This window comes from Phaethon aethereus (genome assembly GCF_964289735.1).
Source record: "Phaethon aethereus genome assembly, chromosome: 1".
NCBI lineage: Eukaryota > Metazoa > Chordata > Aves > Phaethontiformes > Phaethontidae > Phaethon > Phaethon aethereus.
Window position 1 is genome coordinate 223,665,472 of NC_138575.1, and position 50,791 is coordinate 223,716,262.

The following is a 50,791-nucleotide window of genomic DNA, read 5'->3' on the forward strand; positions in this document are numbered from 1 at the left end:
AGGCACCGTGTCCTCCACGAGGCATCGGCACTCGTGCCCGACCCCTTCCCCTGGGCAGCCTGGACTGTCTCCTGGGGACCCGCAGCGCCCAGGCGCTGAGCGGGTGGGCGGTTTTCTCTCGGTGGTAGGATGCCTTTCTAGGCTAGCAGCAAACGCTGCCCAGGTGTTGCCGTTAGTCTTTAAATTGATATCCCCCACTAACTGGAGGTTTGTTTCCTTGTCAGGGCTTGGCTTCAATGTGAAAGGTGTAATTGTTGTCCTACGATAGGTAACTGGGAGGTGTAACACATGTATGTGTGCTATATGTTGTATAGTCACATATAAATGTACATAAATGTAAATAAGCATATAAATACTTGTTTACCTATTTTATATATTTTATGTATTTTATATATTTATTTATATTATTTATAGACACATATATATACACACACCCCCACATAAAACATGGAGGGGAAAAAAACGGCTTGGAATGGGATCTGCATTTGTAACGTGTAGGAGCACATAGCAAACCAGAATAGCTCAGACAGGAGCAGAGCTAGTGAAGCCCATTTCTAAATAATTTCATATAGCAGGGTAGGAGCTGCCAGTGTCTAACAAAATCAGGTTTGCATGAAGGTTTTCTTGAGGAGGAGCATCCCCTACAGACCCCAGTGAGTTCTCACCAGTCCCTTCTTTCCCACTGTGCTCTAACATTCTCTCCTCCTTATCCACCTCCATATTCCTGGAAACCTCTTGAATCTTAATACCTTTGAAAGTTCTGAATATCTGCCAGATGCTGCTGTAAGGGAGACAGACAGACAAACAGGCATGCATGCGCTCAGTTTTTTTAGGTTTTTTAACCCAGCCTCCAGATGAGAGTGAATTGCAGGAGTCCGCAGATAATTCTTGCTGCTCACATGCTTTTGGACTGGCAGAAAGGGGCAGCTCTTACCTCTGGGGAGCATCGAGCCGCCACTTGGGACCAGAGGTACCTATGGACAGTGTCCTTTTGCCAACGTCGGCCACTGTCGATGCGTTGGGGAAAGCACTTGGCTCTCCATCCACGTCCGTGTCACCTCATGCGCTGACAAGGGTCTCCTGAAGAAGGGCTGTGACTTGTCCCGTCCGCAACTGACAGCGCAGGGCTACGTGCCGGCCGAGGCCATTCCTGATACTAACGTGTAGCTTTGCAATGGAGATAAATTGACCCTGCCTGGAGGAAATGAAATGACTTTGGGTCTTCCTTAGTTCCCATCAATTACATGTTGCTTTTGCCCTGGAGCAGGAAGATGTTTATCCTTGCTAAGCTTTGGGATTTATTGCCACATTAGACTCTCAAGCAGGCTGAGAGTCTAATGGATCAAAATCATATTAGGAACTTAATAAATACGTCATGGAAGGTATGTGTGTTTATTCAAAAACGAACTGTTATAGTAAACCCTCTTGCTCATAATTCAGGCACTCTTTGACCTGCTTGTTTTGTATCCTACAGAAGGTGCATTAAGACTGAAGCCACAAATATTTCTTTTTCTTTGATTAGCTCGTCTTGTACACTCACTGCTTTCCCCTGCCCATCCAGCCAGTCATTCTGTCACAGAAGGCACAGAGAGGGCTCAGGGGCCCTGTCAGCCTCTCCAGCATCTCTGCTAGGGTGCATTGTCACGAACCTAGATTGTGCTGAGATGGTTGAATCCTCCAAGAGGACTGAAACCTATGGTAAGATCACAGGCTCATAAGTTCATTGGATAATTTAGTTTGGAGAGACTTCAGAAGACCTCTTGTCCACCGTCCTGCTCAAAGAAGGGCCAGTTATGAGGTCAGACAAGGCTGCTCAGGGCTTTATCCAGTTGGGTCTTGGAAACTTCTAAGGATGGAGATGCACGGCCTCTCTGGGCAACCTGCTCCAATGCTTGACCGTCCTCATGGGGAAAGATTTCTCATTATATGCAGTTTAAACCTCCCTTGTTTTAACTTAGACCTGTTGTCTCTCATCCATGCACTGCTGTGAAGAGCCTGGCTTGGCCTGCTTGATAGCCTCCCTGTGGGTAGGGGAAGGCTGCTGTTGGGTCCCTGCAAAGCCTTCTCTTCTCCAGGCTGAACAAGCCTCTTTCCTTGGTCTCTTATCCTAGGGCATTGCTCCAACCCCCACCCATCTCAGTGGCCTTCTGCTGAACTCACTAGAGCAGACATCTGCTAGATTTCTGTAAAGGTCTCACGCACCTCATACTCTTGATCCCTGTGTAAAAACCTCACCATACCAGCTGTGCCCCTCCCCTCTGATTCGGACCCAGAGACTTTCTGTGGATGCCTTCCCAGTGCTTCTGGACGTGCAACTTCTTGTGCTTTGGCTTGTGTTTGCCTGTTATTAACAACAGTCAGGGTCACCACAAAAGTGGGGTTTTGCTCATTTATTTCCCTTCACCTGATGGTAAGGTAGATTATGAAATGAGCAACAACTTGGATGTGAAAGCTGCTGAAAATCCATCTTATTCTGGTGGCCGTCTTCTGAGCTGAGAGCAGTAACATCTAAGTGCCTGATTCTCTGTTATATTTTGCATTTATTTCCAATGTTGGTTTCTTGAATAAGAAATCAGACTTAAACTTTCACCATTTTCATGACCTTTGAACTCCAGTTAGCATCAAAAAGAAGTCAGCTGCTTAGCAGCTTAGTCTTGGTTGGGATGACTGTAGAAAAAGCATTTACTCACTCAATAGAGCATCTCAACCTGTGGAATTTGGGGACGACTGTAAAACAGTAGCACTCACCAGCAATGTTTTCACTTTCATTTTAAGAAAAAATGTTTTTCTTTTTTAAGAAAAATTGTCCATCCTTTTCCTTAATTTTATATTTTATTGGATAAACATGAGTGTAGTCAAAAGTGATACCATGGTAATTATAACAGTGTCCTAAACAGCATGGGGCATCTGCATAGGTTGGTGGGGAGGTGGAGGGATGCGGCACTTGTCATTACCCACTTTATATTCAGTGGAGAGTCCAACTATGTGGAGTTTCTGTTGTTGATTCGTTTTAGGTATAGGTCATGTGAGAGCTGAGCTGGGATGGAGCATGACTCACATACCACGTGGGAATTCAATGGCTCCTTCTATCAGCCTTCAGCTTTCATCATGATGGGCATCCCAGGCCTGGAAGCCCTTCACCACTGGATCTCCATCCCTTTCTGTGCACTGTACCTTGTTGCTCTCTTGGGGAACTGCATGATCCTATTCATCATAAAGAAGACCCAAAGTCTTCACGAACCTATGTACTACTTCCTCTCCATGCTGGCAGTCACTGACCTGGGCTTGGTTCTATGTACACTGCCTACTACTCTGGGCGTTTTTTGGTTTAATATGCGAAGGATTGGGTTTGATGCTTGCCTCACTCAGATGTACTTCATCCACATACTGTCCTTCATTGAATCCTCTGTGCTCCTGGCAATGGCATTTGACCGCTTCATTGCCATCTCCTATCCACTGAGACACCCATCCATACTGACCAAGACGACTGTCATAAAAATAGGTCTGGCAATTGTACTGAGAGGTATGGTCTCCCTCCTTCCCATACCCTTCTTGCTCAAGAGACTAACCTATTGCCGCAAGACTGAGCTTTCTCATTCTTTTTGCTTCCATTCTGATATCATGAACCTCGCATGTGCAGATATAAAAGTCAATGTCTTCTATGGTATGATTGTTCTTTTATCAACGGTGGGGATGGACTTCATCTTCATTGTGCTGTCCTACATCCTGATCATTAAAACTGTTATCGGCCTTGCAACCAAGGAGGAGTGTCTCAAGGCTTTGAATACCTGTGTCTCCCATATTTGTGCTGTTCTGGTGTTCTTCATCCCAATGATAGGACTGTCCATGATCCATCGCTTTGGAAAGAATATTCCTCCTCTGGTTAACACTTTGGTGGCCTACACCTACCTTATAATTCCCCCTGCTCTCAACCCCATTATCTACAGCATAAAATCCAGCCACATCCGTGAGGCTTTGCTCAGGGCACTGTGGAGGAAGAGTGAATCTGACTGGTAGTTTCCTCCACCCGTTCTGCCAGAAAGTGCTAGTGGACTGGTTTCTCGGTCAGAGCTAGTGGACTGGTTTCTCAGTCAGAGCTAGCGGACTGGTTTCTCGGTGCTCCATCCGCAGGGGTCACTGCCAGATGAAAGACCTGCAAATCCGCTCAGATGCTGTTCCTCAACCCAGAGCTGTGATCTTCCATGTCTTGTCCTAGCATGATGCTTTCATCCCTTCCAGCAGCCTGGAAACACCCCAGGCATTAATGCCAGTGATATATACAGATGGAAGCCCTGATTAGAGGGAGACAATTACAGAAAAACGGGCTGCATTACTTTCTCTTTTCAGGTCACACGATGGGGTGGATCAAGGAACCTCTGCAATGCACGTTACGCAAACTCTAACAGCCAGATAATAGTGTGTAAGCTTCACTCAGATTCCCTTGCATGGGGTCATCGTTCCCTCACTGCACATTACAGCATAGCTAACCCAGGCAGCAAGCCCAACAGGACAGGGCTTGTGCCAAGAGTTTGGAGCCGCTCTGAATACCCCAGTCATTAGTTGTTCAACTGCAAACATCCCACAAGATGGAGCTCAGCTCCAGAGGCTGAGCACACAGCATTTTCTGAAGATTAGGTCCTGTTAAGAGGGCCTGCGGCACTTTCAGTCCTCCTAAAAAAATGTCACAGCCTTCTTCTTCATCCGTGTTTCTAAAGTGCCATACGCATCTATAGTGATGGAAACAGTGCTGCTTTTGCATCTCTTTTTGGTGTCATTGAGCCTTATCATCTTGGCAAGTCTAATGTTCCAGCCACTGTTTTGCATTGAATGTAATGTATATGTGCAGTATCTTCAATAAAAGACAACTATTTGTTGTAAAAGGTCAAAAGACTTGATGAAGCTTTTTTTTTTCTCTTTATATGATGCAGAGATATTAGGTTGGAGTTGCTTAAAATCTTCAGGATTTGCTGTAGATGAGCATAGGATTGTATGAATTAGGTATGCACCAGGATGGTGCTTAGGGGTCTGGTGTGGCTAGCTCCCTTGCTGAAAAAAAGGTGTTTCAAAAATGTAATAGGAATGGCTAAACTTCCTGACACTATGGACCACGTACTACAGTCTTCTAGCTGAGACCTGCCAGGTACTGACTGTCTCCCTCAGAGGGATGGGAGGAGATCTCCAGGGCAGCCCACAGACAGGAGGTGACAGTGTCTCCCGGCACCTTATTGCTCTGCAGTAGGATGGGTCTCAGCCAGGCATGCAGAAAGCTTTCATGATCCTCCTGGCTTGCATCCTCAGAATAAAACAGACCCAAGATAGACAGAATAAAAAGACCCAATATCTTTCATGCCTCCAACTTGTGGAGCTGTGTTTTTGTTGGTCTTACAGCACATTTTGGCCAGTTTGGACCATGGTGGAGAATAGGAAGAAATGGCCAGTGTTCACCTCGGAAGGGTGAGGCAGCAGAAGGTATTGGGGCAGGATTACACACCAGAACTGGACTGTTTCTGCCCGCTGTTGAACACTGCAGTCTTCAGACTAACCCGGTACTAGTGCCTTTTCCTATTCTGTTCTACATATAACTGTACCTGGAATAGAGAGAAAAGAATAATGAGGGAACATCTCCATAAAAAAAGGGAAAAGGAGAAAGGGGAGTATTCCCAGGCCACTCTTTGTTTTGTCATGCTACTGATTTTGCTGAGGATCCCAGTGGGGCCTTGCACAGGATGAAATACTGTTCAGCAGACCACCCCCAGAACCTCTGCCTGAGCAGGGGCACAGCGGGTCTTGGGGTGGAGGTCCCATCTGCATCGAGATAGCACCTAATGAGAGCACCCTAATGAGAGCACTCTTTGCTCAAAATATCTAAGGTCCCGCCTGGTCCTTGTAGCCAGTTATTATCAGAGGGAAGATTAACATAAGGGAACAAACACAACTTTCAGCAGAAAAGCCTAGAAAGGAGCTTTGCTGGAGAGATGCTTTCCTTGCAGGATCCTTGCACAGCACTGCTCCCATTCTGAAAACTTCCAGAGTTTCTCTCTGAAACTCTGTTCTTCCTGGCTATAGCCATTCTCCAGAACAGCAAAAGCCCAAGGAGCCTGTGCCACAGCAAGAAAATGTTTGAGGGGGACAGCCAGGGAGGAAATGTGTGGGAGATTTATTAGCACGTTGGTTAGCACAGCTGGAGACCGTGGCACCAGTGCATTTGGTGCATCTCCATCACCCAGCTCAGCAGAGCTTCATTGGCCTCCCCGTTTGCTTCCCCCTGTGTAGCTGGAGGGTACCAAGCAGACGCTCAAGGTTTGGAACCTCTATATAACGTACCGTCTTTTAGGAACATATGTTCAAAAACCTTTGTGGCTGCCTCTGGGAATGGGAAATTTAATTGTGGTTTAACACCTGTGTGAGAGAAAAAAAAGAGATAGATGAACCACTTAAAGCTGCTAATTCCTATTCTGTGATGCCCTGAGCTCCCCACTTTGGGATCCCACTCCATGGGATCACTTACAGTACTTGCCAATGGATTTATTTCCTATAAGGCACAGGAAGAGCGGTGTGAGACATATCAGAGGCACTCTTGAGGACAGGAGAGGAAGAGGAGGGGAGAAGGATGGGAAGAGGAGAAGGGTGGAATGGGAGATGGAGGGAGGGAGAGACAAAAAGAGAGAGGGAACATTGGGAAGAGGAAGGGGAAGGGAAAGAAGGAGAAGGAGAAGAAGGAGAAGGAGAAGGAGAAGGAGAAGGAGAAGGAGAAGGAGAAGGAGAAGGAGAAGGAGAAGGAGAAGGAGAAGGAGAAGGAGAAGGAGAAGGAGAAGGAGAAGGAGAAGGAGAAGGAGAAGGAGAAGGAGAAGGAAGGACATTCCTGCCACCTCCATTTGGCTCTCACTGCCAGCTCCTCCCATCCCAAACCCTCTGAGCCCTGTGCCGTGCATCTCCTCTGCCCTAGGAAACTCTCCTGTTGCCCTCATTCACGCAGAGCCAGGTTGCAGTCCCTGCTGTCCTCTGTGGCTTTGTCCACACATAATTAAAAGAGGGATAAGGGCAGTTGTCTGTCCTGGAGACACCTAGTGCTTCTTGGCCATATCCATGTCTATCCTTTCTTCCTTCCCTAACTGGGTTGACTTTACTCCACAGCCCAGTGGACATTATCCCCCGGCTGGTGCTACCCCCTCATCCATGCCTGGGCACTGCCTGGGTCAGGGTTAGCTGGCAGCAGCCAGGGATGTCCCTGGAGGCAAGGAACAGGTTAACTGTGTGTGTGATGGTGGGATCAGGCTCCAGCCATGTCCTGCTCACTTTAGTGCAGGCGTAGCTTGTATGACTCAAGCGCCTGCCCAGAGGACCTGGGCATATTTATAAAACAGCAGCAGAGCTACAAGCAGATACAGCTTTTCTGCTTACAAAAGTGATGACAAACAGCTAGGAAAATAAAAAAAAAATGAACCACATTTGATCAAACCATCAATTAAGATGAAATTTTAATTTTGGTTCAAAAATGCTTTGAATTTTAGTGATGCCTTGTGTTTTTTTAATTATTCTTTTCGCTTTTCCCTCTGAAGTTATTTTGGCTTGATACATGCTTTTTTTTTCCAGTGTCATGACATGGAAAAATGACTACATACTCAAAATGGCTCAGAGGGCTTTTGAGGGGGTATATACATTCCCCTCTCACTGCCACATCGCAGGAGGGAGCAGTGGAGAGATGGATTCAGATGGTGAAGACTGTCCCATTGCCTTCTCTCTCCTGGGAAGTTGGTCTTAGGCCAATTTTGGCTCCACGGGACAAGTCTGGTCAATGTTTATGAGCGTTTACTGAGATCAGCTGTTGTGGCTGCTGCTAGTGGTCCTCTGGCTTGGATGGTTTAACTGTCTGGATGTGCTTCCCTCTTGTCAAATGCACTTACTGGGGCTTGCTGGTGGGAGGATCACCCCAGGAAAATAAATCTGTGTTTACTGGTGTTTTTAAAGACATGGATCCAGCTTTCACCTCTACAGAAAGCAAGGTCCTTACAGTACCTGGTCTTCATTCCACTAGAAATCCAAAATCATTAGTCGCTTCCAAAAGCATCGGTGCATTTATCGATGCCAAAAAACTAAAGATGAACTGAAACACATGGGGATTATTTACTTTGTGTGTCTGTCTCTCACGGTCACATTCTCTCAAAAGAAATGAATAGGGTGGCAGATATTTTACAATGATACTCATACTGTAATTACACTTCAGTGGCTGGCAGGTAAGTTGGCTCAGATGCTTGTTGGCAATTACTGAAGCACTTTCCTCACTCAGCTTGCATTTTAATGTCAGTAAGTGGTTTGCTGAAAATTTCATCACTAGAATAGCTTTCAGGCAACTTGACAGTAACAGTCCACCTACGCTGTTTGTAAATTGTGTATAAAAAGCTAAAGTATGAGTCTTATTTGTTATAGATTCAAGATGGAGAAACCCCACATCAGGGAAATAAATCGTGATTGCTATTTCAGGATAAAGGCTTCACCACAGATGTGCAGTAAAAAAACCCCCACGTTTCCATAACCAAATGTTATTTTTAAAAAAGCTGTACTATAGCCTGCAGAGCTTGCCACAAAAACATTTTACATCCTTGTTCTACATGGATAGGGCATGAAAGAAATGATCAGACAGCTGAGGGATGTTGCAGACAGCAGTTATGTGCTTGACCTCCTGCCGTCCATACCGGGCAGGGGGACGGGGGGTTTATTCCCACGCAGCTACAGGCAGCTGCGGACTCGCTGCCTGCTCCACCGGGCAGGACAGGAGAAGTCCCACGCCGCGCGAGCCGAGCCCCCTCTTCTCTTCAGCCTAGAGAAGACAGACACCTAAAGCAAAGGCTTTTCACGTATCTTCCTGGCCATTCTCCTTGGATCACAGCACTCCTGGAAAGTTTACAGATACAGAATAAGGAGAATAACCAGAATTTTTATCTCTACAGATATTCTGATATTTCCATATGTGTTTTCAGGCAGAAGGGATGAAAATCCAATTTATGTGTGCAAACAAATAAATATGCGTGTCTCACTCCGTGTGTCTGCAGCACTTGGGAGTGGCGGACCATGGGAGGCACGCAGCCAGTTTCGCAGAGTGCATTTTTGACAGGACAGCACAGCACATATGGAAAAACTCGAGCAGAGCTGAAGTTTAACAGGAAGCACTAAAAATATTTTCTTTTTTTTAAATTTTGCTCTTTAAAAATAAAAGAAAACAAGTTGAGCTGTTGGAGTTATAATTTAAAATATTGATTTTACAGTGTTCTGCATTTAAGAGAATTCAGGCAATTCCTGTTCAAATTCAAATGCCACCATTTTGTGGCTGCGTATGTTGTTGTATATAGCCATAATGGGCTAAAGAAATAAGAGAGGCGGTCTCTGTATCGGTGTGGCAGCTATAAGATTCCCTTGCATTTCACAGGCACAGCCCCATGGGGTTCATAGTCTTGGGAAAGGGTTTATAAAGCTGCTGTTTTTCCCTTGCAGCACGGGATGTGCCATGGCATAGCATCACTGCTCTTCACCCCGCGTGCCATGCCCTCCCCCAACAGCTCTGACCTCAGCCCATCCTCCTTCATCTTGGCCAGCATCCCGGGGCTGGAGACGGCCCACTTCTGGATGGCGATCCTTCTGTGCTCCATGTACATCTTGGCGGTCACAGGCAACTGCGCGGTGCTGTTCATCGTGAAGACGGAGCCCAGCCTGCACGCTCCCATGTACTTCTTTCTCTGCATGCTGGCTGCCATCGACCTGGCCTTGTCCACGTCCACGGTGCCACGCATCCTCTCCTTCTACTGGTTCAACACCAGGGAGATCAGCTTTGGTGCTTGCCTTGTCCAGATGTTCCTCATCCACACCCTCTCGGCCATCGAGTCCACTGTCCTTCTGGCCATGGCCGTGGACAGGTATGTGGCCATCTGCCACCCACTGAGACACGCTGCCATCCTCACCAATGCTGCAACAGCAAAAATAGGGCTGGTAGCCATGGCCAGGGGAGTTCTCTTCTTCCTGCCTTTGCCTTTGCTCCTCCTGCCCCTTCCATTCTGCAGCTCCCGGGTGCTGTCACACTCCTTCTGCCTGCACCAGGATGTGATGAACCTGGCCTGCGCCAACACCACCCCCAGTGTGGTGTACGGCCTCACCGCCATCCTGCTGGTCATGGGGCTGGACGCCATCCTCATCTGCCTCTCCTACATCCTGATCCTCAAGGCTGTGTTGCGGCTGGCATCATGGAAGGAGAGGCTCAAAGTGTTCAGCACCTGCGTTGCCCATATCTGCGTGGTCCTGGCCTTCTACGTGCCCCTGATTGGGCTGTCCGTGGTGCACAGGTTTGGGAAGGACCTGGCTCCACTGGTCCATATCACCATGGGGAACATCTACATCTTGGTGCCCGCTGTGCTCAACCCCATCATCTATGGGGTGAGGACCAAACAGATACAGAGGAGGATCCTGAATTTAATACATATATACAATGACAGAACTGCCCAGTGACCCGTGCTCGGCCGCTGCCTCCTGTATCCTCACACCAGCTCATCTTGTTTTACACTTAGAGTCTTCAGTGTAAAGAAGTGTCCTCCGTATGGCACCTAGCACATGGTAGGAGACTCTGAGGTGCTACCACAAGGCAAAAAGTAAATAGCAATTGTAAACTCCTTCCAAGAGTGTTTACCCTCGCCAAACTTGGAGAGAATCTACTACAATGATCTAAATCCAACCCTGATCCAGCAGGTAGCGCAACGGGAAGAAAAAGTGGCTCAGCAAACTAATAAAGATGTCTTGACATTGCACTTCTTTGTTCCCATCTCACCTGTAACAATGGCAGAGCTGAGTGAATGCTACACTGGTTTTTGAATGATTTAGTTAATTCATGGTTTCTGCTTGTGGCACACTCACTTTCAAAAAAAAAATTTAGCAAAATTTTTGCCAGAAACTTTGGCTGTAGCAGCAATCTCGAAGTAAGATAATTACAGCAAGTGATATTATGGGTGCAGAGACGCACTTCAGAAGAAGTCCTCCACCTCTGTGGTCTTGTTCTGACCTATTGGGTGTTCAGTCAAGATAGCTCAGCGTCCTTGTAGCAGCTGCTCTGGAAAAATTTCAGACCTAGAGTTAGTGGTAGCAATTGTAAAAATAATTTCAGTTAATAATTACATTCAATAATATGACAACCTCTTAAGAGAAAAAATAAGCAAGTTATAAATGCAAATGATACTTCACCGAATCGTTGGAAAAGACCTTTAAGATCATCAAGTCCAACCACCAACCCAACACCACCATACCTGCTAAACCATGACCTGAAGTGCCACGTCTACACGTTTTCTGAACACTTCCAGTGATGGAGACGCCACCACCTCCCTGGGCAGCCTGTGACAATACTTGACCACTCTCTCTGTAAAGAAATCTTTCCTAATATCCAGTCTGAACCTCCCCTGGCACAACTTGAGGCCATTTCCTCTCATCCTATCACGAGTTATTTGGGAGAAGAGACCAACCCCCACCTCACCACAACCCCCTTTCAGGCAGTTGTAGAGAGCGATAAGGTCTCCCCTCAGCCTCCTCTTCTCCAGACTGAACATCCCCAGTTCCCTCAGCTGCTCCTCATCAGACTTTTCTTCAGACCACTCACCAGCTCCGTTGCCCTTCTCTGGACACGCTCCAGCACCTCAACGTCCTTCTTGTAGGGAGGGGCCCAACACTGAACACTGGATTCGAGGTGCGGCCTCACCAGTGCTGAGCACAGGGGCACGATCCCTTCCCAGCTCCTGCTGGCCACACTAGTGCTGATACAGGAAAGCTTCCAAGCTGAAGGAAATGGTATTTCCAAGTCAAATGTGTTTCATACCTTTGACTTCACACATGCTTGGAATTCCTAAGAAGTTATGAATTAAGGTCAAAATCTTCAGCTTTCAAGCTTTTTTTTGACTTTCTAGGTATTCCTCATGAAACAGAGTACCTGACGGCCTTTTCTGTCTTTATTCTCATTACTCTTCTACCAGTGGGACACTACTACAAAACTCTTTTGATATGATGGAAGCCAACAAGCCTTTGGGCCAATGAAGAAGGTCTGAAAGCAAAGTGCATTTGTTTTCACACCGTCACAGTATCACAGAATGGCTGAGGTTGGAGGAATCTCTGAAGGTCATCTTGTCCAAATCCCCAGCTCAAGCTAGAGCCAGGACTGTGTTCAGACAGCTTTTGAATACCTCTAAGGATAGAGAAATCATTTCATATTTTGGAAAAAGGTTAAAGATCCTGGGAAAGGATGTTGTACAATAGGATTTTACAATGAAACATACAGATTTGAAAAGTGTTCACTTCTAGTTTTTTTCCTAATCTGTTGAAAAAATTTATGTTCTTTGTCTTTTAAAAAATAAATCTTCTTCTTTATAAGTAGAAAGAAACAAACTATCTCTTCTTTTTTTCTTGGTTTAAACTCTTACCTTGTTGTCGGTTATCAGGAATTTAGTCTTCATCCTTGAGATGGCTGCATTTGCCATGCACACGGAAGTGTTTGCGGTTCCTACTGCAACAGCCTCTGGGATTCCTCCAGTGAGGGCTGCCAGGGGTGTGTGATCTCTAATTTGAACAACGCTCTGGCTTTCGCTACACAAGGGAGTAACAGAAGTTAAATGGCTAGTGCACAAAACTGCACATCAGGACCCTTCAGAGATGACTAGAGCAGCATCAGGTAATATTAAGAAGGCTGATCTACACTCCATCAGGAGTCCCGGGTGCTCTTGAACACTGATGTCTCCATCAGTAGATGATTATCACAGAGTAACTCAGGTTGGAAATGACCTCAGGACATCTCTAATCCAACCTCCTGCTCCAAGCAGGGGCAGGTCTAGGGTCAGACAAGGTTGTTTAGGGCTTTATCCAGTTTGGTGTTGAAAGCTTCCAAGGATGGATGCTGCACAACCTTTCTGGGACTATTACGGTGCTTGATCATCCTTACAGTGAAAAAGTTTCTCTTTATATCCACTTTGAACCTCTCTTGTTTAAACTTACACTTGTTTCTCTCATTCTCCTGCCATGCCACATTGAAAAGAATACATCTTCTTGACAACCTCCTAATGGTTAGAGGAAGGCTGCTCTTCTGCTGTTGGGTCTTCCCAAAACCTTTTCTTTTCCAGACTGAGCAAGCCCAGTTTCCTAAGCCTCTCCTTGTGGAGCATTGCTCCATCCCCAGCCACCATGGGAGCCATCAGGTGACCTTGCTCCATTTTGTTGATGCCTTTTTTGTACTGGGGCCCAAAACCAGAGGCAGTATCTAGATGTGGCTTTGCAAGTGCTGGGTAGATGGTGGGATAATCCTTTGGGGGCATGGCAGATCATTCTCTGGAAAGGTCAGCCCAGAGCCCAGAGCCCAAAACAATAAATATCAGGAGGAACTGCTAGAGAAGGAGGAAAGAGAAAAATGAAAATTACAGAGCATGTAAATCTGCACTGATTCACCCATGCAAGTGGAAGTATGCTTGATGGTCTAAGATTGCAGGAGTGTTGGACTAGATGACCTTTAAAGGTCCCTTCCAACCCAAACTATTCTATGATTCTATGATTCTGTGATTTGTAGGAAGAAGTTTCATTTAGAGTTAGGCCAGTTTTCCCAGGGTTTTATCCAGCTGAGTCCTAAAAACCTTCAAGGGTGGAGGCAGCACAACCCCTGTGGGCAACTTTCTTTTGCTTGACATATGATCCTGTTGGCCCTGTACACACTGGTGCAATATAAGCAAGTTTAGCTGTGAAAAAGAAATAAATTATTTGAGAAAAACAGGGAAATATGTGGAAAGTAGGCAATGAAAAATGAGTTCCATCAGGGAAGACAGAAGGCAGGTCTAAGTGCTGCATTCAGGGGGTCTTTCATCTTGTCCACAACTTCTAGGTGTGCTGAAAGAGGTATCAAAGACATGTGCTGTCTTGCATCAGCACCCCCAAATGACAGCAATATTTGGTGGAGTTTTCTGCAGTTTATTCCAATTGCCAGTTAACACTGAGAGTAAAATACGTGTCCTTTTCATAGTCTGTGCTTGTACAGATTCAGTCTCCATGAAACACATCTTGTTATAAGCTTTTTTGCTAAATTAAAGCACATTTTATTTCAAAATAAATACTTTCATTTAAGTGAGTTACAAGTAGTTGCCATCTGGGACTTAAAGGCAATTTTCCCCCCTGTCATTTTTGTCATATTCTGGTTTATTAGATCTTAGAAGGGTAAAAAATTTTCATAAAAATGAAAAAAATCTGTATTGCCTAATGTGATTGGGATGTGTGAATGAATTTTCCAGAGGCGTGCTATGGATCTAAACTCTCTTCAGATGGCCGTGGCATTGAGAAATAGCTCCTGCTCGTTCTCCATATGTTCCTTATTTTTTTCGTTTTGTGCTGAGAAAAAAAATAAAGAAAAATGAATGAACCATCCTGAAAATGCTGTATTATATTTCCTAGCCATCTATTTCTCAGAGCAGGGAGGCATGATGAATTTCTCCTGGGTACGAATGAAACTGCATGGGATTCTTGCTTTCCATCTTGTTTTCCAAACTTTAGTCACAGAGTGCTGCTTTGCTGGGGAAGAGAGGGAACATGCCTTCTTCCTCAACATGTGTCTTTGCCAATGACTGTGACAACTGCTTTCCAGATGAAATGGCCATTGCTGAGGCCCCGGGTCACCTCTGCCCTGCAGCAGAAGGAAAAACCCAATGAAAGCATGAGGTCTGAACCCGTATGTTGTCTGTGAGCAGGGCCAAGAGGCAGAGGTGGGGATGGACTGACTTAGCTGGGCTTTCCGTGAGGCCCAGCTGGCTCCAGGAAGGTGAAGAAAGAGCCCTGTTCACTTGCAAAGAGGAATTAAAAAGGAAGGAGTGGGACAAGGAGAGGGAGGGAGAAGAGGACAGGATGGGAATGTGATTTGCACAGCAGTGGGGAGAAGATTGGGAGTCACAGGGTCTGGAAGTGGCAATAGAGGCAACAAAGAGTCACATGGGGCTGGAGTAGTTGTTGGAGATCTCTGGGAAGATCTTCTGGGGGATCTCCAAGTATCCCTTCCCTTCCCTTCCCTCTCCACATACTCCTGGGATTGGACCTGGATGAAGCAGGTACACCTGTCCCTAGGGTAAGAGGCATCTCAAACCTTAATTCTAGTCACACGATGGCTGTTGCCACCCGGAAAATGGGGTCTCCAACCAACATGACCATATATGACCCCAGATCAGATTGGACTAGGGTATGAACGGAGCCCTGCTGGGGGTCCTATTGAGTTGGCCCTGCTCGGAGCAGCAGGTCTGCAGTCAGGGACTCTCCTCTTGGGTTGGGACACTGCCTAAGGTAACTCCACAAGGTTGAGAGGCCTCGCCTTGTTACGTGAGTGAGTGCAGATTTTGGATCGTCGTCCTAAAACTTAAGAGTTCTTGTCAGCTGTGTAGTAGTAGTTCCCACCTGGCATCCTGAACCTGTGGTTAACTAATTTTTGTCGGAGCATTGAATTGACTTTACTCGAAATAAATTACATTGAAATGTAACATCTGACTAACTCGTATTGATAAAGCCTCTGTGACACTGGGGACCCTTCGGCATTTCTGCTGTCCTGGGCTGCCTTGGGGCTCGATGTGGTTCCCCAATAATGGAAAGGGGCTTTATTTGCACAACTCCCCTTTTAATTGAAATTGGCATTGCCAAAGATTTGGCACAGAGATGCTACGTTGTACAACCCCCCAAAAAACAGCACAGGGAGGTGCAGTGTCCCACACAGAGGGGTCTGAAACCTGCCTCTTGTTATGTCACCGTTCTAATGGGGATGACGTTACTGACAAGCCTGTATTAGAGCTACAGATGAGATGTAGCAGAGAAAGGATTGCTGCTGTTTGGAAAGTACTTCATAACTCACGCTGCTGCAGTTTTAATTACACACCCAGTCCTGTGATTTAATCTTGAACTACTCCATCGCTCTTCAGTCTCCTCCAAATAAACACACTGCAAGAAAACAGATACAAAGCTGGGCAAAATGCAGCTGTGTCTATGAGGTCACCAGCATCGGCAAGGTTAAAAACTGCCTATTTCTCTCTCCCTAATTACATGTTGAGTAGCGGGGGAAACGCAGAGCTCCCCGCTGGGATTTATCTGTCAGACACGTGAGTATCTCCTGGTCTCTGCAGTGCAGAGTCCCTGCCTGCAAACGCGCAGGAGGCAGGTGAGTATTCAGGGCTCCGGCAGCGATCTGCTGCTCTGCCATAAGGCCTTTCAGGCCTTCGCCTGTCCCGGGCGGCAGCCGCGCGAGCGGAACAGCCCCCAGGCCGTGCGGCTTGCGGGCACGCTCCCGCCTCCCGCGCTGCCTCGGCTTGCGCATCGCAGCCCCTGCCCTGCTCTGCTCCACGGAAGAATGAAGAAGAATGAAGTTTTAGGTAAAGCAGCACCAACAGAGGCAGCTGGGAGGAAGGAGGTGGAATGAAGAAAGGAAAATATCAGGAATTTCCGTTCCTAGGGTGTTTACAGCCACATGGGAAAAAAAAAAAATCAGGAATTCTCTCCCAGAGCACAGGTGACCCTGAGACATATGTATTTGTGAGGTTTCAAGCACAACCCCAACAGCCCAGCTCCAGTTGGTGACTGGTGGCCGGGCTGGGCTGGGCTGTGGTGGTCATGGCGTGAAAACTCACTCCAGATGCAGCAGGAGGGGAGCCCGCTGCTGGAGCCGGCTTGGCTAGCACTGGACCTTGCGGGAGAAAAAGCCGAGCTCTCTCCCGGGAAGCTGATGTTGTCTCCTCTGTCCCTCTGCTCCCTGCAGCTCTCCAGCACAAGTGTGGCCAACCCCAGGAAGGTTTCTGAAGGGCCTTATCAGGTCAGGAACATTGGCCTAATCTGTACTGCAGGACTACAAGGGATCCTTTTTCCGAGGTATTAGGAAGAAACCGTGAGCTGAGCAATTTGCAGGGGCTGAGCGAGCTGCAGTCTTTTTACGGAGGAGAATGGACATCACTGAAGCACTGCATTTGTAGGGAGGGTGTCCAATACTGTGGCACTGGCTCAGTTTTTTGCTCTGAAATTGGCTGTTTCTTGACTGAGGCAAGCACTTGCTGCCTCAGTTTACACTGGCAAGAAGCACAGTGCTGTTAAAAGCTCCTGTAGATCTATAGGGCTGGTGCTAGTGACTTCATATCCCCACCACGCACATTTCAAGAAGGTTTACTTGAGACCAGGTTTCATCTGGTCTCCTGGTCTGGACACCCTTTGGACACTGGAGAGCATCAGGTGTGCATGTCAGGCAGTCTTCCCATTCAGTTTAATCCAGGAGGAATCCAGTCTGCATGCTCCAGGACCACTCCAAAAAGTGGAACAGAGCACTTTCAGGGGAAACTGGCAGGACACTTTCTTCTGAAGTGCTCTCCTGAACCAGTGTGATCAGCTGTCACAGGGATGGATGGCTGACTAGAGAATTTGAGCTTCTAGACCATACCTCATGGCAGTCTCTGCTTGTCACTGACCAGATCAGGTTGAGGGTGATGATTTTTTTTACAGGACGCAAAAGCCCTCAGTGTAGGCAAGAGACAAGAAGGGTTTCATGGCTCGGAACTCTCCTGTCTTCTCCCACCCTCCCTATTTCTTACTCGTTGGCATCCCTGGGCTGGAGAAGGAGCAGTTCTGGATTGCCTTCCCCTTCTGCATCATGTATGCCATTGCTGTGCAGGGGAACATCACCCTTCTCCTCATTATAGAGGCAGAGCCAAGCCTGCTCGAGCCCATGTACCTCTTCCTGGCCATGCTGGCCTTCACTGACCTGGTCCTATCAACATCCACACTGCCCAAAATGCTTGGCATCTTCTGGCTGGGCTCCAGGGAGACTGGATTTCTCTCCTGCCTTGCTCAGCTGTTCTTCATCCATACTTTCTCATCAATGGAGTTGGGCATACTCATGGCCATGGCCTTGGAGCGCTACATCGCTATTTGCCACCTACCGCGGTACTCCAGCATCCTCTCTGTGCCGGTGGTGGTGGCCCTCAGGAGCCTGGTGCTGGTGCATGGGGTGCTCCTGGTGAGTACCTTCTGCTTCCTCCTCTGCAGGATGCCCTTCTGCCAGCATCGCATCATCTCCCACCCTTACTGTGAGCACATGGCTGTGGTGAAGCTGGCATGTGAGGGGACCAGAGTCAATGTCATTTATGGCCTCTTCATGGCTTTCATAGTGACAGGATCTGACACGGTCCTGATCTCTGTGTCCTGCACCATGATCTTGCGGGTGGTAATGAGGCTGTCATCCACAGAGACACAACTTAAAGCCTTCAGCACTTGTGCATCCCATGTCTGTGTCATTCTTGCATTTTGTGTCCCTGCTCTCTTCATGTTCCTCACCCATCAGTATAGGCAGAGCATCCCTCCCCACATCCATATAATGGTGGCCAATTTCTACCTGCTAGTGCCCCCCATGTTAGACTCCATTGTTTATGGGGCGAGAACCAAGAATCTCTGGGGCAGGGTAGTCCTCCTCTTCCAGCAAAAGGGAACCTGACTCATATGTATGAGCCTCAAACCATGCTTATAATTTATTGATGATGCTGTAAAATTTAACAAGAGTTAACACAGTGACTATTTATTTGTTCAGGGAGGAACTCTTCCTCAATGCCTAGAGTTTAAGCAATGCATTCTCGCAGAAATCACTAGATTGTCTCTCCTGTTACCACTGTCCAGGAGGTTTCATCCATTGTGTGATGAAACTTGTCATAAAGACATTCAGTCTGGTTACTATACCATGGGGAGATGGAGAGTTCACCCTTCCCAGAAGTTAAATTCCTCACTGTTAAAATTCTTTCACTATTAAAAGAAATCCTATCATGATTAAAATATTTACACCATAAGGCTGAGTATCTCCAAAAGATTTTCCTGCAGCAGCTTTCGTTATATAAAGGGTGTTCCCTGGACTGTGTGATGGTATTTAAAAGACATGTAGATGTGATGCTTAGGGACATGGTTTAGTGGTGGAATTGGCTGTGTTAGGTTTACAGTTGGACTCAATGATCTTAAAGGTCTTTTCCAACCTAAACACCAGGCTGAGTGGTGCAGATGGCATGCCTGAGGGACGGGATGCCATCCAGGGGGACCTGGACAAGCTTGAGGAATGGGCCCATGTGAACCTCATGAGGTTCAACAAGGCCAAGGGCAGGGTCCTGCACTTGTGTTGGGGCAGCCCCCGGTATCAGCACAGGCTGGGAATGAAGGGATGGAGAGCAGCCCCATGGAGAAGGACTTGGGGATCCTGGTGGGTGAAAAGCTGGACAGGAGCCAGCAATGTGCGCTCGCAGCCCAGAAGCCAACTGTGTCCTGGGCTGCACCCAAAGCCGCGTGGCCAGCAGGGCGAGGGAGGGGGTTCTGCCTCTCTGCCCCGCTCTGGGGAGACCCCCCTGCAGTGCTGCATCCAGCTCTGGAGCCCTCGGCACAGGAGAGACATGGACCTGCTGGAGCAGGGCCAGAGGAGGCCCCAGCAACGCTCCGAGGGCTGGAACAGCTCTGCTGGGAGGACAGGCTGGGAGAACTGGGGGGTCTCAGCCTGGAGCAGAGAAGGCTCCGGGGAGACCTTAGTGCAGCTGCCAGGGCTGAGAGGGGCTGAGGAGAAAGATGGGGACAGGCTTTTTAGTGAGGCCTGTTGCAATAGGACAAGGGGTAATGGTTTTAAATTAAAAGAGGGGAGATTCAGACTAGATCTAAGGCAGAAACATTTCACACTGAGGGTGGTGAAACCCTGTCCCAGGTTGCCCAGAGAGGTGGTGAATGTCCCATCCCTGGAAACATCCCATGTCAGGTTGGACGGGGCTCTGAACAACCTGCTCGAGTTGGGGATGTCCCTGCTCATGGCAGGGGTTGGACTAGATGGAATTGATTGGAAGGTCCTTTCCAGTCCAAATTATTCTATGATTCTAAATTATTCTATTATTCTATGGGAAGGTGCTCAGATGGGTGGAAATGGCCACTGTCCTTGTAGAAGGAAATGGGTAGAATTCAGGTTTAAGCATTAACCTTCTTTTTGTAAGGAAGGCAAAACCTACAATAATCCTATGCTAGCAAATTCCAAAAGTCCCATATAAATGTAAACCCTTTCAAAAATATCAGAAATCCTGGCTGATGCAATTATTTGGAGTGACCTGTCACAGGGAGATCGTTGCTAATAGGATTGCACTATAGTAATATTAAAGTCCACTATCCCAATAAGCAGGCAAAAATGTTTTACAAAATCACTGCACTATATCTGAAAAAGGTAGACAACAGAATGAGGTGAAGGTCAGACGACCCATACTCAAGTTATGAAACTCAAGCTACAAAAGTCAAGCATGTTAACAGACCTTTGCTCTATTTTTAGTGCAAACTGAAGAGCAGTAATAAATGGAGAGGAGATCTCTGACCTGGCCTGGCATTTCTTGGAGCTCCCTATCTTCCTGAGCAGCCTTGACTATCATGGCCACCCATAGGAGCCTCCAGGCTCTGCTATCTCTCTGTGAGCAGGGAAGGAGGAGGGGCAGCCCCAGGAAGAGAACATGCACTTCTGCTGAAGCGAAGCAGTTGTTAGGCTGAAGACAAAATGGCAAATTAGTGTATTTTTGGCACCATTTCAGTAGAATTCTTCAATTTCAACTCAGCTCATCCTTCTTCAGATAAAACAGAAGTAGGTTTTCACAGACCACATAGGAGAGGCAGTGGAAGCCAAAGGAGGAGAGATACAACTGCACTTCATCTAAGCGCCGGTCTCAGAGCATCCACTTCATACAGCAGGGCTGCACCATGCCTTGTGGACTGGTGCTCACCCACCATCACTCTGGTGAGGTAAAACACCTATTTTTCTGCAGGCTCCACAAAAAATGTTGTTTTCGTTTTCATTAAGAACATGGGAGTTGCCCTCATGACCAATGTCCATCCATTCCACCATGCTGTCTCCTCCAGTGGCAAAGGTCTAGGTCTTCTAAGAGATGCCCTTTCTAAGTAAGAAATGACAGCAGTGGATTGTTGCTGGTCAGATATGTACAAGGGTGACTGGCTGACTCATGTAGCTCCTTGTGACCTGTGAGATGTGTGCATGCAAGCCATCACTACCACATAATACCAGATACTTGGCACCAACAGCTTAGGCTCCTACTCTAGGATTCCCTTCTCTCTAAATAAATAAAGCTGTCTGTGACATCTGGATCATTGCACAGTATGGACAGGGTAGTTGCTGTGGTGGGAAGGGGGTCAGCAGTGCTCTCCAGTCAATGATAACGCTGCAGGTAAGCTGCCTGGAGAAAGCGATGGGAAAGCCAAGGAGGTCTGTACCCAAACCAGGGACACAAGCACACTTTCACAGAGTGGGGGATGTACAACTTTGGGGTGGTGCTTTGAAATACAAAGGCAACAAATGATCCCATTGCTGAAAAATGCCAAACCTGAATATTTTTATGGGTAGACTAGCATTTCCAGGAGCTTCATCTCCTGACAATGGTGCCTGAGGCCCCAGCTGCCAGGAAAGGGAGATCTTGCCACCATCACTCTCTCATCTTGGTAGGTTCACATCTGTCCTTCTTACCCCTATAGAGGGTCTCCAGGAAAGTTTCCTCCTGTCTGATGTCTCCTTGTTGAAGCCAGAAGCCAACATCATATTCAAGTCCTGCTTTGACTTCATACTTAGTTTCTAGTCCTATTTAGCTCCTGGTGCTAACCCAAGGCAATTCCACAGTAGCCTCCCACTTGACACTGGGATTCGCTCTTAATAGTATGTTTGCATCATCTCCTTTGAGAGAGTGGATCAACCAGAAAAAAAAAAAAAAAGAATCAGAAGTATCCAGTGAGCTTGGGAGTCCTGTGGGATTTTGTGGAGTGGCAATATAAAGACGCGTTCACTGGCAGCCTGGAGGCAAGATGCTCAGGCAGCTCGCATTTGGTTATTGCTCCGTATTTAAGGCAAAGTGATCTGCTTTTTCTGGGCTGCTTTCCACATGTCAGCTGTTAGATAATTTCAGATAACTTTGTCAGTGTTACTGTAGTGTCAAAGTGATTATCGGTTTTACAGGGAGCAGTGCGCATGTAATGAAGAGATTGTAATGCGCATGTAATGAAAAGCTCAGACGCTTTTCTGCAGTGAGGGCTGTAAGCACCGTTCATCTGACCAGGGTAAGCGTCAGGGTGAGACGAAATGCCTTCTGGCAGTGCCAGTGCCCCAGTGTGGTTGGCGGGGTCCAGACAACCAGCTGAGATGCTGATGCCTGCACAGCAGGCGCCTGCAGCGGGGTGAGGGGACAGTGACCTGTAAGGAAGGACAAGCCTTGCTTGTGTTACCGCTTGGCAAGGTGGGTAGTAGGAATGAAATCTTCTCTTCTCAGCATGCAGGAGTGGTTCCTGTACACCACGGGGAGCTGCCAGAGCTCTCCTCCCTGTGAGAGGGTGATTTGTTTGCTGTTTACTCCATTTACACTGGAAAACAGCACTTGCATTTGTACATACGAGAATATCCACATCCAAAATCTTTCGCTCTTGGGCTAGCAGATGTTCACCAAGCTGCTTTTTGGCAGCACGCTGGTGAATGCTTGTTGGCTGGATCCTGCAATATGTTGCTGCACTATCTGGGCTCTCAGCTGTGCACCGTCCTCAAAAATGCAGAAACCACTTGGTGCAAAGGCACATATATCAGGTCTTTGCTGCCAAGGTTATTTTTAGGGAAGGAAAAGATCACCAAGCCTGATATTCATTCACAGTAAGAAAGAAAATAGAGGTGCACAGAACTAAAAAAAAAAAGTATCTAAAATGAGGATGAAGCTCACAGCCAGCAGAGAAGATGTGCCCCGCAACACCCGCACAGGAGGGATATGGGAATCGTTATGAAAGCACTGGAAGCCACACTCAGTTATCCAGGTGAGGCAGTCACCTGGCCATGTCAGCGCTCAGGGCTAGGTACTGCACAGTGCTCCTTCTCTTGCTCTTCTACAGAACAAGGAAAAGCCAGAGCAAGGACCAGTGAACTCCCTCCATGACGCCCAAGTCCAGAGGTGGGCTCTCTGTATGAGATCACAGAATCACAGAAACACTAGGTTGGAAAGGACCTTCAAGATCATCAAGTCCAACCATTAATCCAGCGCCACCATGTCCCCTAAACCATGTCCTGAAACGCCACATCCACACGTTTTTTGAACACTTCCAGAGATGGCGACTCCACCACCTCCCTGGGCAGCCTGTTCCAATGCCTGACCACTCTCTCAGTGAAGAAATTTTTCCTAATATCCAATCTAAACCTCCCCTGGCGCAACTTGAGGCCATTTCCTCTTGTCCTATCACTAGTTACTTGGGAGAAGAGGCCAACACCCTCGTCGCCACAACCCTCTTTCAGATAGTTGTAGAGAGCAATAAGGTCTCCCCTCAGCCTCCTCTTCTCCAGACTAAACAACCCCAGTTCCCTCAGCCGCTCCTCATCAGACTTGTGCTCCAGACCCCTCACCATCTTCGTTGCCCTTCTCTGGACACACTCCAGCACCTCAACATCCTTCTTGTAGTGAGGGGCCCAACACTGAACACAGGATTCAAGCTGCGGCCTCACCAGTGCTGAGTACAGGGGCACGATCACTTCCCTACTCCTGCTGGCCACACTATTTCTGATACAGGCCAGGACGCTGTTGGCCTTCTTGGCTACCTGGGCACACTGCCGGCTCATATTCAGCCGGCTGTCAACCAGCACCCCCAGGTCCCTTTCCGCCGGGCTGCTCTCCAGCCACTCCTCCCCAAACCTGTAGTGTTGCATAGGGTTGTTGTGACCCAAGTGCAGGACCCGGCACTTGGCCTTATTAAACCTCGTACAGTTGACCTCTGCCCATCAATCCAGCCTGTCCAGATCCCTCTGCAGAGCCCTCCTACCCTCCAGTAGATCAACACTCCCGCTCAGCTTGGTGTCATCTGCAAACTGGCTGAGGGAGCACTCGATTCCCTCATCCAGATCATCAATAAAGATATTGAACAAGACCAGCCCCAGAACCGAGCCCTGGAGAACACCACTTGTGACCGGCTGCCAGCTGGATTTACCTCCGTTCACCACAACTCTCTGGGCTTGGCCATCCAGCCAATTCTTTACCCAGTGAAGAGTAAACATGTCTAAGCCACGAGCCACCAGTTTCTCTGGGAGAATGCTGTGGGAGATGCTGTCAAAGGCTTTACTAAAGTCCATGTAGACAACATCCACAGTCTTTCCCTCATCCACTAGGCGGGTCACCTGGTCATAGAAGGAGATCAGGTTGGTCAAGCAGGACCTGCCTTTCATGAACCCATGCTGGCTGGGCCTGATCCCTTGGTTGTCCTGCAGGTGCCCTGTGAGCACTCTCAAGACCAACCGCTCCATAATCCATAATCTCCTCCCGGTACAGAGGTCAGGCTGACAGGCCTGTAGTTCCCAGGATCTTCCTTCTGGCCCTTCTTGTAGATGGGCGTCACATTGGCAAGCCTCCAGTCTTCTGGGATCTCCCCTGTTAACCAGGACTGCTGATAAATGATGGAGAGTGGCTTGGCAAGCTCCTCCACCAGCTCTCTCAGTACTCTCGGGTGGATCCCATCAGGCCCCATAGACTTGTGGGTGTCCAGGTGGTTTAGCATGTCCTTGACTGCTTCCTCCTGGATTATGAGGAGTACATTGTGCTCTCCATCCCCGTCTTCCAGCTCAGGGGGCTGAACACCCTGTGGATACCTGGTCTGGCTATTAAAGACTGAGGCAAAGAAGGCATTAAGTACCTCAGCCTTGTCCTCGTCCTTGGAGACAATGTTCCCCGCCATATCCAGTAGGGGATGGAGATTCTCCTTGCCTCTCTTTTTGTTGTTAATATATTTGTAAAAACATTTTTTATTATCCTTTACGACTGTGGCCAGACTGAGCTCTAGCTGGGCTTTTTCTTTTCTAATTTTGTCCCTGCTTGACCTAACGAGATACAAGTCTTCTTTCACCCTTCATCCATGATGCCACCTCCCAAGTCTTTTTGCCCTCTGGTGCAACACAGTCAATACAGTATCACATCTGTCAACCTAGCAAACTGCTCTCTGTGTCCTGGCATAGAGAAACCCCTAATTCAACCATCAGCGAGGTACTGTGTCCCTCCACCTCCATAAGATTTCTGACTTTTGGGAGCTGTAGTTTTCCATGCCCAGAACTGATCACAAAGGTAAAATGCCCTCTTGCTGTCTCAGCAAACTCAGAAGTCTGGATCCCCATCACCCCAGTGAGAGAGACATGAAGAAGGCTTTGCTTTATGGCATGATTACTCTTTTACAATTTCTCTGGCATTTATGATTCTTTTGTAGGATGAGTGGTATCTGCTGCTTGATCTTTGACAGGATGAAGATGTTGCACTAGGAAAATGACCAACAGTATCTTCCTTGGACCTTCTACCTTCCTTCTAACAGGAACCCCAGGAATGGAAAGTGGGAACATGTGGCTTGCTGTCCCTTTCTGCTGCATGTATGTTATTTCCATCCTGTGAAACAGTGCGATACTCTTTGTCATCAAAGTAGACCGCAGCCTCCATGAGCCCATGCACCTCTTCCTGTGCATGCTGGCTACCGCAGAGCTTGGTGTGTCTCTGTCTGTGCTCCCCACAGCGCTGAGCACGCTGATCCTTGATTCACAGGGAGGTGCCTGCCTTGCCGTGATGTTCTTCATTCACTGCTGCTTCATCCTGAACTCTGTGGTGCTGTGGGCCATGGCCTTCAACTGCTTCACGGCCATCTACAACCCCTTGCAGTATGCATCCATCCTGACCAGCCCCAGGCTAGGTGTCATCAGGGTGGGGCTCACGGTGAGCATTAGTCTCTTGGTCCCCTTGCTGGTACTTCTGAAGAAACTGTCATTCTGCAGGTCCCATGTGCTGGCTCAGTCCTTCTGTTTGCACCCCACCTTACTCCAGCTGCTCTGTGCAGATATCAAGGTGAATAACATGTATGGCTTATTTGTTGTTCTGGCCACCTTTGGGCTAGACTTGCTGTCTATCATCCTGTCCTAAGTCTCGATCACAAAGGCTGTGCTGAGTATCACGTCCAAGGAAGAGCCTCTCAAGGCCCTGAACGCCTGCATCTCTCGTCTCCGTGCTGTTTTGATTTATTACATCCCAATGATTGGCTTGTCCATGGTGTACAGGTTTGGGAAACCTGCCTCTCCTCTGATTCATGTCCTCACAGCCAATATCTACCTTCTTCTACCCCTTGTGCTAAACTCCATTACCTAACAGTGTAAAAACTAAACAGATCTGTGGAGGCATACACAAACTTCTCACTCCAAGAAGGCATTGATGTAGGACACAGATAACCCAAGGGGTTTTGCATGTGGTAGTGTCCTGGTTTCAGCCAGGATAGAGTTAATTTTCTTCACAGAAGCTAGTGTGAGGCTGTGTTTTGGATTTGGGATGAGAAACTGTTGATAATGTGCTGATGTTTTGGGTTGTTGCTGAGCAGTCAAGGACAGTCCAGCTTCTTGTGCTGGCCGGCCAGCGAGCAGGCTGGGGGTGCACGGGGAGCTGGGAGGGGACACAGCTGGGACAGCTGACCCAGGCTGGCCAGAGGGATATTCCATAGCATACGACGTCATGCCCAGTACACAAACTGGAGTTGGCCGGGGGGCGGAAATCGCTGCTCGGGGACGGGCTGTCGATCGCCGGGTGGTGAGCAATTTCTGTATTGGGCATCACTTGTTCTTGTACATTCCTTTGTCGGTATTATTATTGTTGTTATCATTGTTGTTTCCTTCTCTCTTGTTGTCCTATTAAACTGTTTTTACCTCAACCCACGAGTTTTTTCCCAATTCTCTCCCCCGTCCCACTGGGGGAGGAAGGAGTGAGCGAGCGGCTGCGTGGGGCTTAGTTGCCGGCTGGGGCTAAACCACGACAGGGAGATTAGATTAGATATTAGGAAACATTTCTTTATGGAGAGAGTGGTCAAACGTTGTCACAGGCTGCCCAGGGAGGTGGTGGAGTCTCCATCACTGGAGGTGTTCAGAAAACGTGTAGACGTGGCGCTTCAGGACATGGGTTGGTGGGCATGGGGGTGTTGGGTTGATCACAGAGTTACAGAGTCACAGGATCACTAAGGTTGGAAAGGACTGATAGCCCGTCAAGCTACTCAAAGTGACAGCTATTTCAGTCAATATGTGTGTTAGTAACATACACAGCAACTATAATTCTTAGCAGGTATGTTGTTATTACAGCTAACAGTTAATTAAGCACTGCGTACACAAACCCAGCTCTTATTTCTTCTACAGAACTGTCAGCCAAGGGCTTCCAATCCACAACCCACAGTACCTCAGGTAAATATTGCTATGTGCGATGTGAAATACAAATCATAAAAGAAAAGCTACGCTTACAGGGCTTAAGCTTTGAATACAGGGACGGTACCTTTTGGGGTTGCAGGTAAAAAAAAAAAAAAAAGCTGTAAAACATTCCTCTAACCTATGCTAATTATTTGCCTGGCTTGTCTGCTGCTCTTTTCAGGGGCTGCAGTGGCTGATGTGGAAGAAATTAAACTTTTCCAGCCCTCGGCTCTCAAGGAATTCACGCTCCATCTGTCAATGTAAACAGGGAACACGGCATTGTTTAATTGGAGGGCATGTGGTTAAACTCATTGGTGTGCCATGAAAAATGGAATTAGTCTATTTCCAACTGCCCCACTTCTCAGACAAAGCTCCAGACATCTGTGCCTCCACTCTTCACTTTGCCAGCTAAAGAATTAGCTTGATAAGTTAAATTAGCAGACAGCTTTCCAGCGTGCTCTAATTATCTTCAACATGAAAATATAGATTTAAGTATTTGAATCTGGGTGTACAGACTTGAATATGTACCTCATCCTCATAATCCATAAATGTGCTTTGGATGTCCTGCAAAAATAAAAATAATTGTTTTGTTCACTCTGCTCATCGACTGTTCTGGCCTGGATAAATATTCATTAAACTGTGAAAAGTCCCGTCCTCCGCCCATGGGGCTGCCCGAGAGGCTGGGCATCCTGCCCCCCCACTGCCCATCCACAAAGATGTCCACCTTGATTGCCCCACAGTCCTCCTCTTATTTTTGTCCTTGTCGAGACACGTGAGCAATGTGCTTGGCAGGATGAATTTCCAGAGCCCAGCTGGGTGCTGTGCCATGGGAGAGGAGCGGGTGCTCTGGCTCGGGTGGATGCTCAGCTTCTGCCCAGAAGGATGAACACGGAGCACGTAGTCAGAGTGTAATCCTTACTCGGTTGTGCATCGTAGCACTGTCTGTCAGCCTCTCAGTGAGCAGGGACCAGAGGAACTGGTTTGCCATCTCCAATGTGTCATCTCCAAGCGTGCTCAGCACCAGACGCTTCAGAGACAGGAGCAAAGTATCATCCCATCAGGAGGTGGGGAATAATCTGTGTTTTGTGAAAGATCCCATGCAAAAACACAGTTTTTAAAGCTTGCCTTCAGGGCTTTAAATCCTGTCTGAAACATGCTGTGGTAACATTGGATGTTGCTCTCTGCAGAAATGTCCACTCCGTCCTCAAAATATCAGCAGTTGCATCCCTGCAGTGTCCATGTGTTGCATCAAGAGGCACTCGGTCTCTGGAAAACACCGAGAGGAGAGAGTGTGGTGGGGAAGAAATAGGGACAGATGATGAAAATGTATGTGGATAGACGGATAGATAAACAGGCAGCCAAGGGGTGTGCTGGCGATAGCTGCCTGGGTGGGGAGGTGTTGGGTTTGGTGGGTGTACTGGTTTTGGCTGGGACAGAGTTAATTTTCTTAATAGTAGCATCACAGAATCCCAGAAGGGTTTGGTTGGGAAGGGACCTTTCAAGGCCATCTAGTCCCACCCCCTGCTATGAGCAGGGACATCCCCAACTCGAGCAGGTTGCTCAGAGCCCCGTCCAACCTGACCTGGGATGTTTCCAGGGATGGGGCATCCACCACCTCTCTGGGCAACCTGGGCCAGGGTTTCACCACCCTCATTGTGAAACATTTCTGCCTTAGATGTACTCAAAATCTGCCCTCTTTTAGTTTAAAACCATTGCCCCGTGTCCTATTGCTACAGGCCCTGCTAAAAAGTCTTTCCTGTGGGTGTTGTCTACCTGGACTTTAGTAAAGCCTTTGACAGTGTCTCCCACAGCATTGTCCTGGAGAAATGGGCAGCTCGTGGCTTAGACAGGTTTACTCTTCCCTGGGTAAAGAACTGGCTGGACAGCCGAGCCCAGAGAGTCCTGGTGAATGGAGGTAAGTCTTGTCCAGGTCCCTCTGGATGGCATCCCGTTCCTCAGGCATGCCAAACACACCGCTCAGCTTGGGGTCATCTGCAAACTGGCTGATGGGTCATCTCCCACTGTCTGTCATTGATGAAGATACTAAAGAGTGCTGGTCCCAGTACAGACGCCTGAGGGACACTGTTCGTCACCGATCTCCATCTGGACATTGAGCCATTGACCACCACCCTCTGGGTGCGAGATGATAGTAGCTCATAGGGTATTGTTTTGGACTTTTTACCAAAACAGTGCTGAGAAAATACTGATTTTTTATTTATTTCTGAATTATGCTTACATAGCATTGAAGTGTTTTCTGCTTCTCAGACTGTCCCATCAGTGAATAGGCTCGGGGTGCACAAGGAGTTGGGAAGGGACACAGCCAGAACCCCAGCTGACCAAAGGGATATTCCATGCCATATGACATTGTGCTGAGCAATAAAAACTGGGGAAGAAGGAGGAAGGGGGAATGTTTGAAGTTAAGGTGTTTTTCTTCCCAAGTAACTGCTACATGTGATGGACCCCTTCTTTCCTGGACACAGCTGAACATCTGTGAGGTTAAACAACAACAGAGCAGGACGGATGGATAGATGGATGGATGGATGGATGGATGGATGGATGGATGGATGGATGGATGGATGGATGGATGGAGAGCTTGAAACAGCTGCAGGAATGCACTGTGATAGATAAGCAAGTGGGCTGTGAACAAAAGTTACCCTTTATCACTAAATCTGAATGGAAAATCACTCACCCAAAATTAAAACACCAGTGATGAACCAAGGCTGACATGGAAGTGCGCTGACCCTTCAGATGCCCTTACCTCTGTTCGGCTGAAGTCCTTGGGCAGACGACGCAGTGGGACAGGGAACCCCACTCCTGCCAGGGTGTTTCACAGGCAGAGGAAGCTGTCTGTTTTTGTAATGTCTGTGTGAAATCTCAGCAGCAATGACAGCCACTGGGACCTGCTGCAGGGGCTGAGGCCACGAAACGCAAACCAGCTGCGCAGTCTGGGTGATGGTACTCCCTTTCGTACCTTAGGCTGCTACCACTGGCAGCAGCGCAAGGGTAAACACTGCAAGAGCAAACATGAGGATCATAAATGTTTAGGAAATGCTGGTCAGAGCAGCAATGAAAAAAGGTAGTTTGCACTAGGTTTTTCTTTCCTTTTAAAATAGAACCATGAATTTTTAAAATGTTAAACATTGAATAAAGTCAATTATTTGCCCCAAGTGTAGGTGTTGGCTCCAGGGTGAAACTGCTGCTCTGCAGATCCAACTAGATCTGAAGGTAAGATAGAGATGCATATTCCATGCCATATGACATTGTGCTGAGCAATAAAAACTGGGGAAGAAGGAGGAGGGGGGAAGGTGTAAACACTGATGAAGTTTTATCACTGAATTTTGGGTAAAATGGAGTGCATCTTTAGATCTTTGCACCCCTAGAAACATACACACATCCCTGCCAAGCCTTTTAGTGCAAAAGCAGTGCCTCATCTTTGTATGCTTGAGAAGATGTAAGTTCTTCCATGGCAAAACTTTGGTGAGAGAGGGCTGGGAAAGGGATGGAGGGAGAGAGGAGCTGTGCCCACAAGCTCAGCATGTACCAGCATGAGTTTGCAAGACACTTGCTTTTCACAGAATCACCATCTGTGATTCTGTGAAAAGCAAGTGTCTTGCAAACTCAGAGTGCAGAACCATGAGATAATTCGGGTGGGAAGGGTGTGCCGGGGGTCTCTAGCCTGATGCTCTGCTTGAAGCAGGGTCAGCATGTCAGTTGTGCTGCTGCTGGCTGAACAGGACCCGCGCTACGCTCTGTACAAAAACCTGTGGATTTGGCACAGAGGAGAAGCCTGCTGAACCCAGGTGAGGTGAGAGATTATGACCCAAAACAACTCTGTCCTCCCTGGTAACTCCAGAAAGTTTTATCACAGCCAGAACTCTGCTGCACCAAATGCCACAAACAGCGCTGGCTGTCAGACCCCTTGTGCAAGAAATTTCCAGTCTTGGTTTAAGACAAGATTTAAGAGTAAGATAAACACAGTCCTGGCCATTTTTAGGTTTTTATCCTGTTTTGTATAACAAAATAGCTAACAAAAATTTAACTTGTCACTCTTGTCCCAAGGGACTGTGGGTGCCGGGGGATGAGGGTCTGCTGTGTGCATTAGCATGATAAATGCCCCTTGAGCGAACAGTATCTCCTGCTAGGCCAGCTGACAGCTAGAAGTGGACATCTGCTGAACCTCAAAGAGTCAAAGGTTTTCTCAGCCATATCAGCAGCTCCAAAAGGGGATAGTGCATTCCCAGCCCCAGAGCTGCCAGCTCCCCGAGAGCTGCAAGGGAGAGCAGGAACGGCTTGGCTGGGAGCTCTGCGCCCTGGGCAGTGCTGGCTTCACCTTATTTCCCATTAATCTACAGCTGGGAGAACAGATCCGGATTCTTTGCAATCCCTCATTATTGCTACGACCCTCCCTGAAACACCCCCGGCTGTCAGGGCCCTGGGCATGGGTGCTCTCCTCACAGAGCCCCGGGCATGCACACACGCGAGCGCGCTCCAGAGTTAAGCAGGGTCCGTCTGCAGCAACCCTTAGAGCCAAGAATACCCCCACCCGCCGACGGCATTGCGTTCACCGCGCAGACCCCCCTGCCCGCCTTCCCTCCACGGAGACAGGGAGACTCTACAGACGTGGTGCTGGGAGGCTTTTATTCGGTGGTTACAGCCTGTCGCTACCCAAAGGGCAGCTCCTCATGCTCAGAAGTGCTTGTGGCGGAGCCGGGACTCCTCCTCGCGCGGCCGGTCCCGGGATGCTCAGTGGTACTTGCGGGCCAGAGCATGAGCCACGACACCGACCAGCTTTTGCCAGGCAAACTGGCAAGCAGGGGTGAAATCCCTGGCGAAGTGGGAAGCCAGGACAATGATTAGGATGTCTCCGAGGAGCTGGAGGAGAAAGAGGAACACAGAAAGGGTTAGCGCTGCTTGCACCCTGGTGCTGCGGCAGACCACGGAGCAGGGACCGGCCTTCCCCGCGCCGGGGCTGAGCTGCTGCACCCACGGCCCCTCGCGGAGGGCTCTCTGCTCCTCCTGCTCCGCCACCTCTTCAGCTCCAAACAGCTTCTTCCTTTCTGCAGGCTCTCCGTCTCCCTGGTTTTCCTGCTGGAGACTTCCCTCCGGCCCCTCTCCTTCCTGTCCCCCCAGACACCACCCCGCAACCCACAGGCTGCGTTTCCTTTCTCCTGGCTTCTCCCCGAGTCTGAACTCCCCTCCTGAAAGGACTCTCACACGCTGCACGCGCCTCCTCTTCCTCCTCAGCCCCCCTCCCCATCGTAGTGGCCTTCGGGCTGCAGGATGGCTACTGGGGCTGGCTCGCTCCCTGTTCCTTTCCACAGAAAGCTCAGGGTTTTGGGAAAACAGTATTTGCTTCATTCTTTAAAAAAAAAAAAAAGGAAAGAACGTTGAAACTATTTCCGCCCATTTTGGGGATGCTAAAGCAATTTGGTCTGAGACCCACCCTGCAAAATGCGGGGTTTTTTTTCTTTTTCTCTTTAGATCTAAATGAAGAAAATGATCCATTTGGGAGTGTCCCATCCAGACAGGCAGCACATGCTGGCTAGGACAGAAACCTGCTGTATTGTTTTTGAGCAGGTTAGCTGCTACGCTTGCTACAGGATCTATGATTTCCTCAAATGCTCTGCAGAGCTTCCCTCTGCCTCTGTCTCCGCAGCCCATGCTGCACCTCCTCCTGGATTTGTTCTTTTGTCTCCATCCCCAGCATGTCCTTCAAGTAACAATCTCCCAGCACCTTCTCTTCCCCATTGCTGCGCTGGTACTAAAAATGGGACTTTTTAGTGTGAAAGTCACCCACACTTTTGCAAACAGTCCCGCACAAGCCATCATCTCTCTTGGGTACGACACAGGCTCTCTGCCTCCACCAGCCAAAGAACGTACCCATAGACAGCATTGCTGGAGGCAATACTCCCAGTTTCAAAGCAAAACCTGCCTTTCCACACACAACACAGGGATGAGGTCGGGTCTGCAAACACGGCTCACCCTGAAGTTCTCGGGGTCCACGTGCAGCTTCTCGCAGTGCAGCTCGGACAGCTTGGCGTAAGTCGCCTTAATGTTGTCCAGGTTCTTCACGGCTTCCCCGAAGGAGGTGAGCACTTTCTTGCCATGGGCACGGACCTTGGGATTGCCGATGATGGCAGTGGGGCTGGAGAGGTTCCCGAAGGAGGCAAAGAACCTCTGGGTCCAGGGGTAGACGATCAGCAGCCTGGGGAAGAGATGGAGGGACGCAAGCAGACACAGACACTGTTAACGCTCTCAAATGCAATTGCCATGTCTTTATCCCGGGTGCCGCTGAGCAGATGCCCAGGAGCTGGACCTACCTGGCCAGGGCCTCGGCACCGCATTCCTCCACGTTGACCTTGCCCCAGACGCTGGCGATGAGCTGCTTCTCCTCGGCTGTCCAGTGCACCATGGTGGCGGGCGGCTTCGCTCCGAGCTGTGGGAGGACACAGACCCCGTAGCGGAGCTGCAGACCCCACGGAGGCTTTTATCCACTGCCGGCAGCTCCTCCCCATGCTGCGCGGTGGGGTCATTGGCTGGGGCGCGGCGGGGGTCCCGCCGGCGGGGGAGCAGGAGGGGACGGCCAGGGCGTGGCACGCCGGGAAGGGGCCTCTGGTTACCCTGAGCTCACGGGCTTTATCCCTTCCCCTCTGCGCAGGCAGTTCTGCCCCGTCGCAAAGGGCTGCACGAGCCACCGCGCCATAGTCGGCCACGGCTTAGCGCGCGTGTGTGGGGCTCAGCGGGGCCTGACCCTCGCGCCTCGGCTCTCCCAAATGCTGGGCTTTGCCTTGCCTTCGCCCCTACCAGCGGCCTGATTGCGCACCCCCGCCGAAACGCAGCCCGTGCCGCAGCAAGCCCAGGGGTTTGCCCCCAGCCCCCAGTGCCGATGCCTGCGCTTCAGGAGGATTCCAGCCTTCCTGCACTGCCAGGAGCTGTGGGCAATGCTCAGGCTTTGCGGCTGAAATTTGCATTAACCTTATTGTCCTCCTCCTGTAACAGAATTTGACCTGCTTGGTTTACTAGTCCCTTTTGAGCAGGAAGAAGCTCACCCAAAAGTTCCCCCCTCAGATGTAAAAGGACCAGCCAGATGCCGTGCTGCTGGACAGGGAGCAAGTATCCAACAGGATCATTCTTTTCATCCCATTTCTGCCTTCATCCACGTCCGTAAAGGGCAGTTGAAATGGGCTTTGAACACCAGGTTTGCCCCTGCAGGATCTGCTGTGGGCTGCAAAAGCAGCAAAAGCTCAGCTGAGGGAGTCCAGCCCAGAAGGCTGCCGTACGTCACGTTTTCCCCCACGTTCAGCCAGGCTGACCAGCCTCCTTCGGCAGGAGGAGATGTTGGGGCTCCATGTGAATTGCTCCCCTGGGACACCCCCGAGCACCCTGCGCGTGGTGCACCCTCGGCAGGAGCAATGCCCTTGCATGGCGGGGCTCTCCTCTTTTATTTTCTGGATGAAACACCAAGCAGCACTGTCCCTGCTGAAAGCACAGGGGCTTTGATCCTGATCCCAAGCACCTGGGGCAGCCTGCCGTATTCCTGTTGTTTTCCACAGGATTTAGATTGGGCTAAGTAAGAGCTGCTGGGTCTTGTCGGACTAGTGACGGGGTAAGAGGTGGGGTGTTTGGATGGACAGGCTGAGCAGAGCTAAAGAGCTGACCAAGCTCCTCTCCAGACAGCGGGGCTTGCCTTTCTCCACAGACCACCTCCTGCTAAGTATCCTCTTGGCCTTTTACTGAAAATACAGGAATGGGAGGAAAATAAATTACAAGAAAGAAAATACTGAGGGAGATATTCAGCCTGATGATATCTTTTCCCCCTTTAGTTGTAGACTTTTTTCAATGTAGTAGGGGTGAATAATATTCCTTAGAGTTGCCTACATCTGCCTTTTCTCAAGAGAATTTAGTGCACGTGGGCTGATGTGCTGGAGCATAAATCAAGTCGAGCACTGCCTGGGGGCATGCATGGGGGAGAGGACACGCAAGCAAAATGCGGCCGGGCTGCCGCTGGTGCCCACCCTCCCGCACACCTTATCGGCCCCTCCAGGACCTGCCGTGCTGCCAGCGCCGCACTGGACCAGCACCGCCTGGGGACGTGCCAGCTCCCACAGTGGTGTGTTGCCGTCGCGCAGGAGGCAAAATGGGAGCAGGCAAAGCAGCACAGGGAGAGGACATCCCGCAGGATCTGTTTGCTGGGGGGCCGGGGACTGGGCTGTCATCCCCCCACTGGGGCTGGGGCTGGGGAGTGAAGCCACTGGCAGTGCCGGAGGAACCGTCGCCATCCTGCCATGCTGCCGGGTGCAGGGGATGGGAACCCGTCCCTGCTCCCGGGAGAGGGTACCCAGCTGGAGCCCAACAGCCCAGCCCTCCCCTGCTGTACTGCCTTGTAGGGTCTAACCTGAGGGGTCTGCTTAGCTCATTTCTGCTCCCAGACGCCGTGTTTGCAGGAAGAGACCGACTTGTTTAAATAATTCAGTCATTTCTGCCTGAAGTCTATGAACAACCATGTTCACATGAAAGCCGACAAATATCTATCATGAAACCTATGAAATGTCATGTAAGAATCTGGTTTTTGGTGACCCTGGACACCTGACCAAGACACCGCACTCTGCGCCTGCCCAGACTCCCTGCAGGGAGGAAAGCACTTTAGGACTTAGTACGAATCATCTTCTCCCCTTCTCCATGTCTGCCTTGACGCCAGAAACAAAATGCCTCTTCCTTTGAGTAACGTGCAGGAGAAGGGTCATTTGCGGGTCGCAAAGGGCTTTTAATACCTTCCAGTGGGTCAGGGACAGAGGGTGGGATGCCCAGAAATGTGGATGACAGTGCAAAGAGAGTGTCAGAGATACTGGGATGTATAGCTGTGTCCTCTTCTTTTCCCTTCAAAAAGTCAGCATGTCCTTTCAGCTAACCATTGCTTTTACTGCACCGTGCTCAGTTCAGGTAGGGCGGATGGTGCTTCCCATGCCAAGAACAAACTCTACCCTAGACAGTCCTGCTCTGTGGACGCTTAAACATGCGGAACGCTCTGCATGCATAGAACATCGATTGATACTCACACCCAGAAAATTATTCACAGTCGCCAGTATCAGTAAGAATGGGCCCCCATAATTGCGGAATGGGCGGCACAGGGTGAAACAGAAGCGCATAAACAAAGTCTGGACAGGTCTTGATAGCAAAATGTTTATCTAAAACCTACCCCCACCCAGCTGGCTGCTTGGCCAGTGTGAGTCAGCTAATTTCTTGTAGGCTTTATGCCAGGAATGAGCCAGAGTAGATTAAAGTCAACACTTTGTTTATCCTCCCTAAAAAATACGAATTCTCCAAGTTCCCCTTGCTTGCAAGAAAACACGCAGGTTTCACAGTAAAATACGACTAGTTCCTCAGTGCAAACTTCCCAGCGTGTGACCGCAGAGGTAGCAGGGCTGTGTCTACCCCATACTCTGGAAGCATGATTTCCAGAGTCAAATCCCGCACAAACCCCCCAAAAGCACACAGAACAAAGGGAGGTGGTATTTTCTGGGAGAAAAATGCCCGCCCTGCCCAGGCTTACACCCCAGTCCGCCTGCGGGTGCCCCAGGTCCCCGTCCCCCAACCCCTCCAGCCTCTCAGGGACACACGGACTCAGTGGATGCTTCACAGGATGAGCTTTATTTGTCTGTTAGAAGCTGTCAGCTCCAGCACAGCACGCCAGCCGGTGCACGACACGCAGCTGGAGGATGCTGCTGGGGCATTCCTGCTGATGCTTTAGTGGTACTTGCGAGCCAGAGCGTGGGCCACCACACGGACCAGCTTTTGCCAGGCAGCCTGGCAGTCAGGAGTGAAATCCTTGGTGAAGTGGGCGGCCAGGACGATGATCAGGATGTCACCCAGGAGCTGGGGGGACAAGAGCACCCTCGGGTTAGCAATGCCCAGGAGCCTGCAGATCCCCATGCAAGCACTCGCATTAAACCCAGGGCAACCTCCAGGCATTTTGTTGGCTAAAAAATCTCCCTGAAGTCCTTTTTAAGATGTACCTTAAACTTGTTCTTTGCTCTCGGGTTCTGCTACTGCTATGGGGAGAGTAACCAAAAATTCCCCAGAGATTTTGTTGATTAAATTTTTCTTTCTCCCTTCTAGCTTCACTTGGAAATTTCTCCCAAGCAGAACACACAGCTGAGCGTCTGCCGTGCGGCAGGGAGCCGGCACTCGGCACTGCAAAGCACCCTGGCACGAACAATGAGCTCATGCTGACACGGGGGATCTCTGCCAGCCCCAGTGACAAATGTCAGGGTTACTTCCCCGCTGGGAAACTCTCAGCTGCAGAGATGCGGGAGCCAAAGTTTCCTCTCCCTCTAGGTTCCATTCCGTTTTTGATTTTGGCATCTAGCCTCCATCTCTTGCTCCTCACCCATCTCTCCTTTCTCCTCCGTGCCAAACTTCACTCTTGCTCCTTCGCCTTCCCCTTGGCTCAAACCTCTTCCTGCTCAATAACTGCTTTCGCTTTACTCTCCCCCTCCCTTTCCGCATCGAAACCACCTCCTCGCCGCCTTCCCCTCTCCTGTGCATCCTCGCTTGCACCCTCCAGACCACCTCTCCGTAACCATCACCCCTCAGCCCCTTCGGTGCTCTCCCACCTAGCTGCAGGTTGGTCCCTTCCCTCTCTGTCCCTCTCCTGCGTCTTCCCCTCACCCCAACCGCCAGCCCCTCTTCCTCCGGCACCAGCACGCAGGGTAAACCCCTCACATGGCAGGGCTCGGGTTAGGGGAGAAGCTGCCCACAGAGGCGCGGTGGGGAGGACAGGTCCCCAGTCAGACGCATGACTCACCCTGAAGTTCTCGGGGTCCACGTGCAGCTTGTCGCAGTGCAGCTCGGACAGCTGGGCGAAGGTGTTCTTGATGTTGTCCAGGTTCTTGACGGCATCCCCGAAGGAGGTGAGCACTTTCTTGCCGTGGGCGCGGACCATGGGGTTGCCGAGGATGGCAGTGGGGCTGGAGAGGTTCCCGAAGGAGGCGAAGAACCTCTGGGTCCAGGGGTAGACAATCAGCAGCCTGAGGAGAGATGGAGGGACGCAAGCAGACACAGATACGTTAAAGCTCCCAAATGCAATTGCCATTTTTTCTCCATCCCGGGTGCCGCTGAGCAGATGCCCAGGAGCTGGACCTACCTGGCCAGGGCCTCGGCACCGCATTCGGCCACATTGACCTTGCCCCAGACACTGGTGATGAGCTGCTTCTCCTCGGCTGACCAGTGCACCATGGTGGCGGGCGGAGGGTAGCGTGTGGCTGCCGGCAGGTACGGAGGAAGTCTCAGCTCTTGCTCCCAAGGGGGTCGCACGCTGGCGAGCGGCTCTCCCCGTCCCCACTTTTATACGCTCTGCTGGGCCCCTCCTCTGCCCCGCGCACCCCTCCATTGGCTGGGCCCGGGGGGCCGCGGCCCTGGCACCCCGAGGGAGGGGACACGGCGTCAGGGTGGGGCCCTGGGGCAAGGTGCCCAGATCCACGCCGGGACGGGCTGGCGGGCTGCCCTCCCTCCGTCTTTGATTTCCAGCTCCCCACCGAAGGGTGGCATTTATCTGCGCGCCAAGCCTGAGCGCGGCAGCGCCTGCGTCCCGCACGGGCCCGGGGGGAAGGCGCGTGCTGGGCTTGGAGCCCCTCGGACGGTGCAAAGCTGCATGGTTGCAGGGTGGAAGACGTGGGCCGGGGGCTGTTGTGTCCTCCCTCTGAACGCACCAGCAGTGCGCAAGCGGCTTCTCCTTGCCCTCTTCTCGCGGGACCTGTCAGGCTTTGGGGTTGCCTTGTTCTTTCCTGTCAGCGATTCAACGGTTCGCTGGCTTTAGGGTAACGCTGAGAGAACCGCGGGCAGTGGCTTGCTGTCAGGGAGAGCTCCTGTCTCAAAGAGCCCCTCAGCAAGGGTCAAGCAAGGCTGGAAGGGACAGGTTATAAGACAGGGCACACCAGTTCGTTAGCTCGCAGGGGCCCCGGGAGAGGTGGGAAGACTGGCTATACTGGGGTCTGTGCAGATGCGCTGCAGAGAAGCAGTGGTCCTCCGGCGTGCAGGACAGGCCGCTGGGCCTGCCGGGGCTGCGGCGCTGCGGCTGCTGCTGGCAGAGCGGGCCGGCAGTGGTGGGTTGGGGTGCAGGCGCTGGGGCCGGGGATGGAGCTCGTGGGGCCGGACACAGCAGTGCCGGCTGGTCTGGACGGCGCCGGAGCAACGTGTTTGCGTGGGCCGTGGGCTGCCACCATTTCTGCTGGTGGCACCGGAGCTCCTCTGGCTGCTCACTTCAGGAGGGGACTTGGCCAAAGGCCCCTGGGGCCAGGCCTGGGGGCCACTCTGTCCCCCAGCTGAACCGAGCAGCGTTTACTGCAGACCTGCTCTGGAGCCATTTGCTCTGCTGCCTCCCTGGTACGGGGGAGGGACGAATTCACCATCCAGAAACCCCAAATATGCCCCTGAGCTGCTCTCGGTGCCACGGGGATGCTGCGGGTCTGACAGGAGGACGGGAGGCTGAGGAGGGCCGTGGTCCTCTGCGTGGTGTGGAGGCTGTTCAGGGAATTTCGTTTTATTTGTGGAAAGTTAGATATAAGGGCCAGTGAAAGCAGATGCTCTGTCCTTCCTGTACAAGAAATTACCATTCTTGGCATATTTTTTGCCATAATGAATGGATAGTTGTGTCTATTGCATTCTGCCTTTAATAATCTGAGAATGATAATGATTTAGACAAAAACAACAAAAAAAGCATTTTGCCTTCCATGAAGGAAAGTGAACAAACAATGGAACTAGTCTCGCTGCCACTTCTCCCACTGCACATTTTTGTGCAAAGTTTTGTTCCATTTCATCTCTGAAAGACTTAAAACATTAAACCCAGCGATGTTACCTGATGTCTCAAAAAATTACTGGACTATTTCTGTTTATATTTTGTTGCGTGTTTATTTATTTTTTGTCTCAAGCGTTCCCCTGGATTCTCCAGCTTAGACGAGTCTCACTTGCATGAATTTGTAGACAAGGCGGTGTGTGAGCATCCCCTTCCCGTTCCCCAGCACCCCAGGGTGACCCCCACCCCGTTCCCACAGAGAGGCAGACACCTCTTCATGGCTGAAGCACGTGGTGTTTATTTGGCAATTAGAGACCAGCAGAACCAGAGGATGTTTCCCCGAGAGCAGGGAGCATCTCCAGGCCCCGACGCCTGTGGGAGGCTCAGTGGTACTCATGGGCCAGCGCGTGGGCCACCACACGGACCATCTTCTGCCAGGCAGACTGGCAGGCAGGGGTGAAGTCCTTGCCAAAGTGGGCGGCCAGGACAATGATGAGGATGTCACCCAGGAGCTGGCAATGAAAGAAGGAGAAACCATCAGCCCGGTGCTGCCCACCGTGCCCAGCCCGGCCCCTGTATTCGCACAGGGACACTGGTTATTGGGGAACTGACTGCAAAGCAGGAGCGGATTTATCACAGCCCCGTGCAGAGCTCCGGGCTCCTTGCACAGCTTGCATCGCTGGCACTCACCAGGAGGCCTGGATGTGCTGGATCCTCCTCCCCAGACACCTTCCTTTGCCTGCTGTGCAGTGTCCTCCCTCTGCTTCAACAGGGTTCATCCTTTCCTTTCGTATCCCTCCCCACCCTTGCTTTCTCTTGGCTCAGGTCCCCTCCTTCTGCTGAAGCGGCTGTATTTATATTCTCTCCTGGTTTAACCACTCCATCATAGCCAAGCTCAGCTCTTTCCTCCAAACCCAGTCTCGGTTTCTTCCCTTCTGGTCTCTGACTGCTCCAAGCCAATGTTGCTTCCTACCGGCGTGTATTTGATTCTGCCTTTCATCCCCATCCATCTTGCCTGCCTGAGTCCCTACTCTCACAGATCCCAGCCCCGTAACTCCTCTCTGGTCCCCCCAAATATGCCTATTCACTCCCACACCCCTGCCCTCAGCAGGCTCCCAGGCTCGGGCAGCCTCAGGGTTCCTCTCTAGGTCTGCCAGATACCTCAGAGGCCCCTAACCCCCCCTCCAGAGAGCAGAAACCTCTCTCCGGTTGAGACTGGAGTCTCAGCATGGCTCACCCTGAAGTTCTCGGGGTCCACGTGCAACTTCTCACAGTGCAGTTTGCTCAGCTGAGCAAAACATTTCTTGATGTTGTCCAGGTTCTTCACGGCTTCCCCGAAGGAGGTGAGCACTTTCTTGCCGTGGGCGCGGACCATGGGGTTGCCGAGGATGGCAGTGGGGCTGGAGAGGTTCCCAAAGGAGGCGAAGAACCTCTGGGTCCAGGGGTAGACAATCAGCAGCCTGGGGAGAGATGGAGGGACGCAAGAAGACACAGACACGTTAAAGCTCCCAAATGCAATTGCCATTTTTTCTCCATCCCGGGTGCAGCTGAGCAGATGCCCAGGAGCTGGACCTACCTGGCCAGGGCCTCGGCACCGCATTCGGCCACATTGACCTTGCCCCAGACACTGGTGATGAGCTGCTTCTCCTCGGCTGTCCAGTGCACCATGGTGGCGGGCGGAGGGTTTGCCTGGGGCTTCCCTGAACAATGACGAGGAAGTACAGCCAAAGTCTGCCCCAGGGATTTTTATACACTAGTAACGGCTTGTCCTAATCTCAGTTCACGTAGCTATTGGTTGGGGCTGGGGAGGGAGCTGGGCTGCACAAGGAAAGATAGCGATTTTGGATGCTGTCCAAGGGGAAAAGAGGCCCTTTCCCCCCTCTGCCTTTGACTGGACAAGCATCATCTCATACCCATGCACTTGTGTTCGCAGTCCCGCGTGCAGGTGGAGCTGCCTGCACGGCTGCTCCCCGGCTGTGCGTTTCCACTACTGAGGAGGCAGCTGGAGGCTGGGGCTGAACATGCGGTGCAGACCTAGGAAGGCAGGCAGTGACGTTCAAAGAGTTTGCAGTCTCTGCTCTGACCATGTGTTCAGGCTCTTAATGGTGCACTGGTGCCCTGCACCCCTGGGATTCGTCCTGGACAGCTCGAGGCAGCCCAGCTCGAAGGACCAGAGGCTTACTGGCAAAAAGGGGTTGAATGATCACTCCCAAATCTAGGCCCCATTCTTTAAATGCAAGACCCTCCTTTCTTGTCTGTCCTAGCAAAGAGCTTCAGTGTGGTTGTCCATCATCATTGTCCACCATAGCATCATAGAATCATTTAGGTTGGAAAAGACCTTTAAGACCATTAAGTCCATCGTTATTGTCCATGCTGTTCTGAGCCCAAGGCTATTTCCCATCTCTAGTGCAATTCCCAGTCATCAGAGAAAGTGGATCCACCTCGAAGGCACGACTCTGAGTTATGGGTCTCAAGAGCACGGTGTTGCCCCTAGCCTTAGTCCTATGAGGAGTACAAGCCGGACATGTCACCCATACGGACAGTCAGTCCCACCTGATGCCAGCAGGAATCTAGGACCGGGCTCTACTGTGCAAAACCAGTCCAATGTTAATTTTATCTGCTGACCCTCCAGGACGAGGACAACACAGCATTCATTTTATTTTAGATTTTGAATGCCCCATTACTTACTGTATGGGGCTGATGACTGTCAGTCTAATAACTGGGTGGCTTTGAGGCACAATTCTGAGCCTAACCAAATCAGAAATGGAGTGTGTATCAAATAAAAGGCAGAACAAAATAGGGAACCATGTTTATTTTTTCTGACAGCTGGTAGAAATATGCAATAAAACCTTGTCAGCATGGCAAAAGTTGGATGGTTTTGCAATATCAGACACTAACACTGACAAAGTCTTGAGTGCCCACACTGCTTATACCAGAAAAAAGAGTTCTTTTGGTATATAGCATACCTCATACCCCAAAAGAAATAAGATGTCCTGGCAAAGCAGCGTTTCTACTGTCTTGATCAGATTGCTTGTTTTTGTAAAATAATTCACCCTTAAGAAACAGCCTTGCAGGGATGATCTCTCACTGAGTGCACAAGGAAGTCTGTCCTCTTGTCTTCTTCTTGGCAACCGTCTTTACAAATCTGAAGAGCACTATCTTGTCTCTTATCTGCCAGCTCCAAATAAAACTGTCAATAAGTTCTTCCAGCCTTACTTCTGGTCAATACCATTACTCCCTGCAGTTACTATATCTTTGAAAGTTGTGACTTTTTTCCACCCTCCTACTTGACAGAGCATCTCGATCCAAAGTGTTTCCTACTAACAGGGGAGGCTGTCAAAGAAGAGAAGTATTCTTACTAGTATAATTTTGTAAACAGGGTCCTGATGCACTGTAGGATGCATTGATGCACTTAAAATCATGCAAGAGGTCAGGTACTGTGCTCTGCCTTCAGCTGTAACTGTTGACCTGACCTTAAACTAAATTATCTAATTGCAGCTCCAGTTCTGCTACGTGTGCAAATTGGTTCATGCGTGTGCTTTCTCAGTGAACATAGGCATAAGAAATGAGGAGGCTGTAATGTCAGTAAACTGCTCTGCAGACACAGCTTCTATATTCTTTATTAGCAGATTGGCCTGGTGAACTGGTGGCATCAGTCCTGCGGTACCTCGGCACTCGGGCAGCTCGGATGCACCGTTCCACGAGGGCAGTTTCGAATCCCATCCCAGGCATGAGGTGAGATGCTAAACCAAGAGAAGCAGCAAAGTATGAACAACTCCTTGGGCTTGCTGAGCTTTGCCTTACCTTTCCTTCTCCTTCAGCCCTGTCCCTTCCCAGCCTATGTGGCTCCTCCTTGCTCACTGCTGTGTGCAGCACCATCTCCCGAGCTCGCGGTGTCCCTGCCGGAGAACATCATCCTGTCCTGGCAAGTGATTCCTTCAAAGTACTTTTCACATCATCTCCAGAAATTGCATTAGTGCCACAGGGCAGTTATCAGCTGACAGAAGGAAAAAGCATGAGATTAAACTCCCCGTGAAAGACTTGCAAGGGCTTCTTAGTTTTAAGATTAGCTAGCCACAAAGACATTTTAAGGTAACCTATGTTGGGCAGGCCCAGAGGCTGTTTACCACAGTCAGGCAGCAGTCCATAACCCCATCAGAGGCAAGAGCTCACAGTCAAGCAGATACAGCCCCGAAGGCGTCTGCAAGGATGGCAGGGTGATCCCAGCCAGGACACCACGAGCATTCGCTGTAAGCAGCCCTGTACGCTGTGAGACGGCAGAGAGGCATTTCGCAAAAAACAAAGACATGACAGCCCAGACAGTCCCAGCCCTGTTCTCTGCCTGGGGCTTCTCCAGGGGATCCATCCATGTCATCTGTTTTCACAAGGAGGAGCTCATTTTAAGCACATTTTTAAATCACCTGCTTTATGGCTTGGGGGCAGAGGCTTGGCTGGCAATTTTTGGCTGCTCAGAGCTCCCAGCACAGGGGTTGTCTGTTGAGGGGGCTGTTCGGCAGCACAGGGTGGAGGGGAAATGGTCATCACAACATGCCAAGCAGAGGCAATTTCTGTAGCTTTTTTGCCAGTTCACAGAGCCAAAGGGATATCTCCTTTCCCCTAGTGCACCCAGGGTGATACCTTGCAGCATGCTCATCCCCATCTTACCCCCAGGTGGAAAACTAGAGGCCCCTTCGCTGTCTGCCTGGGGTGGATTTTGCTATGCTCAGGACTCTTCCCTTGAGCATCCTTCCAGCTGGCTGTTCCCTTTGATGTGGGTGGAAGATGCCCTAAGTCGTTCTTCATCTCTTGCCCCCACACTGGGCTATATCCACTTCCATGGACAGGAATCTTCCGTTTTCATAGATAAACCATCCTGATGATGGCCAAAATCAGCTACAGTGACAGCCTTTCTGAAACAAGCAGAATTTATTGGTCACTCTGATTGCAGCAGGCAGTGTCCTGTGCCAAGCTTTACCAGACCCTTATCAGCAGGAGGGGCAGCTGTACCCAGCCTCTGCTGCTCTGGATCCAGGTCAGCCTCTCCTCCGAAACATGCAATTTCTTGTGTCCTAAGTCAGTAGGTCTCAAGGCTGTCTTTGTTCCCACTTTATTTGCTGTGATCTTCCTTTCCCAGCTGAATAGCCCTGTCTGGGCTCATCCTACTCTGTGCCAGCATCTCGTGGTCTCCTAGCTGAGGGCAGGAGCTTGCTCCTTCTCCCTGGAGTGGAAGCAGCAGACAGCAAAATGGGAATGTGCGTCATCCAGCCCTGCCGTGGTTGGGCCTTGGAGGGCTGGAACCACTTCAAAGGCACCCTGGGCTCCAAAAGGCTGTTTGCACCATGCAGGGACCCTGGGGCTCACGGTGAGCATCTGGGACTCACTGAAATGGCACAATAGAGGGCAAGGCAGAAGTCAGGTCCTGAACACGAGCCAACTGCTGTTAGCCATCTGCTAAGGACCGAGTCGATGGCTCACTGTCCCCTGGACACTTGTGGCTCCCAGCCCTGCCCAAGCATCGCTCTGCACTGACGCTACAGAAACGCCGCGATGGTCGTTTTATCTCGTGGTAGAAGACCAGCACCGCATTTTCCCCCTGTCACTGTGCTGGTGAGGCTGGGCTCTCCTCCCCAAAGAGGACAACCTGCACAGCGTGATGGCCTGGAAGACCAGGATTCCTGCTTTCCCACCAGCTGCTGGAGGTGGAGTTCCCCTGTGCTGCTCCACTCCCCGTCTGCAAAGGAAGGAGGCATTACTGATGCCGCCTCCTCTGTAAAGAGCTGTTGGAGCTACTGATGCGACACTGCTGGGACTAGGCATCTCGACACCAGGCTTGCCGTGGTGTTCATCTAGCCTGCATCCAGGACTCGCCTCTAACCCCGCTTTGGGGCCAGATGGGCTGTTGATGGTCATAACTTTGCTCTTGCTTCACACAAGAGAGGGGCAACTTTCACCTGGAAAGCCTGGGACATTGGCTCTGCCACGCCAGCACCGCACCCTGCCCTGTGCCTGTACCTCTAATTGCAGAGTAAGGCTGACAGGACCAGCCAGGCACTGGCCGTACTGCACCGTCAGGGAGCAGGACACGCTCCACATCACCACGAGGATGTGTCCATAGCACAGGGTGGGACAGGAGGAACAGAACGATTAAGACATTCAAGGACACTGGGGCGAAAACGTATTTGCTGAGGTCCACAGCCCCTGTGCAACCGCTTGCTGGTTCGAGAGCCAGAGGTCCCAAAAACACATAAACAGGCAGAGCATGTGCTGCTGGATGCACCCATAGTCATTTTGTTAATGTTATGTCCACCTGTGCCTCAAGTGCAGGAGACCTTTTCTCCTTGGTGGCAACTTCCAAGGTTTTTAACTGCACTTTTGTGTAACTGGAACGAGACATTGAGAACAGTCTTACCTCCTGAAATCATGCTGAAATGCACATTTGCTGACTGAAAGGAGAATGACATGCTGCAGGAAAGCTGGACTGATTTATGGGTTTTTTTCTTTTTCATTTCCCCCAGCCCAGGATGTTCTTGGCAATGCCAGTGGATCTGGCAATGCCAAAGGCTGGATCCTTTGTCTGTCAGACAGGCTGTCTGTGTAGGATGCAGGGGTCATAAGTGCAAATCCCTGCTTTATCAGGAGAAAGGCAGAAAATTTATTCCTAAATCATGCAAACCAAGGATTTCATTCTGTGACACTGATGTAGAATCATAGAATCTTTGGGTGGGAAGGGACCTTTCCGGGCCATCTAGTCCCACCCCCTGCCATGAGCAGGGACATCCCCAACTCGAGCAGGTTGCTCAGAGCCCCGTCCAGCCTGACCTGGGATGTTTCCAGGGATGGGGCAGCCACCACCTCTCTGGGCAACCTGGGACAGGGTTTCACCACCCTCAATGTGAAACATTTCTGCTGTAGATCTAGTCTGAATCTGTCCTTTTTTTAGTTTAAAACCGTTACCCCTTGCCTCATCGCAACAGGCCCTGCTAAAAAGTCTGTCCCCATCTTTCCTATCAGCCCCTCTCAGCCCTGGCAGCTGCAGGAAGGTCTCCCCGGAGCCTTCTCTGCTCCAGGCTGAGCCCCCCCAGCTCTCCCAGCCTGGCCTCCCAGCAGAGCTGTTCCAGCCCTCGGAGCGTTGCTGGGGCCTCCTCAGGCCCCGCTCCAGCAGGTCCGTGTCTCTCCTGTGCCGAGGGCTCCAGAGCTGGACGCAGCCCTACAGGGGGGTCTCCCCAGAGCGGGGCAGAGGGGCAGAACCCCCTCCCTCGCCCTGCTGGCCACGCTGCTTTGAGTGCAGCCCAGGACATGGTTGGCTTCTGGGCTGCGAGCACAGGTTGCCGGCTCCTGTCCAGCTTTTCACCCACCAGGACCCCCAAGTCCTTCTCCATGGAGCTGCTCTCTATCCCTTCATCCCCCAGCCCATACTGATACTGGGGGTTGCCCTGACCCAGGGGCAAGACCTTGGCCTTGTTGAACCTCCTGAGGTTTACCTGGGCTCATTCCTCAAGCTTGTCCAGGTCCTTCTGGATGGCATCCTGTTCCTCAGGCACACCAACCACACCACTCAGCTTTGTGTCCTCTGCAAACTTGCTGAGGGTGCCCTCAATCCCACTATGTCATTGATGAAGATATTAAAGAGTACTGGTCCCAGTACGGACCCCTGAGGGTCACTGCTCATCAGTGATCTCCATCTGGACATTGAGCCGGTGCGACCATCCAACCAATTCCTCATCCACCTAACAGTCCATCAAATCCATCTCTCTCCAGTTTAGAGGGAAGGATGTTGTTGGGGACCATGTCAAAGTCCAAAGGTCAGAAGTCCAGACAGACGACATCGGTAGCTCTTCCCTTGTCAACTGACGTGGTCACTCCATCACAGAAGGCCACTAGTTTGGTCTGTCCTTGCTGCTTTTTAAATTTTTCTTTGAAAAGCATTGCTGACACTGATACGCTTATGCAAAATCCTTCCATTCTGGTGAAGAAACATTATTCCATTGAGCCAATCTGAGTAAAAAAAAGCTCTCGTGCCCTGTTTAAAAGCTGCCCTCATCCCCTCCTCTTGCAATCATACACATTTTCTTTTAGATATCGTGTTCTGATCAAAATGCACAGGATTAATAGCAAGAGCATTTTCATTGCTGATTCAGCAAATGCTTTTGATCAACTTCTTAAAAATACATCAGTACTAAAATATGAAGGGACAAATTTCTGCCTCATCTAAGCTGGCTTCATTGAACCTCTACAAATTTCTATCCTTGTGTGCATCACAGGTTGAGCCATTTAGGGCCAGAGGGTCCCTTGCTTGCCCTGCAGCTTGGCCTTCTGCACAGAATAGGTCAGAAAACCCCTCCCCGGCAATTTCGGCAAGCTCAGAGGTACTAGGTGGGCTGGGATGTGCCCATCGCTGTTTTAGAGGCCAGTATCCCCAGATGTCCCACTGGAGCTCCGTATGCGAGGCGCAGCCCAGCATCACTTTGTGCATGGAGGTCCATGACCAGCCCCGCCGGGCAGCCAGCAGGCTGATGCCTTTCGGAGGCAGCCGAAATAGCCAGGAAAAGTAGCCTCCCCTTTGGCCAGCCTGACTGCCTTTCTGAGCGTGATGCTCCCAGCAGCCCGGAGCCCATCTTCCCCCTTTCATGCCCCTTGCTGCCTCCCTCCCACCCCACAGGCGGCTGCAGAGACACAGAAACACACTAAGAAGTCCAGAAAATGTGGGGGTTTTATTGACTGTTACAGACACATCTGCCTGCAGAGGGTTTAATGGTACTTGTAGGCCAGAGCATGGGCCACCACGCCGACCAGCTTCTGCCAAGTGGCCTGGCAGGCAGGGGTGAAGTCCTTGGAGAAGTGTGCGGCCAGCACAATGATGAGGATGTCTCCCAGGAGCTGGAGAGGAGAAGGAAGGAAATCAGGTCAGCATGGTGCTGAGCACCTCTTTGCCCTGCACAGGACACAGGGACCAGGGGCAGGAGGGAACCCAGCTCTCTGGTGGACCCTGGGGGCTGCAATCCAGGGATGCTCTTTTCGCTGAATTCTCTATGTGAGAAAATAGTCCTGTGCTGACCATATGCACCAGTATCCACCTGCTCTGTCTCTGCTGCTTCTCACACCTGCTTTTTCCAGCCTCTAAACTTTATTTCCAGGCATTTTCTGTCTTTTTTCTTTTCTTTTTTTTTTTTTTCTGCTGTGAAACCCCGTGCCTACTTGAGCAGAGGGCTAGGGTCAGTGTGAGGTCTACCTGCTACATCCCCAAAACCAGGCTTAAACAGAGATTGAGACGGGGGCCATCAGCCACATGCAGCCCTCTCAGTCCCTTCCAACCTGAACTGCTCCCTCTCTTCACTCACAATGACTTTTCACCCGCCTGCACCCTGATCCCTTTTGCTTCATTCCCCTCCTGCTCCCCTCCCTCATCTGCTGACCTTGTCCCTATGCTCAGACCTGCCCTCTCTGTCTCTAATTGCAGTCTGCATCTCTTCCCATTAGTGTCCAGTCCCTGACCATCCCATACCTGCTTTTCCCTCTCCTCCTGTGTCGGCCAGCCTTGGAAAAAGGGGAAACAAAGTAGTCCCCATCCTTGGAGCCAGGAGGGGCAAGGAAGAGGCTGCCCATGGCACCAACACAGCGGGACTGCCCTCCATGCTCTCCACCCTCAGCCCCACTTGGCCTCTCAGCATCCTTCTCCTGCTTTCCTCAAGCCATGCCTGCTCAAGTCTCCAGGTCTTTCAGAACATCTCTGTACATTTGTCCCCAAACCCCTCACAGCCTGGAGCATGGCATTTCCCTGGCATTATCAAGTGCCTCACCTTTCCCTCTCCCCCAGTTTCCATCCAAGCCAGCCCCTTTCTCTTTGGTAACTAAAATAGATGTCATTTATGCTTGTTTGAAACCCTCCAGGCACTGAGGCACTCTGCAGGATGGAGGGAGAGAGGGCCAAGACCTGAGGTCAGCTCACCCTGAAGTTCTCGGGGTCCACATGCAGCTTCTCGCAGTGCAGCTCAGACAGCTTGGAGTAGGTCGCCTTGAGGTTTTCCAGGTTCTTGACGGCTTCCCCGAAGGAGGTGAGCACTTTCTTGCCATGGGCACGGACCTTGGGGTTGCCGATGATGGCAGTGGGGCTGGAGAGGTTCCCGAAGTTATCAAAGAACCTCTGGGTCCAGGGGTAGACGATCAGCAGCCTGGGGAAGAGATGGAGGGACACAAGCAGACACAGACACTGTTAACGCTCTCAAATGCAATTGCCATGCCTTTATCCCGGGTGCCGCTGAGCAGATGCCCAGGAGCTGGACCTACCTGGCCAGGGCCTCGGCACCGCATTCCTCCACATTGACCTTGCCCCAGACGCTGGTGATGAGCTGCTTCTCCTCAGCTGACCAGTGCACCATGGTGGCGGGCGGCTTCGCTCCGAGCTGCGGGAGGACACAGACCCCGTAGCGGAGCTGCAGACCCCACGGAGGCTTTTATCCACTGCCGGCAGCTCCTCCCCATGCTGCGCGGTGGGGTCATTGGCTGGGGCGTGGCAGGGGTCCCGCCAGCAGTGGGTCGGTCTGTCCATGGAGTGGTCAGTCTGCAGTGAGGTGTGGTCTTCAAGGAAAAAGCCCTGTGACTTGCTTAACAGGGAGGCTCAGGACACAATACCCTCTTATCTCCCTCTCCTTCCCCCCGTGACCGCCTGCTCACCACAGGCATGCATATGCCACCCCATTCCCTGCAGCCGGCAGCAGGCACTGACC

The 50,791-nt window shown here is 50.5% G+C and overlaps 6 protein-coding genes and 1 pseudogene across 7 annotated transcripts; 3 read left to right on the forward strand and 4 right to left on the reverse strand.

Moving 5' to 3' along the window:
* Positions 1–3,042: 3,042 nt before the first annotated feature.
* On the forward strand, positions 3,043–18,499 carry LOC309417747 (uncharacterized protein; the record flags this gene model as incomplete). The annotated part of the gene is made up of 4 exons (XM_082015290.1): positions 3,043–4,013; positions 4,132–4,192; positions 16,781–16,834; positions 17,534–18,499. 4 exons carry the CDS (start codon positions 3,043–3,045, stop codon positions 18,497–18,499), a joined length of 2,052 nt encoding a protein of 683 aa, XP_081871416.1.
* Positions 9,538–10,494, forward strand: LOC309414856 (olfactory receptor 51E2-like; the record flags this gene model as incomplete). The annotated part of the gene is made up of 1 exon (XM_082012232.1): positions 9,538–10,494. The coding sequence occupies one exon, from the start codon at positions 9,538–9,540 to the stop codon at positions 10,492–10,494; it is 957 nt and encodes a 318-aa protein (XP_081868358.1).
* A 6,838-nt stretch (positions 18,500–25,337) lies between the features above and the next one.
* On the forward strand, positions 25,338–26,201 carry LOC309417758 (olfactory receptor 51G2-like; annotated as a pseudogene). The gene has a single exon. The product of its transcript is annotated as an olfactory receptor 51G2-like (transcript).
* Positions 26,202–32,020: 5,819 nt separating this feature from the next.
* Positions 32,021–33,689, reverse strand: LOC309414920 (hemoglobin subunit epsilon; the record flags this gene model as incomplete). The annotated part of the gene is made up of 3 exons (XM_082012299.1): positions 32,021–32,149; positions 33,260–33,482; positions 33,598–33,689. 3 exons carry the CDS (start codon positions 33,687–33,689, stop codon positions 32,021–32,023), a joined length of 444 nt encoding a protein of 147 aa, XP_081868425.1.
* A 3,215-nt stretch (positions 33,690–36,904) lies between these two features.
* On the reverse strand, positions 36,905–38,598 carry LOC309414898 (hemoglobin subunit beta). The gene is made up of 3 exons (XM_082012277.1): positions 38,421–38,598; positions 38,082–38,304; positions 36,905–37,150 (listed from the first exon to the last, which is right to left on the reverse strand). Exons 1-3 carry the CDS (start codon positions 38,510–38,512, stop codon positions 37,022–37,024), a joined length of 444 nt encoding a protein of 147 aa, XP_081868403.1. The 5' UTR covers positions 38,513–38,598; the 3' UTR covers positions 36,905–37,021.
* Positions 38,599–40,341: 1,743 nt separating this feature from the next.
* On the reverse strand, positions 40,342–41,774 carry LOC309414909 (hemoglobin subunit beta-like). The gene is made up of 3 exons (XM_082012288.1): positions 41,644–41,774; positions 41,305–41,527; positions 40,342–40,579 (listed from the first exon to the last, which is right to left on the reverse strand). The coding sequence occupies exons 1-3, from the start codon at positions 41,733–41,735 to the stop codon at positions 40,451–40,453; spliced, it is 444 nt and encodes a 147-aa protein (XP_081868414.1). The 5' UTR covers positions 41,736–41,774; the 3' UTR covers positions 40,342–40,450.
* A 7,006-nt stretch (positions 41,775–48,780) lies between these two features.
* LOC309414931 (hemoglobin subunit rho) lies at positions 48,781–50,443 on the reverse strand (the record flags this gene model as incomplete). The annotated part of the gene is made up of 3 exons (XM_082012310.1): positions 48,781–48,944; positions 50,014–50,236; positions 50,352–50,443. 3 exons carry the CDS (start codon positions 50,441–50,443, stop codon positions 48,816–48,818), a joined length of 444 nt encoding a protein of 147 aa, XP_081868436.1. The 3' UTR covers positions 48,781–48,815.
* Positions 50,444–50,791: the final 348 nt, after the last annotated feature.

Bases quoted from the DNA above. Each gene is read 5' to 3' on its own strand.
- LOC309414898 (XM_082012277.1), bottom strand. From the start codon at position 38,512: ATGGTGCACTGGTCAGCCGAGGAGAAGCAGCTCATCACCAGTGTCTGG. The intron at 38,305-38,420 runs GTAGGTCCAGCT...ATCTCTCCTCAG, and splicing joins GGTGCCGAGGCCCTGGCCAG to GCTGCTGATTGTCTACCCCT. The intron at 37,151-38,081 runs GTGAGTCATGCG...TTGTCCCCCCAG, and splicing joins TGGACCCCGAGAACTTCAGG to CTCCTGGGTGACATCCTGAT.
- LOC309414909 (XM_082012288.1), bottom strand. From the start codon at position 41,735: ATGGTGCACTGGACAGCCGAGGAGAAGCAGCTCATCACCAGTGTCTGG. The intron at 41,528-41,643 runs GTAGGTCCAGCT...ATCTCTCCCCAG, and splicing joins GGTGCCGAGGCCCTGGCCAG to GCTGCTGATTGTCTACCCCT. The intron at 40,580-41,304 runs GTGAGCCATGCT...TTTCATTGCCAG, and splicing joins TGGACCCCGAGAACTTCAGG to CTCCTGGGTGACATCCTCAT.